The sequence below is a fragment of the Antechinus flavipes genome, chromosome X (genome assembly GCF_016432865.1).
Source record: "Antechinus flavipes isolate AdamAnt ecotype Samford, QLD, Australia chromosome X, AdamAnt_v2, whole genome shotgun sequence".
NCBI lineage: Eukaryota > Metazoa > Chordata > Mammalia > Dasyuromorphia > Dasyuridae > Antechinus > Antechinus flavipes.
Genome location: NC_067404.1, coordinates 79,469,667 through 79,539,520, shown reverse-complemented (window position 1 = coordinate 79,539,520; position 69,854 = coordinate 79,469,667). Strand labels below are relative to the sequence as shown.

General features: G+C 51.1%; 2 protein-coding genes across 6 annotated transcripts; both read right to left on the bottom strand.

Annotated features, from left to right (window-relative positions):
* Positions 1-32,040: 32,040 nt before the first annotated feature.
* On the bottom strand, positions 32,041-55,633 carry LHFPL1 (LHFPL tetraspan subfamily member 1). Of its 5 annotated transcripts, none has more exons than XM_051968177.1 (5): positions 55,475-55,632; positions 52,398-52,482; positions 48,356-48,880; positions 42,788-42,886; positions 32,041-32,765 (listed from the first exon to the last, which is right to left on the bottom strand). In XM_051968177.1, exons 2-5 carry the CDS (start codon positions 52,435-52,437, stop codon positions 32,428-32,430), a joined length of 1,002 nt encoding a protein of 333 aa, XP_051824137.1. In that variant the 5' UTR covers positions 52,438-52,482; positions 55,475-55,632; the 3' UTR covers positions 32,041-32,427. The 5 variants fall into 5 exon arrangements, with proteins under 5 accessions (XP_051824137.1, XP_051824136.1, XP_051824139.1 ...); XM_051968176.1 differs by having other exon boundaries at positions 48,356-48,883; positions 55,475-55,630; XM_051968178.1 differs by lacking the exon at positions 32,041-32,765 and adding an exon at positions 34,659-35,163 and having other exon boundaries at positions 48,356-48,883; positions 55,475-55,624.
* LOC127542519 (uncharacterized) lies at positions 38,255-41,315 on the bottom strand. The gene is made up of 2 exons (XM_051968182.1): positions 39,814-41,315; positions 38,255-39,114 (listed from the first exon to the last, which is right to left on the bottom strand). The coding sequence occupies exons 1-2, from the start codon at positions 40,028-40,030 to the stop codon at positions 38,903-38,905; spliced, it is 429 nt and encodes a 142-aa protein (XP_051824142.1). The 5' UTR covers positions 40,031-41,315; the 3' UTR covers positions 38,255-38,902.
* Positions 55,634-69,854: the final 14,221 nt, after the last annotated feature.

Genomic DNA, 69,854 nt, shown 5'->3' with positions numbered 1-69,854 from the left:
TGCCATATGAGTACTGGGCAAAGGAACTGGCACCTTTTTCTCTGGAAGAAAAGATTGAGGAGAGACGTGCTAAGTGTCTTGCTCTCACAAAGAAGGGGGTTTGGTTTTATTGTCCTTGACCCCAAAGGGCAGAAGTAGGACAAATGAAAGTGAGGGAGCTGCCAAGAGGCAGATTTCAGTTTGTCTGTTTGTTTAATTAAGAGCTGTGACGTGGCAGTCATCTTTGATGGCTCTGCCCGGCAGAGGGCTTGGCTTGTCCTGCACAGCCCCAAGAGGGCATGGCTAGGCTCAGCAATTACAGGGCAGGGAGCTGACAAGAGGTAGATTGAGGCTCTGCATGAAGGAAAATTCCCAATAATGGGAGCCATTCCAAGTGGACTGGGCTGCCTTGGTGGGTGGGGAACCTCGGGCACAGTCTGGAGAGCGGGGTTGTGTTCTGGTCTGCGTCAACCTAGATGGCTCAGAGTTCCCATCTGTCCCTGATGTTCTAAGATTCTCTGCAAAGGAATCGAGGTGGCCACTTTCTGAAGTGGCCCCTGGCACCCCAAGTGCTCTAGAATTCATTCTAAGCCTTTCTTCTTTCTGGTCTTCAGGGGCCCCTCTGGAAGATGGTTCCCTTCCCCAGGCTGTGAGGGGGACCTTGGTTGACAATGTCCAGTCTCATTAGCTCACGTTCCCAGTCTGCAGCCTTTAATCAGCAGGGCAGCTTGCTGCTTCCCACCAGGTCCGTCGGCTAGCAGATGGCAAAACTGCCTCTGGCAGCCCATCGGGTCCAGGCCAGATCTGGCATGGAGTGTAGCCACTTGATGAATTAAGATGTAATGAAAGCACAGAGAGCAGAGGAGCTTTCGTGTCCCAAGTCAAGGGCTCCTTTTCCCACCGACACCCAATTCTGAATGTTCTCCCTCACCGTCCCCTTCCCCCCATTGTTTCTTTGAAACATCATGTATCTTCCTGCATGACGGAGCCTCCGGATGTGCTGGGAGGGAGCTAATAATTCTAATGCGCTTCCTCCCAGCTGCCGAGGTCTTTCCAGGTGTGGGATTGTGTGTGCGAGGGGGACAGAGGGACTTCAGGCCGGAGCAAACTCTTCCCTCTGCTGTCCTGCCCACAGCAGGTCGTGTCCTACTTAGGGCCAGCTGCCCACTGGGAAATGATGTGCCCTCAACATCGGAATCAGAAGGCCTGGGTTTCAATGCTGTATCCTTTTTCCTCCCTGTCTACCCTTAGGTCAGGTGCTTCCTTTCTCTGAGCTTTGACTTCCTTCTCTTAAAATGGGCGGTAGCAGGGAACCTTACTGGGTGTACCAACCTCCTAGGGTTCTAGTGATGGCCTAATGATAAATGGAAAGAGCTTTGCAAGCCAATCCGTGCTATAGAGCTACTTTATTATCCAGCTGGCTCATCTCCTAGGCAAGTTCCTGCTCTGACTTGGGCCTCAGTTTCCCCACTGAGGAGGTGAGGAAGACCAAGCCTTCCCTGTTACCTTCCCTGCCTCCTTCCAGGGGGCTAGAAGTCAGCACAGGAAGTGGAACCCCTTGGGTTACTCTTGTATCCTCTGAGCAATCCTCAGGAGAGGATTGAAGATCCCAGCCACACTGATTCTTTCCATGGGCAGGAAGTGCTACTCTAACATCTCACTGACATGGTCTCACGTGATCTACGTGGGCTGCAGTGGGCAGAGATGGCTTTATGGAGTGAGCCCATGGAGAGGCCCAAGGGAAGGGGTCGGAGAGAGTATGAAACTGGCCGTCGGGAGGACTTCTGCTATTTATTAGCCAAGTGATTCTGGGAAAGCCACTCAGCCTCAGTTTTCTCACCCATAAAATGGAGATATACTAGTGCCCACTTGCCAAGGTCATTGGAAGAATCCAAACGGACAATATACCTAAAGCATTTCGCTGTTCCGGAATTGTTAGCTGTTATTGTGACTGCCTGTTAAGAGGTAAAGGCCGAAAGTAGGGGGAGCAAGGGGAGGGAGGGGGTCGGCGGACTGGGAGTCTCCCTACTCCATGTCATCGACCATCCATCTGTCCTCTGGGGGTCGCTGCTCCTCTTCCACTGCAGCTCAGGAAATGCCCCACTTTCTGAAGAGTCCCAGATGCTGAAGGGAGGCCGAGCTCTGCCGAAAGAGCAGAAACTTGGCTTTTCACGGAAACGAGGACCTTCAGCATTGCCTTGTTTGGGAAGCTCTGAGGGCTCCTATCATAAAGACATTCCATAGCTTAATGCCGGGACTCCCGGGATGGGGCCGCCAGTCCCTGACCTTGAAGCTCTGGCTTCCTTCCTAGCAGGTCTTAGCCAGTCACCTTTTGTATCCCGGTCCGGGCTTGAAGCCCACTCCATCAGAAGCGTGTGCTCGCCAAGAACTCGGGTCCTCCCAGCTATCGCTGTGGATTTCACTGAAATTCTAAGGGAGCTTTGGGCTCCAAGGGAGGTTGAGTACAGCCCGATGCCGGCTTCCCAAAGCCAAACTGCCATCCTCCTCTTGGAGATGGCCTCCGATGCCTCCCAACTTTTCCAGATCAGCCGGATCATCTACTCACAACTCTTAGGGCTGTGATGGGTGAGAGGGCCACCAGGACATAAGTTGAATTCTTTGCAGGATTTGGCCCATTCCCGTTGGTAACGATACTTCTGGGAGTCACGGTAGATAGGGTGTTGGACCCGGAGTCAGGAGGACCCAATTTCAAATCGGATCACAGATGCTTACTAGTTGAACCACCCTGGGCAAATCACTTGATCTCTGCCTCAGTTTCCCTTCTGTACAACAAGCTGGAGCAAGAAACGGCAAACCGCTCTAATCTTTTTGCCCCCAAACCCCCCAAATTGTGTCATGAAGTTTCTGACACGTGAACAGTAACAACTGTTGTGTGATTTACCTTTTGGCCAATGATTTTCACTGCATCTCAGTATTCCCTATAAGAAAAAGCCCCCTGTTTCACCTCATATGGCTTTGGAGGAACTGAGGGGAAAGGCAAAGGGTGAGCGACAAATGACTAGAGTTCCTACCAAAGTGAAGATGAAGGCTGGAAAAGTGAGAGGGAATAGGGACCTTAGAGACCACCAAGTCCCATTTCCTGACGGATTAGGAAGCTAAGGCCCAATGAGGAGAAGACATTTACCCCGGATCGTGGGACTGATGAATGATGGAGCCGGGACTGGCTCTCCTGCTCCTCAGACCTTTGGGTACTTTATGCTCAATTGGCCCTTCTCCCTTTCTAGAAGGGATAAGACCATTTGGCAGTCGTTAAGAAAAAAACTTCTTCTCGATTCTATTCAACAAATCTTTCACAAGCGTCTGCTCTGTACGAGCCACTGTTCTAGATGGCAAAAAGGAAAGAACGTTCATCCTCCAGAAGCTACCTCTGATGGGGCAGATGTGACACCAACCCAGGTGGATGCACACGAATTAGATGCCAAGTTTTAGAGAGGGCATATCAAGAGATAGAAAGCGTGGGCTATCGAGGAGATGAAGGAGATTAGGGACGGGGAGAAACAAGAGGAAGCTGCAGACATTATTCTAGCAGCACTAGGGAGCCCTTGAAGATTTTTGAGTAGAAGAGTAACATGGCCAAGGAAATACCTATTTGTTAACTGTACTGAAGATAAATCGCAGAGGGGATGGACATGAGGCAGGGAAATGAGTTAGGAAGCTATTTCTAATAGTGCTGGAGACGATAAAGACCCAAAATGGGACAGTTACTATTTGTGTGAAAGGGGCTCCTATTCAAGAGCTACCATGGAGGTAGGATGGCCAGAACTTGGTAACTGAATGAATATGGGGAGTGAGGGAAACAAGACTCAAAGCTGACTTTGAGGTTGTAGACTGAATGGCCTGACAGGATAGAGACGGGGAAGTTTAGAGGAAAGATGCATTTATAAGGATGGAGGCAAAGAGTTCTGCGCTAGGCCACGGAGTCTGAGATGCCTTTTGGACAGCCAAAGGAAGCTGTCCGGCAGGCGGCTGCTGATGTCAAGACCGGAACTCGGGACAAGGGGAAGGACTGGCTGGACAGATTCTGGCCTGCTCTCTATCAGTCAGTCTAGCCCAAGTGAATCCATTTCAGGCAGATCTATATTTAGAGAGGGACTTGGCCCTTTTGTTTTCAGTGACCTTTTGTCCAAAAGTCAGTGGCTCCCACGTCAAGCGAGAGACTCCCAGAAAGCATCGGAGTGGGCAGATCCCCCCCTGCCTGGGCACCACATGTGCAGGCTCTGTTCCTAACTGGCTTTGCTTGTTTTCTTCTAGTTATCAGCACAGCCCCACAACATCTCGGTTTAAGAAGATTCTGTTCTTGTTCGGCTTCCCCACCTTATCTCTTCATCTCGCCTGCGATGGCTTAATCATCTCCCCGGCAACCGATCCTGACCTCAGTCAGGGCCTAGGCAGCTGGGACAGATGAATGAATAACCAGCATCACCAATCAGATCGTGAATCCTGGCCAAGCTGCCGTCCTGGGAGGGGGGCGCTGAGGCAGGGGAGCCGGGGTGGAAGGTTTCTCCGGCTCGGCCTTAGGCGACGGGACCCCAGGTGGGTGACGGCAGCCAAAGCTGGGCAAGCGGAGGCTGTTCAGGACACGGGCTCTCTGAAGGATCACAACATTTAGACATCCCTTTGGAAGAGCGGTGGGAGGATATGGAGGCTGTCACACTCCGTGTACTGGTTAAAAAGAACCGACATTTCTCTAGAACCTTGAACTCTGCAAAACATCACACGTACATCATCTCATTTAAACCTCAATTACAGTTTAGGGAAACATGACACCTTTGGGCAGCTTGAGGAGAGAGGGCACAGAAAGGGAGCTGGAGGGTACCGCTGACAAATCTGTTCCATTTCAAAATCCTTCCTAAGGTTGCGATGACCCTGAAGAAGGCAGGACGGGAAAGAACTCAGAATGATGAGTTCTTGCTTTTCCTTTCAAGGAAAGGTCCTTGAAACTCATCTAGTCCCCCATTTTCCAAAGGGGGAAACTGAGACCCGGAGAAATGAAGTAACTTCCTCCCCCTGGTATCACACAGCCCCCTACTACCAAGACTCAGGACTCCTGCTAGCAGACATGCTGGATAGAGCTCTGAACTTGGAATCAAGAAGCCTTAAGTTCAAATGTAACCACAGACTAGCTGTGTGAGTCTGGGCAAGTCAACTAATGTCTCTCTGCCTCTGTTTCCCTATCAATAAAATAATGATAATAATAATCCCCAACCTCTCAAGGTAGTGGTGAGGATCAAATGGGATATTTGTAAAGTGTTTAGCATAGCAGTTGCTACAGAAATACTTGTGCCATCGACGTCTGAAATCTTCCACTGAGCGGGTCTAACATCCTGTGAGAAAATGTGTTGGGGCAGCTAGTTGGCTCAGCAGATAGAGCAGCGGTCCAGGAGTCAGAAGGACCTGAGTTCAAATCTGGCCCCACACACTTGACAATTAGTAACTGTGTCATTTCATCCCAATTTCCTCACCCCCCCCAAAAAAAAAACCAAACAAACTAAAAGTTGTTTCAAGGGTCCAAACATCAGACTTAGTGAAGAGCTTTTGGATCATAGGAATTGGAGCCCCTTTATTCTGCAAAGATGGAGAAAGGAAAGGAGAATCGAGGAGACAGATTTCAGATCCGGCAGGAAGGAACTCCCAGTGTGGACACTATTTCTACTGAGGAAAGTCACAATACATTTATGATCATTTAAAAAAAAATAATAGCTTTTTATTTTCCAAATCCATGCAAAGATAATTTTCAACACTCACCCTTGCAAAACCTTGGGTTTCAAATCTTTCTTCCCCTCTTTCCCTCCCCTAGGTGGCAAGTAATCCAATATAGGTTATACACGTGCAATTCTTCTAAATATATTTCCATATTTATCATGCTGCACAAGAACAATCAGATCAAAAATGAAAAAAAATGAGAAAGAAAAAAACAAGCAAGTGAACAACAACAACAAAAGGGGAAAATACTGTTCTGTGATCTACACTCGGCACCCACAGCTCTCTCCAGCTCTCTCTCTCTGGATGCGGACGGCTCTCTCCACCCCAAGTCTATTGCAACTGCCCCGAGTCGCCTCGTTGCTGATAAGAGCCACATCTAGCCCAGCTGATCATCACATCATCTCATTGCTGCCGTGTACAACGTTCTCTTGGTTCTATTCACTTTACTTAGCATCAGGTCATATTTTTATCTCAACAGGCAAAACCCTCCATGATGTGGCTCCGCTCTATTTTGGCAAACAAGGGGAAATTTCACACCCTCCCCTTTGTCTGCTCTGAAGATCAGGGTGGCCACTCAGTTGACTAGGCCTTCTGCATCCCACTGCCCAAGCACCGTGACAGACACCGGTCCGTCGGACGGCCCAATGGGGAGGGAATGGAGATGACTCGGCACTTTGAAATGACATTCGTATTTCCATTGAGTTGAGAAATATTCTGACACATCTAACAATACCTCGGCCTCCCGCTTCTATTTGGGACCGCACTTGCTTGTTGACTCAGGATTTGAAGAACAGTTTCTGGCTATCTCATACTTTCAGATTTCTTCAGGGCCTTGTCTTAAGGTAGTGCAGTATCATGGGAGGTGAATCTGAAACAAGAAGGCCTGCATTTAATACTTATATTGTATTTAATTTCTATTTTAACATATTTAACGTGTATTGGTCAACCTGCCATCTCAGGGAAGGGGTTAGGGGAAGGAGGGGAAAAGTTGGAACAAAAGGTTTGGCAACTCTCAATGCTGAAAAATTATCCATGCATATAACTTGTAAATAAAAAGCTATAATAATAAAAAAAAAGGCCTGCACTTAACTCCTGGCTGTAGTCATAGGGAAGTCCTTTCTCCTCTCTGGGCCTCAGTTTCTTTCTTTACAAAATGAGGGGGTTGGATTATGAGGTGACCTCTGAGGTCCTTTCCAGAAAGAAATTGAGGACCCCTTTCCTTGGAAAAAGGAGGACAGGATCATCTCAGAAATCTCTGCCATGACCACACGAGACCAGGAAGTTACGTTGGCAAAAATATCGTGCGGATATTAACTCCCTTGGGCCTCAGGCCAACCCTGTGTGGGAGATGTTATTGTTATTTTCACATGATAGATGAGAAAACTGAGGCTCACAAAGCTAAGAAGCTACACAAACAGGATTCAAATTCAAGTCTTCCAGACTCCAGATCATGAATTCACTTGGCTATAACCTGGTGCCTCTGGGAAAGAGAGGATTGGAACTCCACCGTCATCAAATCCTGCCCTTGATAGCCTCGTCGTTGATTCAGTGCTTACTTATCATGGTGACTTGCATATATTAATGCTTAATAAATGCTGATTGATTAATTTAGAAGCCTGTGACCTGACATCATGGGAATCAGCTAGGCCTCCTGGGTAGGCCGTAGCCCTGCCCTGATCCACATGCTGCCCGAATGCCCGAAGGTGAAATTTGTGTCTCCTTGACTCAAAATACAGTCCTTTGGTCACTATGTCCCAAAGAAAAGGCACCTAGTATGCGCTTAATAAAGGCTTTTTGATGAATGGATTGAGAGGGAAATTAATAGGTCCTGGCCCCAAATTCACACAGTAAATCAGTAAATAAAATCTATGTGACAATGCGGCTTTCTGACGGACTTCCTCCGTGACCCACCAGCAGAGGGCCATGTTCTTCAAGCAAATTCTCAAGTGGAGGGGATGGGATGGTCCCGACTCAATCAGCCATACCGTCTCCTGCCTAGCTGCTAATGTGCCCCCGGAGTGGATCTGCGAGCTGCTCGACAGGGGGTTCAGCTGCCCTCTGTGATCTGTCTGCTAACTGATCTGCACAGAGACTGTCTCCTGCATGGAATGTCCCCTCTCCACCTCCCGGGACTCCTGGATCCCTTTCATGTTCCACCTTCAACGCGAGAGCTTCATTAACTCTTCCTCTTCCAGTCTCTGACATTTCTATCTCCCTCAATTATCTTCTATTTATTTGGTGTTAATCTTGTAGTGGGGAAAGGGAACAAGCATTTATGTAGGACCTACTATGTGCCAGGCATTGGACTAAATACTCCCCACAAGTATTATCTCCTTTGATCCTCACAACGACCCTAGAAGGTAGTTGCTATTATGATCTCCCATTTTACAGTTGAAGAAACTGAGGCAGGTAGATTGAGTGACTTGTCAAGAACACCTAGGGAGCATCTGAAGCTGGATTTGAACTCGGGTTTCCTCGACTCCAGGCCCAATACTCTGTGCACTCGACTACATAGCTATCCCTTTTTTGTACTTATCTGTGTCCATGTTCCTTCCTCAGAACACTTGAAACCCCCTTAAGTCTGACGCGTTTTCTCTGTCTCAACTCCCCTAGGGTCTCCTGGAGGTACTTCCATTCTGGCCAAACCAAACTGAATCCATAGGACTTGGTGATACAACATATATTTTATTTAACATATATAATATATATGGGAGTACCTGCCAGCTAGGGGAGGGGGGGGGGAAGGAGGGGAAAAGTTGGAAGAAAATGTTATGCAAGGGTCAATGTTGAAAAAATTACTCATGCATATGCTCTGTAAATAAAAAGCTATAATAATAATAATAATAAAGGACTTAGTGATACAGCTTGGGCTGACAGTTCTGAGTTTTTCTCCCTATCTGTCCCTTATTCCCTGGAATAAGAAAGATTTTACGGGAAGAGAAAGTTCCTGCCCCTCAATCAACATCGTCAACCTGCCCGGACTTATGGTATACAGCAAGGCTACATTAGCAGCACGTTTTTAAAAAGATGCAGGACAGAAGGGGGAAGCCGGTATCCACTTATCACAGCCCCCTCACAACCAGTGATCAGTCCCGGACTCGTCCCCAGGAAGTCAGGAAGTTAAAGATCCCTTTGATAAACTGAAGCTCAGACACACCAAGCAGAAAGCATGCAAAATGAGCCACTGGATGATTCAGGCTTAAATTGGAGGCTGGGCCTCAAGGGAAGACCAGAGAAGGGACAGCTCCCTTGGAGCTGATGCACTTTGGGAAGGCTTCCTGGAAGAAGTAGGAGGTGAGCTGGGTTCAAGGTCGAGTCTAGCTCAGGGACCCAGGACTCCAGGGATGCTCCAGTGGATTTTGGAATCAGAGCACTGGCCCCGGAAATGGAAGGCCCCTGAGGGTATTGTCCATCTCCACCACCACGGCCACTCTTCTCCCATCTCCTCCTCCCCTTCTGTGGCCCTTCCTGAGAAGCACTCGACTGCCTGCCCATGAGGATGTCCTTTCTAACTTTCCTTCAAAGCCAGTCCCTTCCCCTCTTCCCTTGCTGCCCATCCCAACAGGCCCTCGGAGAATCCAGCTGGGAAGCTGAGGAGATGGCGCCACTTGGTCCTGCCTCCGTGCCCATCTGGGTGTTAATCAAGGCTATCTGTCACAGTGTGGGAGATGACATATGGCCTAATTTTCCAAGCCCCAGAGCCATTGAAAATTAATTCATCTACATTTTCCTAATGAGCTAATGACTTTATTAAAATGGCCACCTTAGGAAAAGGTGAGAACACTTTTGGTCTTGGAGGAGAGCATGGCCTTGAAGACAGGTTTCCTTGGGGCCACGGGCCGTTTCCCACCTCCAGCTCCTCAATCTGCTGTGCTAAGTGTAGGGGACAGGGCTGTGTGTGTGCATGTGTGTGTGTGTGTGTTGTAGGGGGAAGGAGGCAAACAGAGCCTGGGTTCCAGGGGAACAGGAGAGGAAGGTGATGAAGGGGTAGAGAAAAAGCCACCTGAAACCCAAGAGCACCTTCTTGCTCTAGCACAGAAGTAAGCTCAAGCTTCAGAAGATTGCCAACAACACCGCACACCTCCCAAATCTATCTGTGGCTCTTAACCAAATGCTAACATACAGACTCCCAGGCGCCACTGAGAATGCCATTGCTTGCTGCCGGCCTTCTCCCCCAGGCCGGGCTGATAGAGACAGTTCAGCCAATGGGAGCTGCTGGAATGCCCACTAATGGTGCATAACTGGGCACTGCACTTAAGGTGCCTATGACCTACACTAATCGCCCAGTCTACAGCTACAGGGGGTGCTACGCTAGGTGAAGCACAGGCAGATTTGGGTAGCCCCACCTGATCAGAGAAAGGGGAAGGACCCAGTAATAAGACTCACTTAAGGGCCCAGGCTCTGCGTTGCCACGCTAGCTAACTGACTTTGAGGCCCAGAGCCGCTGCTGAGTATCTGTATGATGTCGGGCATGTGGTCCCGCCCCTCTCTGGGTCTTACTTTTCTTCTCTCTGAAATCTGGAAGTCAGACTTAATGATCTCCAGGGTCCCTTCCAGCTCTGACAGAATAGCACCTGAGCGATGATGGTCCAGGAGTCATCAAAGAGACAGGCTGCATCTGAGTAGAAAAGGGCATGAAATGTCACTTGAGTGCTGTGTGGGATGGGAGATGGGGATGCAGCCCTTTCAGCTTCTCCCGGCCTTTTCTTTTATCTAGGTTTCACCTGGATAAATAGTTAGCAGAGAAAGACTTGGCACAGCGGGAGGGTGGGAGGCAAGGGTAGAGTTTAGTGGATACTGTCTTTAAATATCTGAAGTATAGACATAGGGAACAGAGACTAGACTTGGTCCTGGGTAGTCTCAGAACCAAGATCGACAGTGCAGTGGGGTGGGAGTTGCTGGACGAGCCACAGAGAAAAAGATTTGGGTACAATACAAGGAGGAACCTCCTCATTGATTGAGCTGCCTGTGGGGTGCCGAGTTTCTTATCACCCAAGTGAAGGCTACGTGACTATTCCTGAAAAGGGGGCACATTCAACCCATTAGCCATCGTGGAAGCTCGTGGTCTAAAATGTGGCTACTCAAAAGAGATTTGGACAAAGGGGGTGTGTGTGTATGTGGTGTATGTGTATGTGTGTGTGGACGGTAAAGCAGCACTGTATATAAAGAAGAGATAATCGTGCATGAATCAAAAAACCAGATCAGGGAAAACATGGTTCTGATGTTTGAGGAAATTCTAATGGAGGAAAAAGCAAGCATTGTTATCCCCCCACTAGAATATAGATTATGGTACAGGAAGGAATTGATAAGGAGTACAGGAAACTCATCACAAGCCTGCCACTGAAGCAGGTGTAGAATAGGGATGGGGAACCTCGATTATCTGGAAAGCTGCCGAAACGATCTTGCTGACAAAACTCGAGTGGCTGATCGGTTCTTGAATTTCCATAATTATGATTCCCTCTTTCAAAAAGTCAAGGAACCAAAGGGGAAATTTGAAGCTGGAGGTGATTTTTACCTACGAGTAAGAACTGGTTGCTGGGGGAACAAGCCTGACTTCAAAAGGCTGAGGATGAAGCATACTCCCACCTCTCTTGACAGAGACATAATGGACTAGAGATGCAAAAAAAGATACACGTTCTCGAGCATGGCCCATGCTGGGATTTATTTGGCAAGACCATGTACACATACCGTTCCAAGGGAGAACTTATACTTGGAGAGCAGGTGGGACTGGTAGGTTAGTGGATAGTGAGAGATAGCCAAAAAAGAGCAAGAAAACTTTTTTTTTTGATTTACAAAAGGAAATAAACTTGTCCAAGAACTTACAAGTAAATGGACAACTCTAGTGACTATCTTGTTAATATTGTGTGCATGTAACAGATATACATTACACAAGTGCATAGATCCTTTTACATACTTTTTCCTGGTTCCTGGTTTATTGATTAAATTAAAACAAAAAGAAGGGGACAGCAAGGTGGCCCTGAAGTCAGAAGGACCTGAGTTCAAATCTGACCTCAGACACTTAACACTTCCTGGCTGTGTGACCCTGGGCAAGTCACTTAACCCCAACTGCCTCAGCAAATAATAATAATATTATTATTATTATTAAACTATTCCACTGGGGTGACATTGTGTACTCAAATTCCTGCTGGATGTAGTGGCCCTAACGTACCCCATTTTCTGCATCCCCCAAAAGAAGGCTCAGAGCTGCAGGTCCTATTCCCATACTCACTGGGTATTAGAAAGGCTCAGGCCAGCTGTCCGTGGCCAGGTCTGCCCGCCAACTCCCACTTGGACTCGTGCTGACCGCCATGACCGGCACCATCAGCCTCCACCCCCAATCCAGTCTTCTCTGCCGCCCTAAGGCCAGGCTGAAATAACCTGATTTCCAACCACTCCATCTCTACAAGGCACAGAGGCTCTGTGGCAGTCCCGGCATTCTGGGCATCCGTTGTATCCTCTGGGCCGGCTCATTCACTGTTGCCTCCACCCTTTACGTTACAGGTGGTCTTCAGAGTTCTGACAGTCCCCTGAGACTACCAACTATAGAACTGGAGTGCGGGTAGGGGAGTGAGATAGGGGACCATGAGAGAACCAAGACGCTGTGATCACAAACTCTCTGAGCAGAAAGGGAGCTCAAAGGCCAGCTAATTCAACCTGCACTTGGACAGAAATCCCTTCCACGACATCTTCAGCCTCTGCTTGAAGCCTTCCAGTGATGGGGAACTCTCTACTTCTCCAGGCAGACCGTTTCATTTGAGAAAGGCACTCTGTAGGGAAGTCTGAAGTTTCTCCTTATATGGAGTTGACATCTGCTGCTCGGAAATTTCCATTTGTTGATTCTAGCCCATTTTCTCTTCCACATAAGAGCAATTCAGACACTTGAAAATAGCCATCACGTCCCTCCACCAAATCTTCCATTCTTCCGGCTAAACATCGCCATTGTCTTTAAACAATCTGCACAATCTGCTTTGTCTCTAGCCCTGGTAGCCGTCTACTTGGATTCTCTCTGACTTAGCCATGGGATGTCCAGAACGGACCACGATCCTCCGGGGCACAGAACAGCAGGGTGATCCACAAGCATTTTGTAAACAGAGATCTACTGGCAGGATGCCTCCTTAATGCAGCCTAAAATAATATTCATTTGACTATATCCTCCTGTGGACTCCCGTTGCGTTTGGCAGTCTACTCAGCCCCACAAACCCCCTCTCCCCTAAAAAACAAAAGACAATTTTTTTCATATGAGCCATCTTCAATCCATGCTTTGGCAGCCTTTGCTTGTGGGGCTGCCTTTTTGAACCCAAGTGGGGGCTCCTATTAATTAACTTAGCCCTAGACAATTTCATTCGCCTACATTTTGCAGTCTTTGAGACGCCTTACTCTATCATCTGCTTTGGCTATTCATTCCCAACTGGTACCATCTTCTTGTTTGCCAGGCATACCATCCCCATGCTCTCTGCTTCCCAATGTGAAGAACTGCTTGGTATAGAAAATAGGACAAAATTGACAAATCTGGCCTCCGACACGTCACACTTCCTAGCTGTGGGACCCTGGGCAAGTCACTTAACCCCAACTGCCTCAGCAAAAAAAAAAAAAAAAAAAAAAGCAGTGATTACTAACACCTCCACTGGACGTCCATTAGCAGAAACTCATCTCCTCCATGCAGCACTCCCGTCCTAGCTCTGTCTGCCACCCCCAGAGCTTTTTGAAAGGCTTTCACATCCTTCACCGACTCCAGCTAATTTCTTGATTTTGATTATTTTCCATTATGTGATACTTCTGCGCTCACCTTCCATTCCCTGCCTTTACTCCAGTTTTCGATGCATGTCCTTTTCAAATCGAAGTGTGTTATGTCCCTCTGAATCACGGCTTCTTTCGACATCTCCCTATTCTCTTCCAGAATTTCATTCTTTGGAGCTTCCCATTCCTCACACCAAATTCTCCTTACAGAATTTAAGCCATGTACAAAAGGACTCTTAGCACAGTTCGTAGGCGTCTCCTACCCAACACCCTTTGCGGGAATCCATTCCTATCAATAAGCCCAGTAACTCCGTGGCTCTTGGAAAGGTACCATGTGGACGAGAGTGGAATGAGAACATCCTAATAATAACGTAAGGCATTATTCTCACGAGGAAATGCAGGAACCAAAAGTACACTCTGTAGTGAAGATCACGTGAATGAGAAAAGAAACGGAAGGAGGGCGATTGCCAGCCGATGCCGTCCCAGATGCTGAAGCTGCTGCCTTCCGATAATGCCTCCTCTCCCCACCAAGGAGCCAAGTCATGAGTCCCATCCCACCGATCCTCAATCGCCACGAGGTCAAATTGTCCTCCTGGCACTAATTCACTTTACTGGCCGCTCTCTATTTGTTCTCAGTAGCCCTCCGGGGCCATCCATTTCAGTGCTAGCTCTGCTCGTGGCTGTGGTCTCCTGTGACTTCCCGATCCTTTGGAGCTACTGCTCTTTTCCGTCTTATATTGGGCTTGCTAGTCCCTAGTCTCTAGTATTTATGCTGGCAGATTAATGCAGAGAATGGTCTCTCTCCCCCTTCCTTCCCAGTTTAAAACTCCCTAAAAATCCAATTCATCCGATTGCCGGTGCCCGTGTTAGATGCATTTCACCCTTGGCTAAGAGCCCATCCCTCCGATATTTTAAGCCATGGTCCACAGAGCCAAATCCCAATCCCGGGTACCAATTGAATCCGATCAGCATTTATCATTACCTTTTTAAATCAGTTGTCTGATTCCCAAATTTGACTTTCTTTTCTGAAGCCCCTACCTCTGATCAGAAGCCTGGGTCCCATCTTCCTCAATTTCTTGTACAGGATAGAGTCAGATAGCCAAGAGCTAGAGCATTTACTAAGCACTTATTCTGTGCCCATGGAAATGCCAAGTGCTGCACGATCCCTACCCTTGAGAAGCTTGTGTTTTAACACAAGGCACAAAAGGGAGCTGGGAAACAGGAGAGATGGCTAGTTTGGAATTAGTGGACCTGCTAGATTATAAATTCCTTAAACATTTCTGAATGCTGCTTTGGCATCCCAGGTTTCCCGAAGGCTCCGGCTTTTCTCCATTTTCCCATTCCTTTATTGGGTTCTCTGGCCATACTTGGTTCCTTGCAAGATACAATATTGGCTAGACCCATGCCATGCGTTCTGCATCTCTGGTTTTAGACAAGCTAAAATGGAAGCTCACCTGGCAGAGCCAGGCTGGGTTTTGGGGCAGAGTTCAAGTTTCCTTTGGGGAAGAGGTAGGGATTCAAGCCAGAGGGAGGGTAGCCTAGTCTGGAGACGGTCAGGAAGTGCCATCAAATAATTCTCTGTTTATTCTAGAATCTTCTGAGAGAAGGAATCTCATTGCTCAGTTGGCTAGTCCAAGAAACAGGACTGTCAACAGTATCTCGGAGCACCCACGCTCCACTGGATGGCCTTCAAGGAATGGAAGACTTCAAGGTCTTTTTTTATCAACTCTTCTGGAGGAAGTGGGGATGATGGCCAGGGTGGGGGTGGATGGGTTAGGACTTGATACCGAGACTTTCTAATCTCTAGTGATGCATTGGCGTTTCCAGCTGGTCTCCTCTGAACCGCCCTGAAGTTTGCTGAGACAAGTTTCCCTTATAACTTCCTCTAGCTGCCTGCCCCGTGTTCAGGGTGCCATGCTAGGATAAAAGTCCTCTGGCTTTCTCAGTGCTCTATGGAGCACAAACAGCTGCCTCCTCCTCAGACTGGCGAAAGAAAGAACGAGCTCCCTCTCCATGTTCAGCAACCCTTCATCTGTTCCTCATCTCTGTCACATTTTTCTCATCTTCGGCCTTTGGGCCGATGTTGAGCTTGTCTTCCCTCCCACTCCCCACTCTTACCTTGGCCCTTCCCTCCCCATTTTTCCCCTTTATACTCCTTCCATTCTTTCTGGGAACACTTCATTCTTGCTCATAGTCAGGAGAGAACAAAGGCATTCCTCCAGCCCGTTTATCTTCTCTAACGGGGAGACCAATTCTGTATATCCTGTACACACGCAGCTATTAGTCAACCCTAGCAGAAATATGAGCAAAGAGTAATTTTAGAAGGCCATCCCACAATAGCATTCATCTTCCGTGCTCGATGGAAGTGACATCCTCAGGCTCTCTCTCTCGCTGGCCAGCTTCTTGCCTAACTCTCAGAGGAATCGTGCAGGCAAACTTCCTGGCCACCACCCCAAACTACTTCCTGGTTTCTGAGCAAACCTCACTTATTTATCAAGGACTTCCTGCGTTTTCTTAGAGTAGAATAATTCACTCCACTGTCTTTGTCACTTAAGAGATTCCTGCCATACAAATAGAAACCGTCCTCCATTGGCATTTCCCAAGAGATCGAAAGTTACGATCCAATGACCGAGAAGACCTCCTTGAGTCCAACTCAATCCAATTCAATAATATTGATCGATCAGCCTACTATATGTGCAAGACAGACACTGGAGACACCAAATCCAAACCCCAAAGTTGGCCGAACTCTTCTGGTCTACCTCCTCTCTTCTGCCCTAGACCAGAGAGACCCTACCGGTCTTTCTTCGTCACAGACTTCACAGGGCATTATAGTGGATTATGAGACACGCCAACGTATAATATGGAAGCTGAGTATTGAATCTTCACGGGTGTTTTTTGCCAATCTTCAAGGTCATCTAGCCCATCTTTACTTTCCAGAAAAGCAAACTGAAGTGCTAAAAGAACTTGACCAGGGTCTACATAGTAGGGAGCCAGGTCAGAATGTTGATGTCCCAAAGCATTCTAGTACCCAGGGGATCCTCTGGCTATGTGTGACTTGCTGATTCTCACATGAGACAGATGCAGACAGATGGCCACCAAACCGGTGGCCCCGAGTCCACAGGAAAAAGCCTGAGCTATATGTACTTGAGAGGGGGAACAGAGATGATTCTCTTTTTGGAAGGCTCCTTATTCCAGCTGAGCTAGAAGGATGGAACCAACAGGCAGTCTGGTCACAGGATCCCTTTCTGAGCCCCTCAGAAGCAGAGCAGGAGAGGCTTTCAGATTAAACCATGGCTTAATGCAGGGAATTACAAGACACGTGTAAGTGGAAGCAGGAACCAGGTCAATGGAAATGTGGAGGTGGGCTCTCTGGGCTATTGTCCTAGTCACAGGGGCCAAATAATACCAAGATCTGGAGCTGTCCTATCCACAGTGGGTAGGAGCACAGTCTGGGCTGGGAGCACACATCGGTACCTGCTCTAGGTAATGAGCTCAGAGATGGGAATCTGGGCCAAGAGTCAAGCTTGCCTCATCCCAGGCTTCCCATGGAACATAAGCCCAAGTACCGGGGACCTAGAACCGTGAAGATGGTCCCCGAACAAAGGAACAGTCAGTCAGGCTTATGCATAACTCCCCCTCCCCACAACCACACGAGTTCTCAGAATGTCATTTTTATGTACTTCTTATACACTAATTTGTCTTATGTTTATTTGTTTGTGTGACTAATCCTCCCCTGCTAGATTATAAATTCCTTAAACATTTCTGACTGTCTTCCCCCTTGTCTACACATGTTGCTTTCGCATCCCAAGTTTCCTTATGGCGCTGTCTTTTCTCCATTTTCCCATTCCTTTGGTTCTCTGGCCTTACGTGGTTACAATATTGGCTAGATCCATGCAATGAGTTCTGCGAGTCACATTCCCTTTCTCTCACACACACTCAGATAATCCCAATATACCGTTGAGCATCGGACCACTTTCTAAATAGGACATTTATTATTATTATTATAGCTTTTTATATACAAAACATACGCATGGGTAATTTTTCAACATTGACCCTTGCAAAAACTTCTGTTGCAACTTTTCCCCTGCTTCCCCCACCCCCTCCCCCAGATGGCAGGTAAAGATATTTAAATAGACATTAAATCCAATATGTGTATACATCAAATAGGACATTTCAACCCTCAAAATCATTTCATAGTTCTGATCTGGGTGTTGAGTCTAGAGATAAGTAAAACCGATGCCGGAAGGCCTAAAACAAGACAGTCTGCCTCAGCCAATGGCATTTTCTATTGCATGGAAAGGCCCCGACGAGTCTGTGTTCTTCCATAGTTCCAATGGAAAAAAATTGTACTTGGGTAAGACCCAAGATTGCAAAAGAGATATCAATTATTCAGCAAAAGGCTGGTGATGGATGGGGCTATTCTATCATATCTGATTGTTTAAACGTTCACAAGAGGCCTTGCAATCCAAACCTGTATAACCCAGTCACGGGGATGATTACGGCGCTCTTCTAGACAGCCAGATGGCAGGCAGGCCGTCAGCCCCTTAAAGGACCATCCGTATGCCACATACACATATGTGGAGGCCCACAGCCCCATCGATGTGGGGGCACTTTGGGGGCTTTGGAGCCCCTGGACTTGTTTCCAAGGTCTTTCTGAAGCCTAGCTGGTGCAGCACATGGCTCCTGGACAGGCCCTAGTCTCGTGCATTTAGTCCTATTCAATCTCTAGAGTTTTCTTCCTAGAAAGGGCAGCTTTTTTGAAACAAAGGACTGATAGAGGAGGATGGCGGGACCAAAATTTGCAAAAATAGATTGGGGCCACATCATGGAGGGCTTTGCCTGCTGAGAGAAAAATATGGGCTTTCATTATATGAGCTGATGCTAAGTGAAGTACATAGAACTAAGAGAGCATGGTACACAGCAACAAGATTGTGTGACGATCAACTGGGATGAGCTGGCTCTTTTCAACAATGAGGTAATTCGGGACAAGCCCGGTGGACCTGGGATGGAAAGTAGATGTGAGACTGAACGTGGATCGAAGCACAGTATTTTCATCTTTTGTCATTGTTGTTTGCTTGTTTTTCCCCCTTTCCCATGTTTACCCCCCCTTTTTTATCTGATTTTTTTTGCACACAGCATGATGAATATGGAAATATGTTTAGAAGAACTGTACATGTTTAACCTCTATAGGATTGCTTGCTATCTTGGAGAGAAGGTGGGGGAGAGGGAGGGAGAAAAATTGGAACACAAGGTTTTGCAAAAGTGCATGTTGAAAACTATCTTTGCAAAATAAAAAGCTATTAAAATATGGGCTTTTTTCCTGGGAGCAGTGGTACGCCATAGAGGGCTTTTGAGGAGCGGAGTAACCTGATCAAATCTTTGCTAAAGGAACAAATAATATGGCATTGGGGTAAGCCTGGACAAAGGGAAACTGCTTAATAAGTATAACTATCCTGATTAAGTGTGGTTACTGTCCAAGTGGAAAGAGGCTAGAGTTGGCTCAGCTGATGCCAGAAGTCCTTGGTCAGTCTGGGTACAAACCACACTCATTGTTTTCATTTATTTCATCATCTTATTATGTACACCCGAGATTCATGTCATATAAGAAGTTATTCAGGACAGAATCTATTAGTTATGTGTTTTTTTTTACTTTTTTTATTATTAAAGCTTTTTATTTTCAAAACATATGCATCATTTTCAACATTCACCCTTACAAAACCTTGTGTTTTAATTTTTCCCTCCCTTCCCCCATTTTCTCCCCTAGACAGCAAGTAATCCAATATATGTTAAACATGTGCAATTCATATCTCTCTATATATAAATATATAGATAGATAGATATATCTCCGCATTTATCATGCTGCAAAAGAAAAATAAGATCAAAAAGGAAAGAAAAAAGAAAACAAAATGCAAGCAAAGAACAACAAAAAAGGTGAAAATGTTTTTTGGTGATTTTTTGTGCTCCACATTCAATTCCCACAGTCCTCTCTCTGGACACAGATGTCTCTTTCTTGGTCACAAGACCAGTAGAAGTGGCCTGAATCATCTTATTGTTGAAAAGAACCAAGTTATGTGTTTTATTTATTTATTTACTTTCAACACAGTCAAAAGGTTCAAAATGAGCATACATTCCCTGAAACTAGAACTCATGTTCCAGTTTTCTAGTTGTTTAATTGTCTTTGGGACCCCATTTGGGGTTTTCTTGGCAAAGAGAGTGGGACGATTGTTCATTTCCTTTTACAACTCATTTGTTGTAAAGTTACATTTATAAAGTAAATCACAAAGTAAACATTACTCAGTTAATGCGTGAGGTTGGATTTGAACTCATGTCTTCCTGAATTCTATTTACTACACCACCTAGCTACCTTCACTAATAGTTCACGAGCCCCCACTGACGTGTTAGTCCAAAACAAAGGCATTCATCAAAATGACATAACAAGAAACAGAGAATCTTCCTTATAAATCTAGGGCCAACTCACAGGTCAAGCACACGATAGGAAGAATGGGTACACGTAGAGCTCCCATGAGGAAAGCATGCAGCTGGGCACACTTGAGAAGGAGGAGCTCCTATCTCTGTTTTGCTACTAGACTAGAGGTGACTTACCTCTGCTCCTGGTGACCTCGGTCTCAGCAGGATGCGCTGGACACAACCAGCTGGCACACTGTTGGCGCTCCCAGGTGGCGCTCCATGGGCTACTGCAGCACTGAAACTCTCCGATGAGGTTTTGCTCTGTTCTTTTAAAAAGAGCAGAGGATCTGAATCCTCTGCCATCACATGAGTGGAAGCCTCTCCTATTTTGCTCACTTGGAGACTTGATCTAGAGACTTCCCATCTCTTGAGCGGGAGGTTCCCAGCCAACTCAAGGATGGTACTTTCCCCCCACCCCCCACACTCCTTCCTGGTTCATCGAAGACTTCATCCTCATTTATCATGATTAACTAATTGATCTCCTCAATTTACCTCTAGGCTGGTCGGGTCCTCAGGTGCTGGTCGTTTCCTCAGTAACTACACCATGTCTCTGAGGTCCAGAGTTTGCCCAAGTTTGACTTCTAAATTTCTCCCAAATGTTCATGGAAAAAATCCAATGGATCAGTATATGTCTGTCTAGCCTTTTCATCCACACATACTGCTGCTTCCTGTCTCAGAAGGGATAACTCACAAAGGTCCTTTTCCACACTCTTAAAAAGTTATATTTAGAGCAAAGTAATTCCAACAGGACAGGAGAGTTAACTTGGGTGGGGGGAGAGCGTCAGGGATTAGAAAATACTCCATAGTGGGGGGGGACAGGGAGGAAGGTCCCGAGTTGGATTTTGCAGGAAGCTATGAGTTCTAGGAGAAGAGAAGCACTTCTGATGTGGGGAGCAGCCTGGACCAAGACATGGCTGTGGGTGACTGGTGGTGGAGCTCAAAAGCTTGATCTTTTTTTTTTCTTTTTAAAGCTTTTTATTTCCCAAACATGCATGGATAATTTTTCCAACATTGATACTGCATATCCTCGTGTTTCAGACTTTCCCCTCCTCCCCCCATTCCCTCCCCTAGATGACAAGCAATCCAATATATGTTAGACATGTTAAAATATATGTTAAATCCAATATGTGTAAACATATTTATACAATTCTCTTGTTGCACAAGAAAAATTAAATTAAAAAGTAAAGGAGAAAGAAAACGAAATGCAAGCGAACAATGACAAAAAGAGTGAGAATGCTGTGTTGTGACCCACATGGTTCCCACAGGCCTCTCTCTAGATGCAGATGGCTCTCTTTGTCACAAGATCATTGGAACTGGTCTCAATCATTTCTCAATAGCTTGCTCGAAAGTCTCTGTCTCTCTCTCTCTCTCTCTCTCTCTCTCTGTCTCGCTGTCTGTCTCTCTGTCTCTCTGTCTATCTCTCTGTCTCTCTGTCTCTCTGTCTCTCTGTCTGTCTCTCTGTCTCTCTGTCTCTCTCCTCTCCTCTTATTCCTTCTCCCCCCAACAAGAACATGGTCTACCATACAAACCATTGTATTTTCCGAGCCCTGGACTCCCCACCAACCCCCCAAGTAAAGAATCAAGACACGTTTCTGACCAAAGGCAGACACACATTGATTCGCTGGCTGCTCACCACAACCAAGATTCAGCTTTCAATTCCCAGACTGGAGCTGGGGGAGGATGGGGGGAGGAGGGAGGGCATCCTCATTCCTCCCCCACCTGGGGCTGTCCAGCCAGAGTCTGTCCAGACCACCCCTGTCCCTGACTGGAAAAGTGGGGAGGGGGGCCCCTCCTCTATGCCAGATTCCAAAAGGGGCCCCGGTGCCACCTGGGAATTGGAAAGGAATCGCCCTCCAGAGGAAAACTGTCAGAGTCCATCCAAGAGTTCCGTCCTGAAGAAAAACCACTGCTGTCTCGAGCAGGAGGCCCCTTGTCATTGAGCCATGTTTATGTGGGGTCCGACATTGTTTCTGGGGCAGATGTTTGGGAGAACACACACGTGGAGACCAACCTGTCTGCTCTCACTTCCAGGATGCCTCTGCCAAAAGGCAGGATGCGAGACCCTGCTGGGGATGGGGGGGGGGGGTGTCTGACCTCCAGCTTGGGATGTGGGGGTGGAGGAACCGAAACCTCCCAGATTTTCCACTGGCCATTTGGGGCCCAAAACCGAATGGGACGGAGCCAGAAAAATCAAATCCGTTTTTCTTACCTGACAGTCACCTGGCATCGGGCATATCCCCGCCACACACACAGTCCACTTCAGTGCGTTCTTAGTACGCAAGATCTGGGCTGCACAGGAGAGCTTGGAGTCCTCTGCAGGAATGGAGGTCACCCCTGGAGTCATCTGGGAAAGCATAGCAATCATCTTGTGCACACTATTTTCATGTTTGGTTCACAAAGTGCCTGTGGATAGTTGGGGGAACAAGGGAGGAGGATGAGAAGAGAGCCGGGCTTGCTTCTGCCACATGTAGGGGCTGCTTTGAATTGGCTGGGGGTGGGATGCATCCCGGATGGCAAAAGGAGGCCACGAGAGCCGCCCCACCTCAGCCCCCTCCCAAGAGAATCGGAGCAAGAAATGATCTTCCCGAGCCGAGATCCCCTTTCTCCTTCCTAGCAGTGAGAGGGCCTGGCCCCCAGCTGCAGTTTTTTACCCTAATAAGGGAGGGCCTGGGACTACGCCGATCTTATTGCCCAGATTGTTTTTGGAGGTGGCAGTCCACATTCTAAATGAATATTCCGTGTCACTCCATTCAAATGTCCAACCAAAACCTTTTGGGGGCCTTAAGTTCAGTTTGGGGTTCCAGACATAGTCACCACCCTGGCTGACCCAGACTGAATTCATGAGCATTGTAATAGTCATGTGATTCTGAGGATACGGGGGGGGGGGGGGGAGGGAGGATAGAGAACCAAAGTATGTGAGAGCTAGAAGGCTCTTTGGAGTTCATTGGGTTCGATACCTTCTCTTACAGAGGGGGTAAATTGAGGTCCAGGGAAGGGAAGAGACTTGGAATTCTAGAACTGGAAAAGACCTAAAAAGCGATCTAGTCCAATCTCATCACTTTACAGATGAGGTAACTCAGGTGTGTGGTGGACAAAAACTTGCTCTAAGTAATAGGGGAGGCTAAAGGTTCAGCTGATCTTTCTCCTGTGTTCTGCCGCACTTGTGATGATTCAAGAACTGACTCAGGGGCCATGTTGATTTCTCAGTCTGGCTTTCAGACATGGGGTTACGTGTGTCCCTTTCTCCTCTGCAAAACCTTTTTCTGGGATTTTCTCATCCTCTCCCCAACTGGAGCCTGAACCTAGAGTACAGGGAGGATGCCATCTTGCTTTTGTCTCTATGAGGGCCACCCTGGGCCTAGGCAAGAGTAGGCAATCAACTAAAAGACCTTGTCGGGCCTCCTTAATTCATCGTCCCTTCCCCAGCCTCCTCCAACCCTCACTTGAAACCCTCCGATGGGGCCGACTCAACACCTTGCTGAACGGCCCCGTTCCATTGTGGGATGGGAGACGCTTCTTGTGTGGAAGTTTCTCTTCACATCCAGACTAAGTCTGAGTCTTCAAAACCACTCCCTGCTTGTCCTGATTTGCTCCTCTGGGGCCAAGCTAACCTTTCTTTAACCTAGGAGCCTTTCAAAGGCTTGTAAACAGGTCTTGGTCCGCCCCTCCCCACACCCCAGTATGCTCTTGTCCAGTTCCTTCATCTGATCCTAGTTACTCTCCTCTCAATGATCTCTGGGTAACGAACATCCAGGCTAAATGGGGACCTCAGAACTGAGGACAGTTATCCCGATGGTATTTGGCCAGGAATCACAAGAGAAGTCTAAACCCTCAGAGTGCTTTGGGAGACTGGGGCAAAGGTGAGGGCCGCGGGGTGGCGGGAGATCTTTGTTGACTGAGGCCCTAGGGAAGATTCCATGGAAAAGGTGACTTTTGAAATGAACTTCAAAAACTGGCCAGAAAGGGAAAAAAGAAAATTTCAGGCCCAGGGAACAGGGAATTCAAAGGCATAGATCCTGGAAAGCACTAAGAATGTTCAAGGCCGGTGAGCTGTCTGGCTTGCTGGGAGCACCACGTGTTTGGACGGAGGCCAAATGAAATAAGAAGGAAAACGGTCAATTATTAAGCGCCTACTATGTGTCACATAGACACTGTGCCAATTTCTGGGCATACAAAGAAAGGCAAAAATAAAATAGCCACGATCCCTTCTTTCAAAGAGCTCATAGACGAATGGAGAAAGATAACATAAAAATAACATACAAACAAGGTAGAGTTGAAATATACAAGCTGAGCGGAGGGGGATCCGGAAAAGCTTCCTGTGGAAGGTGGGATTATAGCTGGGACTTAGAGTAAGCAAAAGAACTGAATTGTTGCAGGAGAGGAGGGAGGGAGAGTGTTTCCAGCATGGGGACAGCCAGGATACAACGGCAAAGCCTAGAGATGGAGCGGATTGTTTGAAGAATGATCAGGAGGTCAGAGTCATTGAGTAGAAGAGACATGGTGGGAATGAGGTGTCAGCAAACTGGAAAAGGAGGAGGGGGCAGTAATGAAGAGCACTGAATGCCAAACAGAACATTTTGTATTTGATCCTGGAAGTAATAAGGGGCTGTTGGAGTTATCAAATCAGTTGATGATATGAAGGACTTGCTAAGGAGATCTTCCAGATGTCTATTGATCCCCAACTCATTTCTTCCCGTTCTCTCATGAAAGCACCTGAATACAGCCAGGATCAGCTCCCAGCTAGGCCCTCTGGGAAGGAAGGCCCGCTGGAGCAGAAGCCGCTCCAAGTGGAGGGATGACTATCTGAGGAATCTTATTTCTCAAAAACCCCAAGTGAAATATTTCCAGCTCCTGAGCTGCTAGACAAAGCCAGAATCAGGATAATTAGCAACAAGGAGCATGTATTAAGAACATGCAATTAGCATCCATTGGGTTATAATTTGTGTCTAACCCTCCTGTGCAAAAATCATTAATACAGTATCCAGTGATTCCTCCCCTGGCACCGGGGAGAGGGAGCTGGGAATCAGAAACGCGGCCCGGTAACGAGAGGAGGAGCCAATCAGAGAGGATGGACTCTTGGCCCTTAAGCCACCAGAAAAACAGGAAAAGGTTCAGCCCTTGCTTCTCCAGACCTAACAGGCTAAATCCCGTGCCTTTCCAATGCTATAAGGTATAAGCAGACGCACATCATCTCAATAACTCCTTAGAAAATGCTGGGAAAAATGGAGCACCACATGAATCTGGCTAAGTCACTTAACTCCCCTGTGCCCCACCTTCCTCATCTGTAAAATGGGTTATTGACTCCTACCCCACTTACCTCCTCCAGCTTATAGGATATAACTATAATAGGCAGGGGTTGCCTCTCGAGAAAGGGGAGTCGCTATTCACCGGAGAAAGCTTTTTGCATGTAGGACTCCCGGTGGTCCTTGTTCCTGGTACCAATTTGGAAAATGAAAGGAAGAATTGCATGGGGAGTGGAATCAGAGAAGTGAATAGACTCAGCTACTGGAGAGGCTCAGGACATTTGGGAGCACTTCGGAGGGAGCGAGAGGAATCCTGATCATTCCAAAGTTGAGGCTGCCCCCTGAGAGACCAGGAGGTATTCATGGTCGGCCATCGAGAGTGTGTGGAGGGGAGATGGCTGCTCAATGGGCATCTATTCCTTAAGCGCTCACTGTGCCAGGCGTTGGAGTCATGAACGGCATCGATTCGATGCTTTGGCTATATTTGGCTATCAGTGGCAATGGGTGTCCCGAGCCTGGGATCGCGAGGGGCTCGCGAGGGGCACGGCGTGCTACATTACACACAAGGACACTCGGTAAAATTAGAGGAACATTTTTTCATTTCATCAGTGTGAATCTTCCATCCACCGCTGCGAATCTCTCCACTGCTTAATGCGTGGTTTCATCTGTAGTTGTGATTCATCCCCTGATGGCCACCATTTTGGATTTAGCTCAGCAGGGCTTCAGAGAGTAAACACAGTCTGTCAATGGGGTTTGCACTCAAAGCTTTGGTCTGAGACCTGTTGAAGGTCTGGCAGAGCCTTGGAGAACCCGAGGTCACTGCCGCTCCACAAGGAGGTAATAGAGAAGGACTTTATTGGAACATGAACATTCATGACATGTGATCAGTAGCCTCGGTCTCCATTTCTTCCTCTTTTACTGGGCTTATACCCCAAAGAGATACTAAAGAAGGGAAAGGGACCTGGATGTGCCAAAAATGTTTGTGGCAGGTCTTTGTAGTGGCCAGAAGCTGGAAATTGAATGGATGCCCATCCATTGGAGAATGGCTGGGTAAATTGTGGTAAATGAATGTTATGGAATATTATTGCTCTGTAAGGAATGACCAGCAGGATGATTTCAGAGAGGCTTGGAGAGACCTGCATGAGCTGATGCTGAGTGAGATGAGCAGAACCAGGAGAATAATGCAGACAGCAGCAGTAAGATGATGTGATCCCTAACAATGGACTTAGTTCTCAGCAATGGGCTGATCCAAGACAGTTCCAAAAGACTTAGGATGGAAAATGCCACCTGCATCCGGAGAGAGAACGAAGGAGACTGAATAGATCAAAGCCTACTTAGTTTTTGTTTGCTTTTGCTTTTTCATGGTTTTTCTCTTTTGTTCTGATTTTTCTTGCACCACATGCCCAATATGGAAAGATGCTTCAGATGTATAACCCAGAGCAAATTGTTTGCTGTGTTGGGGTAAGTAGGGAGGTAAGGGAAGGAGGGAGAAAAAGATTGGGGACTCAGAATCTTACAGAAACAAATGGTGAAAGCTAGCTTTCCATGTAATTGGAAAAATAAAATGCTAAAGAGAAAGAGTGCCTTGGACAGTGAGGAGAAGAAATCAGTTAATACTTAAAGAAATTAATTCATGTGGGCAGCTAGGTGGCGCACAGGGATAGAGCTCCAGGCCTGAAGTCAGGAGGACCTGAGTTCAAATATGACCTCGGACACTTAGCTGTGTGATCCTGGGCAAGTCACTTAATCCCAATAATTTAGACTAATAAGTTAAAATAATGTGACTACATATGAGAAGGCAGGACTCATTGGAAAAGACCCTAATGTTGGGAAAGATCGAAAGCTAAAGGCAAAGGGGATGGCAGAGGATGACATGGATAGGTAGTATCATGGAAACAAAGAACATGAGCTTGGACAGACTTTGAGAAATAGTGGAGGAGAGAAGGGCCTGCTCCATTATGGTCTGGAGCCATAAAGAGTTGAATGGAATGACCGAACAGCAATAACGTTCTGGCCACAGGAGCCCAAAGGCCGGAGGATCGGTCCTGCCTTCTGACGTCTCTATCTTTATGGCCTAGGACCGAGCATTTCATGTCTCAGCCTCAACTTTCTCCGCGTAAAATGGGGATAATAAGTATACTGATTTCCCAGGGTCGTTGGGTGGCTCAAATGGGATGGATAATAGATTATTATTCAAAGCATTTTGCCAACATGGAAGAACTATAGAAAAGGGAGCTATTATTATTTTATCATCTTTAAATATTGAACTCGACAGCCAGCCTCATTTAAAAATACTCAGGCCCCAACCTTGACTTTGGCTGTCTCTGCAGATTTCCCACCAACTTGAAAGAAAGCTTGGCTCTCCCTGTCTCTCCATAATTAGACAAGGTAATCATCGAATTCCATATTTTCATCGCCGTATAATGAGTCTCCAAAGTCAATAATGAACTGCAAATATTCATAGAAAATATTCCTTTCTAATTTTAGGATTGATAATTCTCTCCTGGTTCTATTTGTGCAGCAGGAACGATGCTGGGTTCGGTTGCTTCCCACAATGCACACCGGGGCCCATCTTGCTCCTCCTCCCCTGAGCTACTTGTGAGCCCCGCAGAGAGCCTGGGATGAGGAAAGGGGGAGGGCGAGGGGCACGGCTGGGGCCCGTGCCAAGGACGACGCGGAGCCGGCCGGTCACATCTGCCACCGCTCATCGGCTCCCGGCCGGACTCGGCCCGGGAGGATTCTGACACGATTCGTACGCTCCTCGACGACTCGGCCTCAGTTTCCTCACTGGTATTATGTGATGTTGTGTTGTAAGGCTCGAATGAGATCAAAATGTATTTGAAAGGTTTATGAGGCTCCAAGATCAGCTGTGATTCCTGCTTCTGGGCTGGTTTTTTGTTGTGGAAAGGAGGGACATGGGGAGAATGGGAAGCCTAGGGGACAGGAATACTAGAGACATAAAGGTCAGCTCTGCCGGGCTCATCTGATGTCATCCATTTTTCCTCACCAGTCTAGAGGTTTGACTCTTGTTTCCACCAGGAGACAAGAACCAGATGGGGACCGGCATGCCCTTCCCCACCCACCCCATAGCCAGAGCCTGTAGCTCTGAAGCCTCACCTTGTGGATCGCCCCCTTCTCACTGGCCTCTCCTGATCTAATTTGGACTAGATTCTTTGGGTACTGAAGAGTGGGCCATAGGAGGAGGGCCTAAAAGGCCTAGTAGAAGGAGGGAGGGAGGGAAGGAGAAAGAAAAGAAGAAAGAAGGGAGAGAGGGAGGAAAGGGAAGGAGGGAAAGATGAAGGAAGAAAGGAAGAGAGGGAAGAAGGAAGGAGGAAGGAAGAAAAGAGGGAGGAAGGAAGAAAAGGAGGAAGCGAGAGAGAGAGGAAGGGAGGGAGGAAGGGAGAGAGGGAGGAAAGGGAAGGAGGGAAAGATGAAGGAAGAAAGGAAGAGAGGGAAGAAGGAAGGAGGAAGGAAGCAAGGAAAGATGGAGGGAGGGAGGGAGAGGGAGGGGAAAAGGGAGGGAGGGAGACTCCATAGAGGGAGGGTGGCTATCATGTCCACATTCAAGTAGTTGAAGTTTTTGATGGTGAAAGAGGGCTTAGCCTTGTTCTGCTGCCTGGAAGCTCCCCCTCACTGAAGATCTTCAATTGGTGACTGGGAGGATGCTGGAGAAGGGATTCTTGGGTAGGCAGGAGTGAGTTTCTGGTCATTTCAAGTCCCCCCCGACCCAGCAGGATTAGAGTTGCCCTTAAAACTGCACTAAGACTTTGGGGACACTTTGCATGTAGATATCAATTATTATTACTTCCATTTTTGAGGGAAATTTGGTAGTTGTTCCTACCTGCCCTCTTTGCGCTGTCTGTAGAGAACCCCATCCCTCCTGTTTCTGGTTCCCCCATCCTCCTCCCCCTGACATCACTTCTCCTCCCCGGGGGTCCGCACTGAATCTTGGGGCGGCAGCACGAACTGGGCACTGTCGCAAGGCGTAGGAGATATTTGTGGAGGGAAAGGCCAAGGACAAAAGAGAAAAAGCTGTTGGATCTTCAGGTACGAGCCAGCTCCTCATCTTATCCGGCTACAGAGATCCAGCCTTTTAGGCCCCCCTGCCAAGCTCTTCTCACCCCCTCTCATGTTCCCAGGATCCCTCCTCACGAAACCCCCTGCCTCATTTTCCACAAAGCCCTTTTAAAGACATCCTATTAAGGACATTCCGAATCGGAGCAAAGGTCCATTGGAGCCCTGTCTGTGTCTCCTGGCTGGCCTGTGGCAGTCTGGGGGGCTGCTTGGCCACCATCAGGCCCCAGGAGTCCAGGGATGTGGGTGCAATGGGGAGCGACTCCCCAGCCCGGGGAGCCCTCAGGAGGGCAACTGAGCCAGAGGGCCACTGGGCACTCGCCCTGGCTGTGCTTCTGCTTCTGACGGTAGGGCTCTCATCTGTCAACATCGAATCTGCCATTTTTCTGTTGGCCAGCTAGTGGGACAAAGCAGGGGCAGGGAGACTTTTGGAACCGAAGATGGGGAAAGGAGGGCGGCAGAGCTGGATGACTGCAGCAGCTTCTCAACAGCTGCCCCTGCTTCCAATGTCCTCTGCCTTTCCACTCCCTTCCCCTTCTCTCCTCTCTCTCTCTCCCTCCCTCCCTTTCTCCCCGCCTCTCAGTTTCTGTCTTTCTCTCTTCTCTCCTTCCTTCCTTCCCCCTTCTGTGTCTCTGTCTGTCTGTCTGTCTGTCTCTCTCTGTCTCTGTCTCTGTCTCTCTCTCTCTCTCACACACACACACACACACATACACACACACACACACACAGTGAGGAGCCTCCCCCTTCTCTTGATTCCCAAAGGTCCCTGCAGTAGCCACACCTTGACCACTGAGTCCATCTGTGGGGCACTGGGGGGCTCTGGATGTCCAGAGAAACGCTTGCGAACAGCTGCAGGCAGATGGCCTGTGGAGGCCTGAGCTGCGTCTGGGCCATTTTCTCCTTCAGGCCCCACCATTCCAGGCCAGGGCCCAGCTGGAGTGCTTCTGCTCCTGCTCACGTAGCAACTCCCTCCTCGAAGAGTCTTCTTTATGACCTTCCGGCTCTGCTGGCAGCCTGAGCGCTCATCATCGGAAATAGTCCGTTCCCCATAATTCCTTTTGTCCATACTGAGAATGCTCTTCTTTCCCAGCAACTGCACAGTACAGAAGTGAAGTGTGTGCAGGTAGGGGAGCCTCTCTAAGAACGGGGGGAGTCACTAAGCCTCTGCCCAGTGGGCCTGGCCAACTTGTACCTCCTCTCTGCTGCTCCCTGTTCCTGGCTGCAGGGCCAGTCCCCGGGCTTTTAAACATACACTGAAAATGCATTGCAAGCGGTCCAGTTATCAGAGCAGGAGGAACAAGATGCTGCTGGTGACTCTGCCCAAGTTTTGGGGGCTTGGAGTGAGGGGGCCTCACCTTCAGGATGACCCGCTTAGGTCTCGGGGAGCTTCTGCGCCCCCGGGGAGTTCAGGGCTGGTAGGATTTGCATGCAGCTGTTAATTAAGTTAATTGAATCCGATGGCTCTACCTCGGCCTGGGTGCCCTGGCTATGTCGGTGTCATACTGGGCAGCTTTCCTCCCGATATTCCCCAGAGATCCCACTCCTTGAGAGGAACCGAGTATCAGTCCCTTGGTCCCTTGGACTTGATTCAGTTCATCTTTTGACAAATATGAATTTTGAGCCTGGCATTTTCCTCACTTGGAGTCTTCCCTGGGTGGGGAGGCGAGGGATGAGCCACGGCAGATGCCAGGACAGCCCAGAGACCGGCAAGGGGTCATGGGGCCGAAGAAAAGCTCGGAGCCCCATTGCCACCATTCTAGCGACGAGGGGGAAGGGGCTTGAGTCAAGTAGAATCCTTTCATTCGCCAGTCCACTTAAGATTTATTGAACACCTTCTGTGTATGGCTTTGCCTTTGAGTGGTCTTGGCAGCTGAGTGGCACAGTGGTTAGAGCACTGGAATTGGCATTAGGAATACTGAGCTCAAATGCATCTTCAGACGCTTCCTAGCTGTGTGACTCTGTTTATCTATTTTTCCATCTACAAAATGGAGATGATAATAGCACCTACCTCCCAGATGATTGTAAGGATCCAAGGAGTTAAAATTGAGAAGCGCTTGGCACAGTGGCTGGCACACGGTAAGAGCTACAAAAATGTTTATTATTATTATTACTCTCCCAGTGTCCCCAGGAAAGGACAGGGAAGGCACAGGTGGGCCTTTTGAGAGCTGATTGGGAAACAGTTCTCTCCAAGAGTGAAGAAATGGAGACGGTGGAAACAGTGGCCCTGGAGGGGTCACTTAAACCCCACTGAACGAGGGGCGGAAAACAACTCAAAGCTGCAATAGAATACCGGGTTGTGACGGTTGCCGGGGCTTCCTCTTAACTCAGCATCCCAGCACGGCCCATACCCTTTGCCGGCCCCTAAAAGAGACCGAATCTATGAGACGGTTTAGTGTTCACGGAGGCACCTGTAGGTCCCGTAAGCCGCACTTTGGTCTGTCACGAACCCATCCTGGGAGGCTCTAGGATCATGAGTGATGGGCTCAGTGCTAGATCCAGGGGTGGGCTCTAAGCTGTAAAGGGCAGAAAGATCCAATGTTTTATCCCTCTCCTGAAATCAGGCTCACGAGAGCAGTCCTGAAGAAAGGGACTGCTTTGGGAGTCAGAGGGCCTGCTTCTAAACCTTCCCTCTTCTACTTCCTATCTGTCTGATAGTTACTTACTCTCTTTGGGTGGGTGGGGGGGTTCTCATTGGTCTGTAGCCTAATCCTCCCTCCATCTACTCCAGGTTCAAGCCAATCTTTGGGTCAAAACCATAGCTCACGAGCCCCCACTGATGTTCATTTTTTACAAATCAAAGCAGAGGACACACTAGTTCAAAACCAAAAAAAAGTTTAATTAAAAGAGCAAAGCAAATAAATGACTGTACCCACTCTACACACACCCAGAATACTTGGAAGAGCCCTCGGTGGCCGGCTGGTCCAACCTAGAAATGAAACGAATAAATGTACCCCGGATATCCATTCTCCCACAACTTCTCACCCCGTGCCCGGGAGAGGATGCAGGGAGGGCTAGCAAGCCGACATCTTCTGCCGGTCTCCCGATGTCATCGAACTGGAAGGTGTTCCGAAGCACTGTGATCTTTTGCCACTTTATTCTCTTCACCGCCGCTCTCCCAGACAAGCCATTCTGCACCGGGCCTCTGTTGTCATCCCCCAACCAAGCATGGGCCAACGATGTCTTCTTGGTGAGACTGAGAGCTCTACCCTCTTAAAAAGGCTCTGAGCCCGGGGGCCGTGACAAGAGGGGAGAATGGAGGCCACGGCGTCGGGGCCTTCTCCCCAGTTGCTGAGAGACGCTGCCGAGTCCTGCCTTCTCCAAATACCCAGCGGAGGTCTTCCCCTTCATTTTGGCTAAGCTGTTCTACCTTGTCCCCCACGTCAGGTGAGAAGATGTTCCAAGAAAAAACCCCAAACGGCTCCTCGGCTCCAAGGTGCACTTGGTGTTCCTGCGCCACATCAGGGCCCTCGTTCTCTGTATTAAACAGCCAAGTGAGCAGCAGCTTTGGCACCTTGCTGGGGGGAGGGGGAGGTGGCAAATCTGGGGGGAGGGAAGGGAGAGAGGAAGAGGAGGGGGACAAAGAGAGCAAGTCTCAGGGAGAGAAGCCCTGGTAAGAGAGCCACAGAGGAAGGAACCCACATGTTGGAAGGGACCCGAAACACCTCCCATGGCCTGACAAGAATGACCCCCATCCTCCTGACGATGCCCAAAGTGTAACTTCAGTATCTCGCTCCTCAGAAGCCCGGGAACCAGGGCACCGAGCGCCTGCTGGTTTATTTTTAGTCTTGAGATCATTGTCCCCTCCCCCTCCCATCCTGGAGGGAGCCCAGACTGGCTTATTTAAGACCACACCACGATGCTGTGAAACTCGTGGGTGCCCTGGAGACCCTACCGTGTGCTGGGGGGGAGGGGGGAGGAAGACTAGGCCAGATTGTAACTCCCGGGCAATGGCACTCTCAGCAGGAGCAGTCCCGTGGCAGCACGGGCTCCCCGAAGGGACCCCGTCTCTCGTTGCCCCGCGGCACCCAAACAGCCACACGGCCACGCGTGGCACGGACTGCCATTTTTCTGAGCGGCCCCAGATCCCATCTCTCTGAACGAGACACCCGCTGGTGTGAGTGACGGTGGAATGAGCGGGAGCTCGGGCCTGCAGCTCCTCCCTCGATGACAAAAGGCACCCGGACGGTTTCCTGAGCGGGAGCCGTGCGTCTTTGCCTTGAATCTGTCACAGACATCTAGTCAGCTTCTTCCTCCCTCCTGAGGTGTTGGCCCTAGACTGCTCAGGAGCAAGAATAACAGACCCATTTCTCCTGCTTTTTAAGTTGTGTGGAATGCTCTCCTCCCAACAACCCTGGTAAGGAAGAAGGGTGCAGAAGTATTGCTATCACACTGTGTAGATGGAGAAACTGAGGCACAGAGAATCGAGCCCTTTGAAGCAGCATAACTTGGTCACCCTCCCATGGCTAATACGCACCCAGGTCTGGAATTGAAAGTCAGGCCTTTCAGACCCGGGTGCTTTGCACGCTACGGTGCCGCCTGACCAGCTTCATAATCCCTTTTGGACAATCTGTGTGGCCCTGGAGGGAGGCAGGGCAGAGGCTGGGGCTGGGGTCAGGAGGGGGTCTATGCTGGCAGACTTCTCTCGTGAGCCAATGAAAAGGAAATCCGAGCTGCCAAATGCATCCCTAGCCACCTCGCAAGAAAGCTGCTAAGGCATGAAATCCTTTCAAGAGCTCAGGAAGAAATCCTCTTACAGCAAGCTCCCCGGACCCATTTCCAATTCAAATAGAGGCTCCTGGACCTCCTGGAGGATCTCCTGGGGATTCTGGAGAATGGCAGGCCTGAATCAGGGCCCTTGGGGACCAGGTAGCTTAACCTCTCCTTATTTAAACCCAGGGAAACTAAGGCAAAGGGGGGCACCACAGTAATGGAGGGCAGGATTAAAGCGCCTCCCAGCAGAACCTTCACTACACTTGACCTCGCTTCCCATCCACTGCTGACCCCACTCAGAAGCTTCCACTGCTTGACGTAGGAAGTCAGGGAGCCAGCCTGCTGACCTCCCTGTTGTGTCTGACATTCGCACGTCTCTCTGCAGTGATTCCGGAGCGGGCAGAGCCACAGCTAACAATCGTCCTATGGGAGCAAGACGCGTGGAAGGGGCCCTCATTTGGGAGGTGAGGGGGAAGCTGCCCCGTGGCAGGATGCTGGTGCAAGAGTGTTGCCAGGAGGGATGCTGGGAGGGCTTCCGGGGCCTGGACCCAATAGGAAAGGATGCTTGTACCTATTATATGGGAATAATGGTTAATAAGTGCCAGGGAAGTACTGATGGCTTTTGGTGAAGGAATATTCTGGGGTTTGGGGGAAAAAGAACCCTCATTCCGGAGACCCCAAGGGGAAGGGGGAGGAAGGAAAGAATAAAAATGGAAGAGCCAATACATGATACCGATATATTAAGTTGCTCCTAGCCTTCTGGCTTTGGGGCAAGTGTGATGGTTAATAAGTGGCAGGGTTTGGGTGCAGAAATATTGTGGGGTTTGGGGGAAAAGGAACCCTTGTCCCCCAAGGGGAAGGGGGAGGAAGGAAAGAATGAAAGTGGAAGAGTCATATATGATACTGATATTTTAAATTGCTCCTAGCCGCTTGGCTTTGGGGCAAGTGAAAAGGAAAGAGAAAGGCTAAGACTTGGGGGGTGGGCGGCTGGCAGGAAGAAAGCCTTGGACCTCCTTCGCAGCCATGCCCTCCCCTACCCCAGCACCCCACGAGACTCGGAGCGGCCGGCTGGCTCAGGGGTGGAGGCAGTGCTCCAGCTCCATGGTGTAGGAATTCACGATGGGCTTGGGAAGTTTTCCAGCGAAGCAGGAGAGCCAGGTGCAGACCAGCATGGCCACCGCAGCTCCTCCCCCGGCACAGTAGTACGCCCAGCCGAGCTGGCAGGTACCTGAGGGAAGGAGAAGCGGAGATGGGTGGGGGAGGCCCACAGACACGAGCCAGGTCTGACCCGGCACCACACAAGCCTGGCTCCTTTGGGCCAATCCAGACGCCGCCAGTCTAGGCTGGGCTCAGGCCGGGCACAGCGTGCTGCTCTCCGGGCACTTTCCTTCCTCGGGAGAGCACGCGCCGAGAGGCCTCTCGGTTGGCTTCAAGCGTTCACAGATGAACTCCCAGCCCCTCATCCGTCACCCCGAATTGGAAAATCAAGATTACAAGCCCCACTCTCAAGTCCTCCCTCTCCAATGGTGCTTCCATTCTGACCTTTCTCTCTATCCCCACACACAGGCTCTCTGGAGGCTGCTCTGGACCCCACCGGCCTCCCCACTTCCAGGCTCTCCCATCTCCCCCCCATCCTGCCCACCCTCAGCTCCCAGAATCATCTTCCTGAGACACAGGTCCAACTTGGTCCCTCATTTCTCAAAATCCCCCAATGGTCCCCTTTAGTCTGTTGGAAATGCCCAACTCCCCCTTCTCCACAGGCAAACCCCGACCTTCCTTTCTGGCTTCCTCTCCCTTCCTCTCCGTTCCAGGCAAGGCTGCCCACATCTCACTTTACCCATTCCTGTGTCCTCCAAGAGTTCGTGCCCATCCTCCAAGCTCACAGCTTGCAGAACGAGAGATAGAGAGCTAAAGAGAACCAGCTACTTCAACCTTTCTCCCCATTTTATAGATGGAAAACCTGAGACCAGGAGAGGTGAAGTGAAAGGTTCAAATTCTCCTAGCCAGTGAATGGCAGAGCTAGAATTTGACTCCCAATGGTCTAGGGCACAGAGCACTAGGGTTGGATACAGAAGACCTGAATTCTTTTCCCATATTCCCTATGTAACCTTGGCCAAGGTGCCTTAATCTGTCTGGACCTCAGTTTCCTCATCTATAAAAATGAGGCGATTGGTCTAAATGCTCTGTTAGGGTTCCCAAATCCACGGTCCAGTAACGGTCCAATAATCTGGTCCCCTTCTCACAGCTACCTCCCGCCTCCAGGATTTCTCCTGGAAACGTAGCTGGGTTCATCAAAATGGAGCCCAGAGCTCTCCCCTTGGTCTCATCCTCCCCAGCACCCAGCGCAGTATCTTACTCCGGGAGGCACCGAGATATAGAAACGGCGGCATTGGGACAGAGGATCTCGATTCAAGTCTCCCTCTGTGTGTCTATATGGATATCCACACGGACATCAACGTACACACACGATTATGTGGATTTATCTGGGGTGGGCTGGCCCCCGAGCCTGTAGCCCACCCCTCTGGCCCCCGGAGCCGGCAGGCCGGGCCATCTTTGCATGCTGAGGGACCGAGCAGCCGGCTCCCTCCCGGCCCGGAGGCTTCGGGGACCCACCCGGCTCATCTCCCCTCTGCTCCTGCCGTTGCTTGTCAGGTCGGCTCCTTGTTAGAGCGGGTGGGATATTTCTATTATGGAAGAGCACGTGGGACCAGAAGGATGACTTGTTTCTCTAAATGAACAGAATAAATGCATAAAGTGCCATTGCCCCAAAGCCCTCGGCAGAAAGCAAGCGGCTGCCTGGGAGAGAGCGGCGAGCTGTCAGGGAAGCCTCGCCGTGGCTCACTGGAAGGAGTGCCGAACGGCTCTGGGCTCCCGGCTGTGTCCTCTGGGCCGCCCCAAGGGATGCTGGGCCTCTTCTCCCCAGGGAGGCCGGGGAGGAATCTCTGAGGCTCAGGTTGTGGGTGGAAGGCCCACGAGGCAAAGCTGGAGATGGGAGAGGGGTAGCTGCTCTTCCCCACATGCTCAGGGCTTACTCCATGCCTGGCTTGAAGGACCACGGGGGCTCCTAGAGTGGATTCAGCACAGTCAGCATCCTTAGATTAGAAGAGCAGGAGCTAGAGGTGATCTTCAAGGCTCTTTACATTTAAGTGCCAACTTTACATCATGGAAAACTGGGGCGTTGAGAAGGACAGGGAAGTTGGATATTGTCTAGTTCTGGGCCCTCATCACTGAGAAAGGGCAACGGAGGCCTCCTTCTCTCCCTTGCTCCCTCTTTCCATGTCCGATCTCTCACCAACTCTTGTTCTTTCTACCCCTCCATGGTCTTGATGCAATTCAGCTCTCGGGACCTTGGCCCGGCCTCTTGTGATGACCTTTCTTACTAACGTCCCTTCTGACTCTAAACCGGCTTTCCCACCATTGGCAAATGGATATCCTAGCAGCCGTAGGGCTCAGTCCGGCCTCCCTGGGCCTTATTTCCCTCCTCTGAACTACGTGGCCTGGAAGCTCTCCTCCAGCTCTCAAGATGACGACGATGATGACGACGATGATGACGATGATGATTTACCCCAAATCATTCAGGGAATAAGCCGCAGAGCCCTCTGACTTCCATAGAGTCGTGGGCTAAGAGACGAGGTCATCTGATCTGACCAAAAGGAAAAATCAAGGCAGAGAGAGCAAAAGGGCCTTTGCCATCATCACACGGCCCCATTTTCTACCTGCAGATCCGGTCCTCTTTCCAATGCAGCCCGTTCTGTCTTCTCTGTGGGGCTGGGTCAGGGAGGAGGAAGGACAGAGGGAGGGAGGGAAGGGGAGAGAGACAGAGATACACAGAGACACGGACACACAGAGACACAGGCAGACACACAGAGGGATGGGCAGACAGAGATAGTGACAGAAGGAGAGATACAGAGAGACTCAGAAGGGAGGGATGCAGAAAGAGGAGAGGGAGGGATGCAAAAAGAGGAGAGGGAAGGGATGAGAGAGAGGGAAGAAGAAGAAAAGAGGGAGGGAGGGGGGAGAGAAAGAGACACGGGGAGAAACAAAGACACAGACTGAGAGAATTGAGAGTTTCTAAAAGGAAAAGCATGAGGGATACTGAGAAGCAGGATACCTTGTTTCTAGTCTTCCATCCCTGCACTACCTAGCTTACCTTGAGCAAATCATTTAACATTTGTAAGCCTCAGTTACCTTTTCTGTAAAATGGAGATAACAAGAAGTTAGAAACAGCTAAAGCTCTCTTGTGGCCTCCGTTAGCCAGAAAGAGCTAAGACATCTTGAAACATCTGGGCGGAACCCAGACTCGTGCTGGGGTAGAACAGCACAGCCTCACTGTTGGCGGCGTTCTGAGCCTCACTGCCCACTCTAGATTTTCTGGAGAAGCGGTGTTTGGGGCAGACGCGGCCCCGAGCTCACGTTAAAGAAGGATGGAGGGAAGGGAGCGGAGGGAGGCCTCTGGGGTCCCGAGCCCCGGCCATGGCCCGTCTCCTCCCCGTCTGCTCCGTGCCCTCTCACTGTGTCATCTCTCACACCCCGTCTGTGAGTCATTCTGTTCCTGTGTGGGATTATTAAATCATCACTCAGCAATGGGGCGGACATTTCAGTCAGACGCTTAGCTTTTCCTCCGAGTTGCAAATCAATCAATTTAGAGGCTGCCTCTGTTTCCTTTGATTTGGCATTTGGTGATGCTGCCGCAGAGCCAGCACTTGATCCGGGTTTTCAGATGCTACCGTCTTGGGCTCAAGGCCATTCTCCAAACCCCCAGGGGGTGCCGTGAGCCCCTGGGCCGGGTCCGAACAGAACAGGGCCATGAGATGGATGTGCACGGGTGGGGAATGAGGAGAGAGTGAAGAGGGGGACGAGGGGAAAGGACCACTCTTCTGTGATGGGCCGAGTGGGCCTGTGGGAAGGGTGGCCGCTCTGACTCCATCCCTCCATTTGTCATCTAGCCTTCCGTCTCTTATGGGCATCTAATGGGCAATCGCCACACATGGAGTAAAAGCGCCTACCGTGCTCGGCGCCGAGGCTATGAGTATGCAACTGAGACGGACCCCGCCGGCAGCAAACTCATGGAAGAGCTGGCGTGTGAACGGAAGTAGGAGCGGGAAAGATGGATGCAGAGGAGCTCGGTGGGGACAGCGGAGGGGAGGCCCGGCAGCTGGGGAGGCCGCCGAAACACCTTCTGCGGAAGAAAGTGTGGGAGCTCACTCTCAAAGGGAGCCGAGGGTTCGGAGAGGCAGAGGGAAGGAGGGCCGAGAAACAACGGCTGTTCTGGGACGCCAAGAGACGTTTCAGGGCGGAAGTGGTAGGAGCACATTTACGTGAAGGATCCTCCATCTGGTCGGGGACAGGGGCATTATTGACATGATTGAGTTGTAGATGCTGACAGAAAAGAGATAGGGAGAGACCCAGAGACAGAACAGAGACCTAGAGACAGAGAGATGGGGGGAGGGGTGACAGAGAAAGACAAAGGAGACATAGGAAGAGAGACAGAGTCATAGAGAGAGACAGAGACAGAAACAGAGGTGCAGAGACAGAGACACAGAGAGAAACAAAGAGACAAATAGACACAGAGAGGGAAGAGAGAGACAGAGACAGAGACAAAGAGATAAAGGGGACATAGTGACAGACAAACACAGAGATAGACCCAGGGAGAGACAGAAACAAAGACTTGGATAGAGGGAGGGGAGAGAGACGGTAAGAGAAAGACACAAGCCGAGACTACTTTCTGAGGGGCCAAGATGTGCGAGTAGAAGCCCTGGATGGTGACATTTGGGGCAGAATCCAAAAAGTGCTTGGGAAGCAAGGACCAAAGATGGTTGAAGGGCAGCGCCGGCCTAGGGTGTTCAACAGCCAAAACTTGCAGTTATCAGACCCTCACCGAGGCTGTGGCGGTCCCGAGCCAGTGCCACGTTGTGGGGCTGGTGGCCGTGGTCGGGATGATTCACACGTGGGCCCCGGGCACGATGAGGGTCCCCTAGACGAGAGGATGCACTTTCACCAGTGACTGAGGGAACCGAGAGCCACGGGGAAGGCGTGTGTGTCCCTGAAATTAGGTACCAAGTGCTTCCCGGGTCATCTCCAGACTGGCGAGCCATTGTTCAGAACCCAGAAAGAGAAGGCACTCACTGCTTCCCTAGAAGCTGTAGCTTGCACTGGCCCAAAGCGGGCCCTTTGAATGGTCATCTGTAGATGGGGGGTAGGGAGGAGGGTTGCCTCAGAGCCTCAACTACCTCGTGGCCTTTGCCTCCATTCCCATTTAAGCAGTGCCGCTTCCTTTGGGAGGGCAGAAGCTGTGACTGTCCCCAACCCACCCCCAGCTCCAAACACAAGCCCTTTTTTTCTTTTCCTTCTTTAAACAAATGGAGAAACTGAGGCTCCGAGACAGGCAGCAACTCACCAGACACGGCCAAACCCCATCCTGGAGCTCGAGGAACCGGGTCCAAGACTTGCCGTCCAGTCATTTCCTGAGGCATTCTGGGTCTTTTTTCTCAAGGCAGGAGGGGCAAGCACCCCACCAGGGAAGGAAGGCGGGAGGAAAAGGGGCCCCTCCAGAGTGGACTGGCAGTGGGAGGGGCAGGCTTGGAGGAAGAGCAGGGAAGGGGATGGGATGAACAGAATGGTATAGCGAGGCTAAGGGAAGGGAGACTGCGCTGAAATAGCTGTCTTTGTTGCCACCATGTGGTGGCTGGCTGAGAGACAAGCTATCCCTGTACCAGCTCTTTTCAGGGCTCCTGTGGCCCACAAGACCAGAACCCCACCGGAAAGGGGGCTGGCCAAGGGCACCCGAAGGGTGTGATGAAGAGCCGGAGCCAGAGCCAAGGTTCCCACTTCACTCTCCTTCCAGGTTCCTTCTGACCCTCCTTCCAGGGCTGCTGCTCTGAGCCCGTGGGTCTTGGTACCGTCCCCCAGCACCCTGCAGAGCGGGTGGCCATGGGTGCAAAAAGAGGGGAGCAGCTAAAGAAGGTCCCGAATCCCGAGTCCCACAGAAGGCCAACCCTCAGCAGAGGGTGACAGGGCCAGGATGACATGGCCTCCATTCTAGCCCCCCCTCACAGCTGCACCTCTCCCACGGCCGGGCTCCCCTTCCTTCCCTAGCCAGACTGTCCGGTGAACCGGCTCAGCCGTATATTGTCTGCTCCTCTAGGATCATTTGCCCCGTCATCTTCTTGTTTATCATACCCAGCTAACCTCCGTCCCGCCATCCGCCATATTTGTTCTTCATCAGGAATGGAGCTGGGGAAAATCCCTAAGCTGTCGGCCAGGCCCTCCCTGTCCTTGAAGCGGTTCCATGTCCCAGGCTCTGAAGCAATCCGGGCAAAGTCCCTTTTTTCCTTAGAGCCTCTCCTGACACCCCCTTCCCTCGGTCCACCGGAAAGCCATTCTCCCCCTTCCTCTCGTCATTCAGCCATCTTCCTACACCCCCTCTGCCTCCCCTCCTGTCTCAAAAAGCAGCACCTCCCCCCAAGAAGGATCCTCTCTGTCTCCTCGGGCCCGTCCCCTCCTCTCCAGCTCTTTGGCCCTTTGATCTTCAGGCCCTCCCTAGTACCAGCTTCTACAGAGGCCTTCCCCAACCCCTCCTCATTCTGTTAATTATTTCCTATTAGCTCTTTTGATCTCCTCAACTTCCAAACGGCTCAACAAGTCATTTCTCGGCAGGTCATTTTTAGGTTCATATACACCATCCCACATCCTTCTCCCGACTCAGTCTCGTACCCTCCGCTGCCTTTCAGACATCCCAAATCGGACGTCCTCGAACGTCTCAAGTCCCACAGGCCTCTTGGTCTTTTCCCCAAATCCTCCCACGTTCCTAACTTCCTTGTTATTGTCAAACGTTCCTCGGGCTGACAACTTCTGTATCGTTCTTGCCTCTCCGGGCAGTCCGCCACTCAGGCCTGTTGATTTTCCCGTCCTCACATCTCCTACACAGCCCTTTCTTTCTTCCGACACTTCCGCCCCCACCAGATCCCTACGCGGGCCCTCGGCAACTGCTGGTTGAGCTTCCTGCCATGAGTCTCTCCCATGTGAGTTTATCCCAGAGCATAAGTCTGACCAAGTCTTCCCTAATCATTTCACTCCAGTAGTTTCTTATCACTTTCAGGACCAAATAAAAGTCCTCCTTTTGGCGCAGTGGATAGAGCACCGGCCCTGAAGTCAGGAGGACCTGAGTGCAAATGTGGCCTCAGACACTTAACACTTCCTGGCTGTGTGACCCTGGGCAAGTCACTGAACCCCAACTGCCTCAGCAAAAAAAGAAAAATCAAAAGTCCTCCATTTGGCATTTGAAGATCTCTAAGTCTGCCCTTGCCTCCTACTTTTTAAATCTTATACTTTATCCCCCCACCATGGACTTCTATGATGTGACCACTGTGCCAGACCTCCCTCATTTTTGCCTCTCCTATTCCTTGGCTTCCTTCAAGAGTCAGCTCCAACCTCAGCTTGTCCAGGGGGGCTTTTCCCATCTCCCTGGCTCTGAGATCCACTCCGTGCTCCCGGTTATCATCACATCATCCCCCGCAACATACCGGGTGGAGACTGTTTTTGCCTCTCGGGGTCCCCCAGTGCTCAGCACAGCATCCGGTGCTGAAGAAATCTTCAATAGATGCTTGTTGGGCAAGTAAAGCTAGAAAATCTGTCGCTGGAGGAGAGCTATCCCAAAGTGGAGCCAAAGGCCCGGGACTCCTTTCCGCAGAGGCCTTGGGAAGAACCCAACGGCTTCTGCTCTGCCATGTGGTCACACCTGGTCACCGAGCCTCCTTCCAACTTGAGAGCCCAGGAGTCCTCTCTCCCTCCCCGTTCCCTGTCCCTCTGGCTCCCTGTTTCTGGCCTCCTGAGGCCTCTTGGGCTCCTCTTACCTAAATGAAACTGGCTGGAGGCGTTGCCACAGGTCTGCATCACCTCGGGGCTGTTCCATCCCAGGGGGTACAAGGCACAGCCGGCTCCGATCAGCAGACCTAGGGCAGAAACACACATGCTGAACAATGGGGGCCCAGGCCCGGGCTACCTCCTCGAGGAAGCGTCTCCAGATTACCTTCACCCACACTGTTCTTTTGTTTTTTGGAATGGCCCGTGAACCATGGAAATGACCCAGATAGGACTGTGAGGGGATTGTGAGTGACGGAGGTCGCTGGGGGGGGGGGGGGAGCGGCTGGTCAGCCACACCCGAACAGGCCTGTCGGTCTTGGTAGGAAACCGGCTTCATCACCTGAAGGCAGCCACCGGTTCAAATGGCAAGGACCCTGGGGGAGAGCCGGACCCCTGTCTTCAAGTACCCCGAGGAGTGCCCAGGCATGGCTTTGTTTTCCTGGCTGTCCCTCGCACCTCTCCCAAGCGCTGCCCAGACCTCCCGGCAAGCTCGGCTCTCTAGGGGGGCACACGGCCGCCCGGCCCAAGTAGCTCTTTGCCATTTGGACGGCTTGGCGAAGGCCCGAGCCTCTCCTCCACCTCTCTCTTTCCTGAGGAAGCCCTGTCATTGCTCTCCATTCAGACCGCTTCCTTCACGAGCGGATCTCCAAACATTTTCCAAACCCTGCTGCCATGTATACAGAACAACAGCAAAGCAGGGAGAAGCTCCCACAGAACCAAGCCCGCCGTGTCCGGGAGGGCTCCCTGATGGGAATTCAGTGGGTTGGCGGGGGAAGGGACACGCCTTCACGGGATAGCTTTAAAGGTACAAGAGAGTCTTTCCCATGCTATTGCTTTGAGGATCGGGGGACACAGAGAGAGTAACGTTTCTACTTCTCTCCAATGAGAACAAGACCCCAGTAGCTCTGTGAGGGAGGTGGGGTAAGCATTGCTGTGCCCATTGGACAGATGAGAAGATTGAGGCTCAGAGTAGAACAATCCTTTTCTCATGGCCACAAAGTTATTAAGTGTCCAAGCCAGGATCCAAACTTGGCCCTCCTGGTTCCTGAGGCTGACTCCAGGTTACCCCCTGGCTTCTCAAGAATGGTGCTGTGGGGGCAGCTGGGTGGTACAGTGGGTAGAGCCTTCAGGGTAGAGCCTGAAGTCAGGAGAACCTGAGTTCCAATCTGGCCTCAGACACTTAACCCTTCCTGGCTGTGGGACCCTGGGCAAGTCATTTAACCCCAATTGCCTCAGGGGAAAAAAAAAGGAAAAATGGTGCTGTGGTTCACCCACTGGGAACACCAGAGACTCAGGCCAAGCTGCTCTGCAGTGGCCACTCCTTCTATCTCTCAGCTTCCCAGGAAGCAAAGAGGGCACTCTGAGCTCGACCACAAGATCCCACAGGAGCCTGGTCCAGGAGAGAGGCGAGGATTTATCCCAAGGCTCCGGCTGCACGGCTGGGAGAGCCCCATGTCCCGAGGTTCCGCCTCAGCCCACCGGGGCCAGAGGCTCGAGAGGAAATAGTCCCAAGGACATCTGGCTCCTCTCTGTGCCCGCCTTTCTGGGCTTTGTCCCGCTTGCTCACCTTTCCTTTCCGCTCCCTCAAACTGCCCTAGAAGAGGCTCTGTACAGGCCCCCTCAGTGTGCCCAGCTCTGGTGGTCCAGTGAGAGGAGGGCAGCGCATCCCTTATCTCCCTCTGGCAGTGCCATCTGGTGCCCAGTGCCAGCCATAGCAGGAGAAGCCAGGTACAACCTGTAGCTCCCCCGCCTCAGCCTCCCAGCTCAACTCACCCCATTTTGCTTGATCAAAAGGAAGGACGGTACCTCCCCTCACACTAAAACACTGAAATGAAGTCCAGAGTCAATTCTGCGGTAGCGAATCGGGAGGCCGCGGCGTCGCGGGCGCTTCGGCAGGAAGCCGGAGAACTGGGTCACGCCGCGATGGGCCAAGCTTAGCTACGGGCTGGGCCATGTCCAGAAAACACGTCCACTGCCTTCGTGGGCAGAAGGATGAGGAGAAAGGACAGGTAGCAGGGCAGCCAGCCTGGAGCCCTCACTCAGTGTTGACTTCCTGTGCTCTTGTTTCCAGAACCCAGAAAACTAAAGATCACCCACAAAACCAGCCAGGCCATACGCCCTCAGGTGCTGGTGCTTCAAGGGACCTTGGAAATCTGGCCATTGTACAGAGGGGAAAACAGAGGCTGAGAACAATTACGGGACTTGCCTAAAATCCAATGGCACCGGGCAGGATTTGAAGCCAGGGCCTTTGCTGCAAAATCGAGAGTTCTTTCAGCCTGACATAGCGTGGAAGGAACCATACCGGGTGAGACTCGGGGGGCTTTGGAATAGAGGGAGAGAATAAGTTCTGTTTAAGGCCAGGCGAGGGGATGTCCTTTTGGGGGTGTGCAAGAGGCAGCGATGCAGGCCCGGGACTTAGCGAACGGACCAGGCCTGGGGCTCTGGACGCCACCTGGAACCTCGGGAACTATCGGACCACCGAGGGAGGAAGTCCAAAAGGTGGGCGGCCTTGATTGAGACAGAGATACTCATTTTTGAGGGATCTGGGCCCTGGGAAGGTGGAGGGGAGCCATGCATTGGGCTCCCACATATCATGGAGCCGAGGGCCTCCAGGACATGGCTGCGGTAGACCGGAGGCTCACAATCCAAAGAGGGCCCCGGCGTGGCCGGAGTATAGGCCCGGCCCGTCATCCCTCAGACTAGAGCCTCATTGAGGATGCTCCTTAAACCTTTCACTTGGCGGGGGGGAGAGGGTCCATAGCAGGCAAGGGAAGGAGGGTTCTTCCCATCACCCAGTGCGAGGCAGAGGGCCCCGGGCCAGCCAGGCACTTTCCCAGGGTGCAGTGGGGCTGTGTTTCCTGGCCTGCCTAGCACTCAACTTCAGGGGCTGGGGCCTGGAGGGACCTTGGGAAACCAGTTTTAATCTGTCTGTGCTCCAGAAAAAGCAGCAAGACCTGGCTGCTCCTGGGGATTTGTCCTGGCTTCCAAGCTGAAAAGGGATTGTTGGGGGTCCCCGTGTGACCAACTGCTCCCCTGTTCCTCACGGGGGGAGTGGAGAGTGGCCACTGATCTGAGAAGGAAGTGGCCCCTTGTTCGTTTGTTTGTTAGGGAGCTCCCTGACTGCTGCTCCTTCCCATGAGCCTCTGCTGGAGCAGCAGGAGACATCCGTGTGTGTATGTGTGGGGGTGCTGGGGTCACCTTGTCTGGTCTGATTCCGGGGGGAGCAGCTCCTGACTCCTTCCTGCATTTGGCTCCTATAGCTCACGTCCGCGGTCAAGGGCCTGGCAGGGAGAACGCAGCCTGGGGCCTTAATGGATGCTCTCTCTCTCGGTGGTTTTGGGGGCCGCAGACGCACATCTGCCCCGGGCATAATGGGCTCCTTGGCCCGGGCGCCTGGGCTAATGCACGTGCTGCCGAGAAAGCGCGGGCCCCGGGACGAGATCGATCCCCCTTGGCCCGCCGCCGGCTCTCCGGGACCTCCCTGCCTCGGCACCCAATTGGCCGCCCTCCCGCCCGGGAGGAAAGCGGTCCCTGGGGCTGGGCTGGCCCTCATCTGCCACCCACGGAGCCTTTCTTAAGCGGTCCCCTAGTGCGCTGCCATCCCAGGGGGCTTCCTCCCCCAGGGAAGCGCCATCCCCGTGTCTCAGTGAGTCTTGCCAGGTCCTCTCCCAGAAAAGGAGCGTTTTTAAATGGGGAAATTGAGGCACAGAGAAGCAAAGGCAAGACCCTCCTCCAAGGAGGCACCCAAGATCGGAGACCAGACCCCCAAGTCTTGGTTCCAGGAAACATGGAGGAGAAGCCCGATCTGACGCTAGCCCTCCACTCCCTCCCTTGTCCATTCTGTCCTTCACGTCTTGGGCCCTGGCCACGTTGCTCCCTCGCTGGCTTCGAGAACACTGGCATCCTGACTTTATTTACCCGCCTGCCCGCCTGTGTCTTGCTGCCACCCTCCTCAGATGGCCCGGGATTGAACTTTGGGCACCTTTCTCAGCCTCAGTTTCCTCACACTTGCATTTCCTCCTTCCAACGGGTTGGGAAGAAACCCCCCCCCAAAAAAAAATACACCCTCCCATGTAGCTGTGGGAAAGATCTCCCACATTTACTAGCTGCATGACTTTGCTCAAGTCACTTAGCTGTTCTCTGCCTCAGTTTTCTCATCTGTAAAATAGGGATAAACATAGCAGCCAGCTCCTGGGTGGTTATGAGGATCACATGAGATGATTGTAAAGTGTTCTGCAAACCTTAAAGCACTTAATGGCCATAAATTTCTCTTCTCCTTCTCCTTCGTCATCATCATCCTTATCATCCATCTGTACTTCTCTCACCCCTTCTGCCACCTCCAGCTCAGTGTTTGAGCTGAGCCCGGTAGGGAACCAGGGATCCTCAGAGATGAGGCAGAAGTGAAGACCGATGCATCGTGGGTGTGGAAGGTAGTTGGTGCACAGGCAGGGGTGGAGATGGGAGATGGTCTGAGGAGCTCCGATGGGCTAGTTTGGCCAATGAGGAAGACGACAGTGATGATGATGATGATGACGACGAATGTAATAATGCTGGAAAAACTAGGCCCATTGCAGCTAGGCCTTCTCAGCCCGGGCCCCGGCGGCTAGGACCCCTGCGGTTAGGATGGCTATGGCTAAGCCGCTGTGGCTAAAACCCCTGCAGTTAGGACCCCTGTGGCTCGGACGGCTATGGCTGGGACCCCTGCAGCAGGATGAGGGGCCGTCCCTGGAGTAGATCAGGAAGCCAGTTAGGCAGGGAATGACAGGGTTCCTAAGCTTATAAGCCAGAAGGAGCTACATCATAGCCATCATTTTTGGCAGGGGGAAACGGAGGCCCTGCCATTGGGGAAGGCCCCGGAAAACAAGGACAGACCCAGCAGCGGTCCCAGGACAGGGAGATGGCGAGGGTAACAATCCCAATAATATCAATAACCCCAACCATAATGAGGACGGCATTAACAGACCTTCACGGAGCTTGGTTTGCCCAGCCACGAGTCCCAGCCTCTGCCTCCCGGACACCCGCCAAGCCTATTAGCGAGGCTCCAGGCCCCGCCCCCCCAAGCAAAGGGAAGGGCCGCTCGGACTCCAGCCTTCGCTTCCCGGCCACCTTCGGCCCCTGATCTCTCCAGCCGGCTTTCTCTCCAGAGAGGCTGGGATGAGGCAGCAGCCAACAACAGACGGGAAGGGCCCGCTCCTCCCCCTCATTTCTGCCCTGCCGAGTCGACACAATGGCTCCAATTCTACCATTAGAGGGTCATTCCTTGGGCTGACAGCTAAAAGTCATACCTTTGGGGTGCAGGGATTTCTGGGAGATAGAATCTGGGCAAAGGGGGCCTGGCTGAGCACAGGCCCCACGGAGGGGGGCAGCAGGAGGAGGAGGAGGAGAGGAGCCTGCGGGCCAGCGCCACCGACTCGGGCATTTTCTCCACCCCGCCTTGCCACGGGGGAGGTGCCGGCCTGCATTCGCCGGCAGCCCCGGGCTAGGGAGCTCTCGGGAACCCGGAGAGCCCGTCCGGAAGCCCTGCCCCGGCCCACCCGTTCCCGGGCACCCAGCCTTACCTCCCACAAACTGGGCGGCTCCCATGCATCGGCCCATGATCCTGGAGATGAGCTCATCCATGCAGCAGCCCAGGACGGCCCCCAGTGCCACCAGGAGCAGCAGGGCGCAGCCGGTGCCCGTCACCACGGTGCACATCTGCCAGGCCAGGCTGGGGATGGCCTCGAAGTTGGCGTAGCGGCCACACTCTTCCACCATGACCAGGCTGCGGCCCTCACCCCGGACGGGGTAGTTACAGCGCCGGAACATGCTGAAGGACACCGGCTTCCCTAGCTGGGAGCCGAAGAGCCAGTAGGGCAGGAAGTAGCTGGTGGTGCTGGCCACGGCCGTGAGCAGCGACAGCACCGCCCACAGGATGCCCACCAGGGTGAGGCTCCCCTTCATGCTCTCCACCTGCCGACTGGAACCGCACACAAGGGCCACTGGGCTGCGAGCCTCGGGGCAAAGCGGGATGTGCTCCGGAGTAGACTCTGGCCCCAGGCCTTTCTGGGCTTCCTCTCCCGTGGTGCTGAGGGAGCTTCTCCCTGCTGCTGTGATGGGAGATGTACACACTGTTAGAAGAAGGAAGAAGAAGAAAGAAGAAGGAAGAAGAAGTAGAGGAAGAAGGAAGAAAAAAAGAAAGAGATGAAGAAGAAGGAAGAAGAAAAAGAGGAAGAAGAAAAAAAAGAAGAAGGAGAAGGAAGAAGTAGAAGAAAAAGGAAATGAAAGAAGAAGAAGGAAGAAGAAAAAGAGGAAGAAGGAAGAAAAAGAAGAAGGAAAAGAAGGAAGAAGAAGGAAGAAGAAAAAGGAAAAATAAAAGAGAAGAAGAAGGAAGAAGGAAAAGAGGAAGAAGGAAGAAAAAGAAGGAAGAAGAAGGAGGAGAAGGAAGAAGGAGAAGAAAGAAGAAAAAGGAAGAGATGAAGAAGGAAGAAGAAAAAGAGGAAGAAGGAAGAAAAAGAAGAAGAAGGAGAAGAAGGAAGAAGCAGAAGAAGAAGGAAGAAAAAAAGGAAAAATAAAAGAGAAGAAGGAAGAAGAAAAAGAGAAGGAAGAAGAAGGAGGAAGAAGAAAAAGAGGAAGAAGGAAGAAAAAGAAGAAGGAAGAAGAAGAAGGAAGAAGAAAAAGAGGAAGAAGGAAGAAAAAGATGAAAGAAGGAAGAAGAAGGAGAAGGAAGAAGGAGAAGGAGGAAGAAGAAAAAGAGAAGGAAGAAAAAGAAGGAAGGAGAAGAAGGAGAAGGAGGAAGAAGAAAAAGAGGAGAAGGAAGAAAAAGATGAAAGAAGGAAGAAGAAGGAGAAGGAAGAAGGAGAAGGAGGAAGAAGAAAAAGAGAAGGAAGAAAAAGAAGGAAGAAGAAAAAGAGAAGGAAGAAGAAGAAGAAAAAGAGGAAGAAGGAAGAAAAAGAAGAAGGAAGAAGAAAAAGAGGAAGAAGGAAGAAAAAGAAGGAAGAAGGAGAAGAAGGAAGAAGAAAAAGAGGAAGAAAGAGAAGAAAGAGAAGAAGAAGGAAGAAGAAGAAGAAGAATATATGCAGTGCTCAAAAAGAGCTTGCACTGAATTGAATGGGGGCTGGGGGGGGTCAGATGGCTCCCTTCCAAGAGTAGCCAGAAAACTTCTAGCTTCCTATGGTCTCCTCAGGGCCTGGAGCTGCTCAAAGGAGGCCTCCTCCCCAGCCTGAGGGGCGGGGCTGGCAAAGCCTGGGGGGGAGGTGCTGACTCAGTCACCTCTATGGGCAGCAGTGGGAAGATGTCTCCCAGATATTGTCAACAATGTCGCCCCAAAGCCGCTTCTCGGCGAGTTTGTGTCTGAAGAGTGTCCCCTGCTGCCCTCAGGGCCCTCGTGTGGCTGAGAGGGAGAAGCAGCATTTATTAAGCACCTAGTATATGCCAGGCAGGCACTGTTAAGTGTTTTACAAATATTCTCTTATTTGATCCTCATAACTATCCTGGGTTAAGGTGCTATTATTATCCCCATTTTACAGATAAGGAAACTGAGGATTTGTCTCTAAAGATAACACTAAGAAGAACTGTCATTTCCACCTCGTGCGGGCCTCTCAACGATTTCATGAAATAAATATCGTTGGGGATCATTATTCTCATTTTACAAATGAGGAAACTGAGGCTCAGAAAGGGAATGTGAATTGTCCATGGCCGCACGGCTGGTGAATTTTTGAGATGAGATGTGAATCCGGGTCCTTCCTGATCCTCACAAGGACCGCTTGGGGTAAACACTACAGAGCTCGTCTTTACAGGCCAGAGGGAAAGGCCCTTACTTGTCCATGGCTACTAAGCTAACCGGGATCTGGGAGGGGTCCAAAGTCTGGACCGTACCAGTGGGATGGAGGAAAGGAATGGGGGGGGAGGGAGGGGGCAGAGACAACAGACATCTACAGCCCAGGGACCCCGAGGGCCAGCATCACGTCTCTCTCCAGAAGAGCTCCATTGAACCCTGGGCCCGGAAAGGCCCACCAGAGACCACGTTGCAGTCCCCGGCTTCCGCTTCTGAGGCCGAGGGCCTCGCAAAGGCCTCTGGGTGGTCTGCTCCACCCTTCAGGACGCTCACTGGCAATGTGTTCCCAAAGCTCTCCTGCCTCCATCAGCGTCCGTGCCCTCTCTTTGGGGGCTTAGGGGAAAGAGCCAAGAGCCGCTCGCTATCCGTTCGCAAAGCCTCCGGTCCCACGTGGGACACCCAATGGCTCGTTAACAGAGCAAGCTCTGAAAGCATCCGTGGTCCGCCTCCGGCCCTGCCATCGCCCCTCCGCTTCCCTATTTCGGGGCAAGGGCGGCCCTTCCCCGCCCCGCTCGTTCTGGATTCCTCCCTGTTCCTCACCCCCCACCGCCAATCAGGCACCGAGGCCTGTGGCTTCCACTTTTGAGACAGTCTGCCAACTTCACCGCCCCCAGACCTTAATGTGAGCCTTCGCCCCCAGCGAGGGGGTGCCCAAAGGGAAGAGCCGGCCTTGCCTGAATTGTTGGTGACCCAGAAGGAGCTGGGATTGGGTCGTTCCTCCCCTTGCCTTGCCCTCGGGAGTGACTGAGAAGTACGTTGCCTTTTTTAGATGGGGAAACTGAGGCCCACTTCAGCAAATTTGCAATGGTGGAAGTAGAGGCCTCTTCTCCAGCTATCAGCTCTTCTGAACATAGCCGGCCATCCCCGGGCTCCCTGCAGAGCTCTGCAGGAGAGGTTGCCCGGGAGCTACTCTTTCCCATTTCTCCCAGCAGGGCCCCCTATCTCTGCCCTTTATCTGTCTTGCCCGCATCTCAGATGCCCCTGGCATATGCCCTTTGGAAGTGAACTACTCTCACGGAGCTCTCTCCACTTCAGGCCTCTCTCCAGCCAATCAAGCTCCTCCTACCTCTTCTCCCATTTCATTTCCCATCATGCTGTGAAGATTCTGACATCACCTGGAAACTAGAGGGCCCAGAATGGTACTGAGGAAAGAACCCTGGGCTCAATGTCCAGTTATACTACCCACTAGCGGTATGACCTTGGAGCAGTCATTTCATTTCTTTGGGCCTCCATTTCCTCCTCTGTAAAATGAGGGGGGTGGATCAGATGACTTCTGAGTTCTCGATCTCATCCTATAGCCGACGTGGCAGAGGCACAACTCGGCCCCCTCCCAGCCCCTCCTCTTCTGCTCCCGTCCCCACTTCCATAGTGAAACTACAATTCATCACCACTGTGCCCTCTTCCCCTTTTCCCACCTCTGGCTCCTCTGCCCCTGAGTCCGAAGCCATGGAAGCTCCTGGGACTTTCCGTGCCCTGAGCCCGCTCTGCCTGCACTGGTGCCCCCCCCCCCAACCGGCTCTGTCCCTTTCGTCTGGCTCTCCTGTTCCGGTCACGCTGAAAGGCCACGATTCGGGAAACCTCTCGGAGGGCGGAGTGGCGGCAGGTAACGGGGGTGGCCCGGTGACTCTCCGCCGAGAGAACGGCGCGGATGACGCTGCCTGAGGAACTGGGGGCCGTGAAAACCGGAAGTGACCCCAGCCGGGGATCTGGAGAGCGTCAGAGCTGGGCAGGTACCCCCTCTTTTAACAGAAGGGGAAACTGAGGCCAGGAGAGGGGAAGTGACTTACTTGCCCAAGTTCCCACAGCTAGCTCTTGACAGGACCACATAGTAGAATTAGGGGCAGCGAGGTGGTGATGGGTAGAATGCTGCACCTGGAATTGAGGAGATATGAGTTCAAATCTGAACTAAGATACTTAGGAGCTGGGTGACCCTTAACCTCTGTCTCCCTCAGTTTCCTCAACTGTAAAATGCAGATGCTAAGAGATTCTACCTCCCACTGTTCTCACGAGGTCCAAGTAAGACGACATCTGTAAAGAGCTTAGCTGTAAAGAGGCCCCTGCTCTCTCCATTTCCCCATTCTACCTTTCCTTAGAAGCCAAATCTGAATGTGGGCCCCATGCGACCAGCCCGGGGACTCACGGGCAAAGCCAAGGCGGAGGGAGGGCCGCTAAAGAGGTCCCACGATCCCTTCTGATTCTCGGGGCTGGACTTGGGGGCAAAGGGCGGGATCTCACCGAGCTACTTTTACTGTGCCCGATGCCAGTCGTAATGTATCTCCAGATTGGGGGGGAGGGGGGAGAGCGAGACTTTCACGTGGATTTTTAAAAGAAGATATTGTGTCATAACGGGAAGGCCCCCGGGACGGCTGATCACGTTCCCGCGGCGGGGGGTGACCGGGCCCAAGGGGGAGCCGGCCCTCGGCAGCCAAGGTCCCATCGGAGGAACCCGGCCTCTTCTGGGTTCCTCCCTTTCACGGGGGCGTGCCGGGCGACCCGGACCCGGGAGCTTGCTCGGAGCTACAGGGAACGGTGCCGGAGTCGGAAATGGAAGAGAGAGCGTGGCCGAGGGGCCGATGCTGCGGCGTGTGAATCTGAGGAGGAGCCAGCTTTGCTCGGGAGCCAGAAGGACATCGTGGAGCAATGGCCCCGAAGAAGGGCCAGAGAAGCAGGTAGACTGGGGGAGGGGGTAAAAACCACCTCTAACACCTGCTCCCAGAGGCTCTCCATGCAAGTCACCTCAATTATCTAGACTCATTCTTCCATCTGTAAAACAGGGATAATAATGGCACCGATCTCATAGTGTGGTGGGGAAGCTCAAATGACAAAGTATATAATAAACACCCTCGACATAGATATATATCAACTGTTTTTTCCATCTGTAAAATGGGGATGATAATGGCACCGATCTCACAGCATTGTGGTAAAGCTCAAATGACAAAATATATAGCAAACACTCTCTATAGAAATATCAACTATTTTTCCATCTGTAAAATGGGCCTAATAATGGCGCAGCATTGTGGTAAAGCTCGGATGACAAAATATATCGGCAAACCCTCTCTACGTAGAGATCAGCTCGTTTTTCCATCTGTAAAATGGGCATAATAACGGCACCGAGCTCACTGTGGTAAAGCTCCAACTCCAAAACACAGCAAACCCTCTCTCCTTTGAAGATAGCAGCTAGTTTTCTCCCCTAGTTCAGACACCACCGTTTTACCAACTGAGGCTCCAAGAAGGGCGGAGGGCATCTCGGCCCCACCCCCAGGGGATTAAACCTCGAGCTGGGGCAGGGACTGGGACTCAGCCCTCCCCCTTCCCCCACCTTGCTGTGTAAAGACACTTCCTTCTCTAGTCACAGGACAGGCCGACAAGGGTGGGGGGGACGGGGGCTCCACACTGCCTGCCCGAGCTCCGGGGCCCTCTGTCCTGGGTACCACTCCCCAGCCCCGCCCCCCAGTGCCTAGTCTACTTCCATTTCTTCTGTAGCACTGAGCGCCCGATTGGAAGGCCACAGACCCCGCCCCCAGCCAGACCGGGGCCAACTCCCTCCCCGCCCCCTAGTTTCCAGGAGCATCCTTGGATGCTTCTTTGAGCATCTCCCTGAGCGCCTTCCTCCCTTCTCTCTCCCCAGACGCTTCTCTCGCTCATCTTAATTCACTTGCTCCGTCCTAGGAGCTGAGGGCGTGGGGGTGGGGTGGGGTGGGAAGGGGCGCCAAAGGCAAAAAGCTCCGCGGCCTCCTCCAGACTGCCCCTCCCCCCTCCCCCGTCCCTGCCCACCCGGGTACAAGGAAGGAGCCGGCGCCCGGGCATCAGAAGCGCAGGGACGGCAGGCAGGGTTCGCCCTCAAGTCAGGGCGAATCGGGGCACGTCTGGAGCTGTCCAAAAGGGGAGTGGGCCGCCCCACTCGGGAAGCAAGGACGCCCCGGGCCTCCAGGGCCTGCCCCGGGCCTCCAGGGCCTGCCCGGCTGCCCCCGGGCTCGGCTGGTACGCTGTGGGGGGGACATTCTGGCAGGAGCTCCGCTGGGCTCCCGGGTGCCCCCGGCCAAGCCTCTTCTCCCTGTCTCAGCCTGTTTCCTTATCTGCCAGATGGGGAGTTTGGATTGGAGGGCGCCCAAGGGGCCCTGCGGCTCCCCAAGTCAGTCTCTAAGTCCCTGGCGCTCTCCCGCTCTCCCCACGCCCCCATCTCTCTTCCCTTCCCGCTTTTCCTTCAAGCCAGGAGAGCCGGGAGAAGAGTTTAACCGCCGGCTTCTTTTCTTTACCGGACTCAGAGGGGAAGGAGAATGGGAGGGTAAAGGTGCATGAGCCCAGGCGGGAGCAGAGCCAGGGGGCAGGGGCAGGGCCAGGAGCAGGGGCAGGGGCTGGGGCAGAGTCAGGAGCTAGAGCAGAGTCAGAGGCTGGGGCAGGGGCAGGGACTGGGACAGGGGCAGGGGCAGGGGCTGGGGCAGAGTCAGGGGCTAGAGCAGAGTCAGAGGCTGGGGCAGGGGCAGGGACTGGGACAGGGGCAGGGGCAGGGGCAGGGACTGGGACAGGGGCAGGGGCTGGGGCAGGGGCTGGGGCTAGAGCAGAGTCAGGGGCTGGGGCAGGGGCTGGGGCTAGAGCAGAGTCAGAGGCTGGGGCAGGGGCAGGGACTGGGACAGGGGCAGGGGCAGGGGCAGGGGCAGGGACTGGGACAGGGGCAGGGGCTGGGGCATGGGCAGTCAGGGGGCAGGGGGCCGCCGAGCGGGAGGCACCGAGTGCACTGCTCGGTCTCCAGCGCGAGCTCGGGCTCGGGGCAGGGGTAGGAGGCGCCGGGAGGCGGCCCTAGGGGTAGACGGGGGAGGGGGCAGGCGCTTTGAGTCCCCCAGCCGGGGACCAGGCCCCCTCTTACCCCGCAGGCTGGCAGCGTCGGCGCCTGAGGCTCGGCCTGGCGGGTCCGTCTGGGGTCTGGGCGCGAGCTCCGGGCCAAGTTCTCCTGGCTGGGAGGGCGGGCGGGCTGGGCTGCGCTCTGCCACTGACGGCCGGGAGGCCGAGCGCTCCTTTAGCTGAGAGGGGAAGAGTCCGCCCACCTCCCGAGGGGCGCTGACGCAGCTCCTCCCGCCCCCTCGCACGTCCGCCCGCCCGGGGGGCCCCCCTGCCCCCTCCCCCTCCTCTCCCCCCCAACTCCGGCTCCCGGGCCCAGCCCGTCGCGGTTTCTCTGCCGGTCTGTCTCTGGGTCTGCGGCTGGAAGGGGCCGTCCCTCACGGGACGGAGGAGGAAACTGAGGCCGAGGGAAGGGAGCCCGCGAGGCCGAGGTCATTTGGGGAGCGAATGCAGCGACGGGTGTGAGCCCCGCTTTTCTGGGATCAGAGAGAGCTAAAGATGCCGGCGCAGCCCTGCCGGCTTCCACAATCACGTCGGGGAGAACAATCTAGAGCTCCGGGGTGTGTGGGGGGGGGAGGATGTCCCAGATCCTCTGGTTTTTCCCTCTCATTTGCCAGAGGAGGAAAAACTGAGGCCCAGGGAAGTCTAAGACCAGGTGGAACAAGGAAGGGGCTCTGGGTTCCGATGCTGCTGCTGCTGGGGAATCTGCTGGCCCCCTCTGGGTCTCGGAGTCTTTCTCTCTAGCAGGTGACCTGTAAGGAGCCTGCCAGCTCGGACTCTGCTCCAGAGGGTAGAGGCCGGAACTCCACCATAAGCCTCCCTGCCTCTGCGGTCCCCCACTGTGCTGGCCGGCTCTCTGGAGCCAGGGTGGGAGTTTGGAGTCCACAGGGACGGGACCGTGGTCCGCCTCCTTCTGTCGTCCCTAGTTCTCGGGAAGTAGGAGGGACAAGTCCTATCATTCCGTTTTACAAAGGAGGAAATTGAGTCCCAGAGGGGTCACGCAGCTAGTAAGTGGCCGAGTCTGAATTCAAACTGGGGTCCTCCATCCCCAGATCCACGTGCCTTCCCACAACCGGCACGGAAAACCCCTCAATTAGGAGATGATCCGTTTCCCAGTGAGTGTGGGGAGGAAGGGTGGCGGAGTGCCCACTTCAGCCACGAGGAGCCTCGAAGGGTCAGTATTTATACCCAGGAGATATCGGGCTGGCCCGGGTGGGGGTGGGGCAAAATAAAGCATCTGAGCAGAGGCAGAGCCTAGACTGAAACATCAGTCTCCCGATGTACTTCCAGGCCGGGCCTCCGACCACCGTGCGGCGAAGGCCCACCCCGGCCCCTCGGCTTAGCCTGAGGTCGGCACCCACCGGCACCCGAGAGCTAGACTGAGCCCAGCGCCCCTATCGTGGGGCACAGGACGGGGGAGAGAGCTTCTGCCAAGCTCTCCAAAGAGCCGGGTTGGGTGCCAGTAGGAGGCACTAGTACAGCATGGCAGCAACGGCCTCCAGGTAGATACATCACAGCAGAGGAACAGAACCAGGACAAACCTCCGAGGCTGCACAAGGAGGACGCGGCTCCAGGCCTAGAGAGACCAAGGCTGACAGTGCCAGAGGCCAGATGTGAATCCAAGTCTGGGAAGCCAGCCCTATTCCCACTCTCCTTTCTCCCCTCTCTGGGTCTCACCCACAGGCCTCTCTGAGTCCTCCTAGGGAGCTGCTGCCTGGGACTCTGGGCAGCAGTGAAGTTCAGTCCCACGCTCTTATCCAGTTTCCTCTGTGCAGTGGACGGGAGTCTGGAGTCCACAAGGACAAGGCCTGTGGCCCATCTCCTTCTGTCGTCCCCTTCCCACACACACACCCCAGTCCCGAGCCCCAGTGAGTGTGGGACTGGTGAGCCCAGAATAAGCGATATTGCCACAAAGTTGGCAAGGCCGTTGGGAGGTCTTATTATCCCCGTTTTCCAGAGGGTTGGCGTGCGTCGCCCAACGTCACCCCGGGCTGTGAGCCCAGACCTTCCACACTGAAGTCAGGTCGAGCTTCCAAGCCACCGTGGCCCGAGATGGCCCCGAGGGGCACAGTTTGGGGACTCGCCATTGGATTTCAGGAGGGCAGGCTGCTTCCCAGGAAGCACTTGGGAAAACTAGACAGTCCCAGATGTAAGAAATGGAGGGCTCGATGCTAAGAATCGGAATGGCAGCCCCTGAGATGCCCCGGTGTTCGCGGCCGGCCGGCAGGCCCTCTACTTGTACCACAAAGAATAAATAGGAACTTGCCACTGTCCAGAAAAAGTCACCAGATGGCCCCAGGAGATACAGCTTCCAGTTGAGGTCAGAGTCCACTTTGCCCTGAGTCAAGGATGTTACCACTAGAGCCGGAGACCCTCTTTGGTACAACAGTTTAGGGACTTCCTTGGGCTAGGAGTGACTCAGCCACATCCCAGAGGGCACAGAATTAGCACAAACTGGTTGCCATCCCAGAGGGCATGAATTAGGCCAATTTCCTTGGTATTTGGAAGGCCAAAGGTTCAGGCCTTCCCGTGGGCCAGGAGACTGTAATAAAGGTTCATCCATCCTCTCCATTAGCTCCCCTCCTTCTAGTAAGGGCACCAGTATCCTCCCAACCATTCCGTTTTATAAACAGAGCTTTTCTGGCTTCTGCTTCTTCTCTTAGTACCCTGATTTACGCATTTGGAGAGTTGTCATTCTACCTCCCAAACTTTCTCTCTCGCAGCAGCTAGGTATAATAGTACACAGAGCTCCCAACAGAGTTGGGAGTCCAGAAGATCTGAATTCAAACCCAGTTTCAAATACTTTCCTGGCTGGCAACTCTGGGAAAGGCATTGAACTATCTGTCTCACTTTTCTCAATTGTAAAATGGGAATAATAATTGTTCTCCCATTCAATAAACATTGGGTAAGTACTCATTTTGGGCCAGGCTCAGTGGTGAGCCCTGGAGGAAAAAAAAAGATAGTCCCTGCCCTCAAGCAAGATCAAGTGAGATAACATTTGCAAAGAACTCAGCACAGTGCCCAACACACAATAGGTGCTTAATAAATGTTTATTCCTTTCCTTTCCTTTTTTCCTCCATTCACATAATCTCTAACCTAAGTCAGGCTCTCTTTACCTCAGTCATAACCTCCTCTATGGTCTCCCTGGATCTGTTCTCTCCAATGCAGCCTCCACAAAGCTATCAAAACTCTGATCAGGCTACTCACCTGCTCTAGAAGTTTTGTGGCTCCCTCTGGTTTCTGTGATTAAAGCCCTTCAAAAATATAGCTTCAATATAATTTCCTTTTCTCTTTCGAAATTTGACATTGATGGCTAAGATGACAGGAAAAGATAATGATGAAGGATGGAGGGGATGTGGGAAAACTGGGATGCTGATGCATTTTTGGTGGAACTGTGAACTGATCCAGCCATTCTGGAGAGCCATTTGGAACTAGGCTCAAAAAGTTATCAAACTGTGCATACCCTTTGATCCAGCAGTGTTTCTACTGGGCTTATATCCCAAAGAGATACTATGGAAGGGAAAGGGACCTGGATGTGCCAAAATGTTTGGGGCAACCCTGTTTGTAGTGGCTAGAAGCTGGAAAATGAATGGATGCCCATCCATTGGAGAATGGCTGGGTAAATTGTGGTATAGGAATGTTATGGAATATTATTGTTCTGTAAGGAATGACCAGCAGGATGATTTCAGAGAGGCCTGGAGAGACTTACACGAACTGATGCTGAGTGAAATGAGCAGGACCAGGAGATCACTGTACGTAGCAACAACAAAACTATACAATGATCAATTCTGATGGACCTGGTTCGCCTCAACAATGAGATGATTCAAACCAGTTCCACTTGTTCAGTGATGAAGAGAGCCATCTGCACCCAGAGAGGACTGTGGGAGCTAAGTATGGACCACATAGCATTCTCACTCTTTCTGTTATTTATTTGCATTTTGTTTTCTTTCTCAGTTTTTCTTCTTGATCTGATTTTTCTTGTGCAGGAAGATTACTGTATTACTATGTATACATATATTGGATTTAACATATATTGTAACATATTTCACATGTATGGGACTACCTGCCATCTAGGGGAGGGGGTGGAGGGAAGATGGGAAAAAGTTGGAATAGAAGTTTTTACAAGGGTCAATGTTGAAAAATTATCCATGCAATTTCTATGACAAAGAGACCTAACTGAGTTTCAATGGATAAATGATGGACAGAAAGAGCTACACCCAAAGAAGGAACACTGGGAAACGAATGTGAACTATTTGCATTTTTGATTTTCTTCCCGAGTTATTTTTACCTTCTGAATCCAATTCTCCCTGTGCAACAGGAGAACTGTTCGGTTCTGCAAATATGTATTATATCTAGGATATACTGCAATATATTTAACATATATAGGACTGCTTGCCATCTTGGGGGGGTGGAGGGAGGGAGGGGAAAAAACGAAACATAAGCGAGTACAAGGGATAATGTTGTAAAAAATTACCCTGGCATGGATTCTGTCAATACAAAGTTATTATTAAATAAAATAAAATTTAAAAAAGAAAAATTATCCATGCATATGTTTTGTCAATAAAAAGCTATAATAAAAGAAATTTGATATCAATAGTCTTTTGGAAGTATTATTTCCTAAGGACTCTCCCCTTCTACCTACCTCCCCACTCTCTGACAAAGCTGCTAGCCCATCACCTCCCTGAAGGAGGTAGGATCTACCTCTCGTTCAATGTCTTTCCTCTGAAGTCACAGTTGATCACAGCCTTGATTCCAAAGTCCTTTGAGGGCGTTTGCCTTTCAGTGACTGTGATCGTCATGCTAACGGTACCCCTGGATCTGCTGATCTCACTTTGCAGAAGCACATCCAGCTCTTTCAAAGATTCTCTGAATTCGGTTGCAATAACATCCCATTACATTCATGGACCATTCCCCAATTTATGGACACCACCATCGTTTCCAGTTCTGCTCTATCACAAAAAGTGCTGCTATGGTATACACGGAATATCCCCCTCTGTCTTGGCGCTCCCCGGGGGGATATACTTAGTAATGAAATCATTGGTCAAGGGTATGGCCCATTTTAGTGACTTTCCTGCTACAATTCTAAATTGTTTCCTAGAACGGTTAACCAATACACAGCTCCACCAGCAGTGTCTGTGTGCAAGTTTTCCCATGAGCCCTCCAGCTTTAGCCATTTTGGCCTTTTGTTGTCTTTGCCAATTTGATGGGTAGAATCCGGAATCCATCCCACTTTTTCAACTTATTTCGTTTTCTGGTACGTTCCATTCCAACTGGCCAAGTTCTCCTGGTACACACTCTTCTGGGCCTTGTTTCCATAACTCTGCACATACTGTTCTTCCTGTGTGGAATGCTGGCCCACCTCATCGTCATCTCGTCAGATCTAGTTTCTTTTAGGCTCAATTCATCCATTACTTCCTGGAAGAAACCTTTCCTTATCCCCCTAGTTTGTGCTTGCTCTCTGTCTCTGTTTCTGTCTCTGTTTGTGTGTGTGTGTGTGTGTGTGTGTGTGTGTGTGTGTGTGTGTGTTCTCCTCTCCCTCAACCTCCCTCTCTCAATCTCCCTCTCTCTCAATTTCCCTCAATCTCTCCTTCTCTCACAATCTCTCTCTCTTTCTCTCTTTCTTTCTCTCTCTCTCTCTCTCTCTCTCTCTCTCTCTCTCTCTTCCAATTATCATGTACAAACTTCTATTTATATGAGATATCACATGGAAAGACAGTTGTAGGAAAGACCTGAGTTCAAGAGTCAACTCTCACACATACTGGCAAAGTAACTCCTTAATTCTGCAATGCTCTAAAACTAAAAATTGTAGAGAAATGACCAGCCTGCTTTGGGAAAGGAACTTTCCTTACGTGGGAGTTCCTGATTCCAGAGAAACCAAAGATCTAGTCCCTGAGCCTCCTACTTCTCTGCACATAGTCTATCTTCCCAGTAGAATGGCAGTTCCTTCCAAACAGTCTGTTTGGTTCTAAGTATCCCTAGCACCTAGCACAAAGTAGATACTTAAGAACCATTTGTGCCCATTGACTTTCCAACATTATTTTCCTATCCATCATCTCCCTGGATTTTCCAATATCCCTGGGCAGGAGGCGGGCAAGGACTAGGAAGGGCACCAGTGGAATTCAGAAGTCATCCACTTCTAACCCTCATACTATAGATAAGGAAACTGAGGCTCAGAGCTATCGAATGACTTCCTTCTGGCCAAGAGTTAAGGGGTGGGGCTAGAACCCAGGTCATATGATTCCCAGTCCAGCATTTGTTTCTCCTCTAATCGCTTATGGAGTTGACATCATCTCCATGACCCTTCTCCCATAATCTTATCTATCTAAGCTAGAGAATTGTCAAGGAAAAATAGACCCAAGGGAAACAATGGACCCAGATCAGAGCCAGGGAAATGCTCATCTGTCTAATCTTTGGGATAGGAAGCTGAATTGTTCTCGTCTTAGCCTCGTCCCTTTCCCTTCTCCCTTTCCCTTCCCCTAGACTCCGGTGAGCCAATTTGCCTTGTTGCCACTTTGGGATCTCTCCCGCTCTTCTGAATAGTGTCTCCGGGAGGGAGGAGGAATGGGCCAGATAGATCACGTTGGCCCTATCCTTCCCTCTTCCAGTGCTTTTCCACAGAACCACGAGCCTTGATGAATTCTTATAGGAAGTAAGAGATCGCACCCCCCTTCCCAACTTCAAGTCCCCTGTCTGCCCCAGCCCAAACGACAATGAGCGGTGGGATCTAGAGGAAGCCCGGGGTCCGCGGAGGAGCCCGGAATGGGCCATCTGAACCCCACAGCTGTTGTCCGGGTTTCTGGGGGTCACAGGAAGGGGGGTGGCTACTCTAAAAAGACGCCTCATCAGGAACAAATGAACACAAAATAGTTTTTTGAAGAGAAGATCAAAGGAGGCTTAATACCACTGTTTGGGGTAGATGGGAGAGTGATAAGGCACAAGAGACAGTTGACAAGGATAGTCAACTTTTGGATTGCTTTGGTTTTCTTTGCCAAAGAGAACACACTTTGTACTGGAAAGGACAGAACAAACCGGGGCTAAAAGGCAGCTGATGCCCAAGATAAGGCGGGACACGGCAAGACAGTACCCAGCTGTCCTTGATGGGCTGGGCACATCAGGGCCAAATTCCCTTTGAGGTCGTTTAAAGAACAAGCATGCTCAGCGACTGAGTCACTGGCCGTGATCTCTGAAGGAGCTCCAGAGGGGCCCGGGTGGGGGGGCACAGGAGACAAACTGCCGGCCTGCTTCTGAAAACGGGGGCCTCCAAATTCTAGATCGGCGAGCCTAGGGAAAGCAAGAGGGTGCCAATGTCCAGAGAGTGCTTCGGGACCCTTCAAGTGGTGTAGGAATAGGGGCTGTTCTTATTCTTTCTGGAAAGATGGAGGCCAAATTATCCCAAGGATGGCAATCAGCGAACACTTAGAAAGGGGAGGGGTGGCCACAAAAGAGCCAGATCGGGGCTAGCCAAACCAGCCCCAGAACCTCGTCGGCCACGGTTACGAGGGCAGGAGAGAAGATCGCTTATTTGGATTTTTAGCAAAAAATCCGAGTAAGTTCTCGGCGTGTGCCGGTCCATCTCCTGACTCCATGCTGGCCGGCCCTTGAATCTGGAATACTCTGCCCCTCACTTCTGCCTCTTTGCTTCTCTGGCTTTCTTGAAGACTCAGTTCCAATCCCACCTTCTTCAAGAGGCTTTTCCTAGTCCCCCTCCACCCCTCCACTGCCAGTGCCTTCCCCCTGAGCTCACCTTCCAGCTACCCTGTTTATATCTTGGATGTAACTAGTCAAGACTGTGAACTCCTTGAAGAGAAGGACTTTTACCTTTCTACTTTTACCTTTCTTTGTATCCCTAGCTCTTAGCACACTGCCTGGCACACAGTAGGTGCTTAATAAGCGTTTGCAGACTGGCTGACAAAATTTTCCCACCGATCCCTTTTGTGATTTAGGAGAGATGTCCTTTGATAGATTCTGAATTGCTTAAATGGATAGACCCACAGGTAGCTGGGGCACAGTGGATGGAATGCCAGGTTTAGAATGAAGAAGACCTGAGTTCCAATCTAGCCTCAGACATTTCTTAGCTTTGTGACTCTGAATAAGTCACTGATCATCCTGTTTGCCTCGGTTTCTAATCAGTGAAATGACCTAGAGAAGGGAACGGCAAAACCACTCCAAGTTCTTTGCCAAGAAAACGTCGAATGGGGTCTTGAAAAGTCGGACACGCTGAAAGGACTCGGCAATAATAATAGGGTAGCTATCAATAGGGAGATGTCAACTTGAAGGGAAGTTTCCAGTGGAGTGCCTCAGGGCAGTGGTCACCAAGGTTGGGATCCTTGTGCCCACAGAGAGCCATGGCATGACCCCAGGGGATCAACCAATTGGAAGATGGAATATATCCCATTTTGAAAGCCAATTGTAAACTTATCTCCAGTAGAATTCAATCAACTACGATGCAGTAAGGTCCTCTTTGGCTCTTTCAACTGACTGTCTCTGGTAGTATTAAAGACAATTTTAACCCAACTCAAATCCTCCCTTTCCCAGGAGGCTTTTCTGAGCCTCCTCTTCCTCCTCCCATCCCCTTCGATAGAAATTATCTATATCTTGAACGTATACTGTTACTTGTTAAAACGTAAGCTTTCTGAGGGCAGAGGCCCTTTCTCTGTGTCCCCAGCTTGGAGCCCAGTAAGACCGCAATGAGTGCTTGCTGAGTGTCTGACAATCTGCCCGGGACTTCAGCATCCTCACAAATAGTCCCCCAAATTCTCTCTGACCTAAGGCAGCCCCCCGGGGATCTCTGCTGCTGACAGCAGAGCCCTGACCTCCCCCCCCTCCACCCCCCCCCCGACACACACCTTCCATCTCCACAAAATAGAAGCTCAAAATGAGGAAATAAAGTTGAAATCCCATTTGATATTAAAATCACTGGGGAGCCACAGGAGCACATTGACTAGGGAAGTAACTTGGTCAGAACTGGGCTTGGGGAGAATGGAACAGAATGGGGAGATCCTGGAAGCAAGGGAGTCTAGTTAGAGGTCGATCACCGTAGTCAAGGCAAGAGATAATGAATGTATATTTGAACATATTAACCATGTATGGGACTAGCTGCCATCTTGGGGAGGGGGAGGGGAACATTTGGAACTGAAGGTTTTGCAAGGGTCAGTGCTGAAAAATTACCCATGCGTATGCTTTGTAAATAAAAAGCTTTAATTTAAAAAAAAGAAAAGACAACAAATGCTCAAGCTGAAGCAGGGGGTGGCTAGGGGAGTGCAGAGGAGGGGACTTCTCTAAGATTTGTGAGAGGACCAGTTGCCAGGGGCTGGACTGAGGGAGGACTCTGAAAGGGCATTGAGGTTGAATGTCTGGAGAAGAGGGAAGCATCTGGGGCAAAGAGAATCCTTCGAGAACTCCAACAGGACACCCCACAACACTCCCATGAGCACTTATTCTAGTCAACTCGGTTACTTCTCCAGTCACATAGCCATCCCCTGTTCCTGTGGCTCCCAGGTGACTTTAAGTTCAAATAATATAAAAAACCAGATCAAATAGTATTGCATTATTTTAGCTTCTATTTTTGTGTAAGTTTTCTAGAGTTGATCATCATTGATAGAAGCGAATGTGTATAGCATTTATAAATAAGAACTTCTACTTATTGGGAAGACGCGTCCACAAATATTTTCCGACGGGAACGTATAATCAAAAAGTTGGGTGACCTCGGTCCTAAAGGATCTGTCTTTGGCCCTGCACTGTTGACCAATTTCTTTATCATTAAATAAAGGCGTAGATCTGAAGCTGGAGAGAACAGCTGAAAAGCTATCTGAGAGTCAGGATCCCCAAGCATCTTCCCGGGGGGAGAACACCGGGCCAAATTTCATCAGGTGAGATGCAGTTTCATCTGATAAATATCCCATGACTGCCTGCTCTGGGAGTGCCAAATCTTGCACAAAGCCGGCAGCTTCCCCCAAACAAGATGGAGGAGGTAGGAGTTTGGGCAGAGAGAGAGAACAGGCTGTCCCTGAATCAACAGCACAGCCAAGGAAGTGAACGCAAGGATCTTGAGGGGCATTTGAAGGGTCACGGCTAAGCAGCGAGCGTTGGGGGTGGCCATCAGCATGGTGAAAGGCCTCCAGCTCGGGCGAGAGGAGGACCCTTTGAAGGACTGGGGATAAGATGGAGTGGGACATGAGAGCTCTCCTCTAAGTATCTGAAAGACACACAAGAGGGATTAGATCATTCTGCTTGGGTCCAGAGTTGGGGGGGAGGGGACAGGGAGAATCAAAGAGCAGCAGATTTAGGCTGGATCTCTTAGCTGTCGGAGCTGCCTCCAAGTGGAAGGGGCCACATCCCCTTCTTCCACATTTTGGGGGGTTGACATGGGGGGAGAAGGGGAGGCTCATGGGACTCGGGACCCAGAGTACATTTCTCCTGACAGGAAGTTTTCAGCAGAGACTGCAAGGCCACGACCAGGGAGACAGCAGAGAGGGTTTTTGGTAAGGTCCAGATTGGATCGGAAGGTCTCGAACAATGCTTTTGCCTCTGAGACTCCCCGATTCTGTGAGCAGCCCCTTTCACACAAACACACACATGTGCCTCTGCTCGTGGGACTTGCTGCTGGCCCGTGTCTTGCTTAGTCTGTGCTTTCTCTAGGGCCCTCCTAGCAGTAAGTATCCACAGGGGTCCCGGGGACCGGCCACTGAGCCCCGGCTTCCCCTTCAGGTACTTGATGTGCGATGCTGCCCTGTCCTCCCACCCCCCTCCCAAGATCTCAGCATCAGGCTATTGCCAGTGTGTTGGCGGGGAGGGGGAGAGGTAATGGGTCCGGTCAGCTGAGGGTTTAGTGAGAAGGGGCCCAGTCTGAAGAAAACCAGAGGTTCTTAGAGGCAGCGTAATGGCAGAGGTGAGAGCTACTGCAGCGTGCCGAGGGGGCAAGCCAGCCAGCGTGACTGTACCTAGACTACTTGTGCAAGGGATGAGAAAGAGGGAAAGATAGGGAGGTAGCAGCTGGGTCAGTACTCAAAAGGTCGAGCAGCAGGTTATGAGGGACAGGTCATATAATACCTCATTTATGTGTGGCCAGTGAAACACTGCTCCGGGGCAACAGTGAGGGGATGGTACCGGATCAGCATAATGGCAACACAAATGAGGTTACTCCCTTCATTTTACAGAAAAGGAAACTGAGGCAAAGTGACTTATACAAGGTGATACAGGACGAGGATTTAGACCGAGACAAATTTTAATTTCCTCACAAGTTTGCCTAAGATCATTTGGATAGACACTCTCACCCAGACCATGACAATAGCCTCTTAACCGGTCTCCTTCTGCCTCATGTTTCTCCCCCAACCAATCTATCTTCCACATAGCTGCCCAAGTCATACACCCAAAGCACAGGTCTAACCGTGTCGCTCCCAAGCTCAAGAAACTGCAGCAGCTCACTATCACCTCTAGGGACAAAGAGAAATTCCTCCTTCATGGTGTGCTTCTGATCTCTCTTCTCAGCTTCCTTGCCCATTTCCTTTCCCCCACTCTAGTCTGCGGCCAGATTGATTTCCTTATTGATCCACACATACAACATTTCATCTCCAGCTTCTGAGCCCTTGTTCCCTAGGCCTGCAATGTCCTCCCTCCTGGCCTCCGCCTCTTGGAACCCCCTCCCCAGCTTCATTTACAGGTTCAACTATCCTGTCCGCCCCTTCGAGTGGTCTTCCTCGAAGCTCCCAGTTACTAATGCCTCCCTGCCCTTCTGAAATGACTTTGTGCTGCCTCTCTGTCTATTTTGTTTTGCCATGGTTCCCTAGCTCTTGTTTTCCCCCAACAGATAGATCTAAGAGGGAGGTCTACAGTGTACTGTAATGAAACACCTGGCCCGCAGCATACATCTTTAACATGAAGCATCCCATCCTTAACTGCTCGAGTCGGCTCCAGATTTGGCTCACCCCGGCGCTGCTCAGATTCCTTTCCGGGCCCTAGAGGACCGAGGGCACGTACAGAAACTGCCTCTAGCCTTAGAGTTGACCTCGCATGAGACCCGAGTCTGACAGCAAGTCTCCATGATTCCCACACTGCCCCACACTGAGGCAGGCTCATCGCACAGTCAGGGAAGGGAAGGAAGCAGGCCTGGGTGGTCTGGCTTCTGGTGCAGGCTCACTCTCCGGCTTTGGGCAGATCAGTTACCCTTCACCTATTGCAGTTCTTCCATCTAGAAAGTGGAAATAATCATCTCTATCCAGCTTTCCTTCAGAGGGACCCACTTGGAAGAGCCAGGGGGACAGAGGGATTAGAGAGCGATCAGAAGCAAAGAATGGCCTTGTTAACGTTGTCATACTGACAGCTGACAGCACTGTCAAGAAAACCATGCAGAGACACGTGATGTGGGACGTTGCCCCGTCCTCCCAGGGCCCCCTCAAGTTCTGAGCATCAGGCCATTGGTGGCATACTGGGGGGAGGAAGAGAGGTAACGGACTCAATCACAGTGTCCCAGTGGAAAGAAGACTGGATCTGGATAAAGATGACCTGAGTTGGACTCCCACAGCTGCCATTTATTCCAGTGACCTTAGGTAAGGTCATCTGGACTCAGTTTTCTTTTTTGTAAAAAGACAGTTGGATTTGAAGACCTCCAAGGTCCCTTCCACCTCAGAAGTGCCGATCCTTCTCTTCGCAGAGGGCTAGTGTTGGTCCTGCTTGGGTAGGCCCAGAGTCAGCCATTTCTTCCCCCCACTCCCCATCCTCCATAAAGTGCCTCTGGGACAAATACAAACTTGTTGTTTGGCCTTTGAGGCCCTTTACAGTCTGGTTCCTTTGCAGAAGTCCTTCCTTCCCTAATAATGGTGCTCTTCCTGACTTTAAGAAATCATTTCATATTTCCTTAGATATTTGTTGTGCTTTATCCTTCATTCTTAAAGAGAGGGGAAAAAACCCATCAGGGAGGTGATGCCGTGCCGTGTCAATGAAATGGACTTAAATGAGGGAGGGCTGGGCAAAGTCACCGGCCTTACTTTCACCTCCAGAACCATCTGGCTGCAGTTGTGAGGTATAGATGAGGCTGACCAGAGATGGCTCTGGATACAGGGGGAGACCTTGGTCTTTTTTAACTAAGGTCTTTAATGGGCTTCAGTTGGACTGGAGCAACCTCCCAGTGGGTGATTAAGGCTAGGTAAGAAATGAGGCAAATATGTCCCCTTTTACCCCATCAAAAAAAAATCAATCTGGGAGAGGGAGAACCTCAGGGTTTGTGGCCCACAGAGAAATAATGATTAGTTATATTCGCTCTGAGTCATCCGAAGCCAAACAGAGACAGAGGGAGTCTTGGGCTGGGACCTATTGTTCTGGGGACAAATGGAACAAATCGAGTACTTTGTCCTCTCCGTGAGACAATTCTTCAAATATTTGAGCACAGTTATCATGCTCCTCAATTCCGACTCTTCTCTCCTGCAGACTAACCATCAAGGTTCTTCAGCCCATCTGCACACGTCATCATCTCAAGGCCGAGATGGAGGAGCATCGTTGAGTCTTAGAGCCTGGAGGGAGCCTTTCCTAGCTCAAGCCCTTGTTCCTTTAACCTATATAATTTTATTTCATTTTAATTTTTATTATTAAAGCTTTTTATTTCCAAAACATAGGCACACGTAAGTTTTTACCATTGATCCTTGCATGGCCTTGTGTTCTAAATTTTTCCTTCCTTTCCCCAACCCCCTGCCCTAGATGGCAAGCCATCCAATATGTGCTTTAATCTATATAATGAAATCATTAGTTTAACTTTAACTGTTTTTATTAAACTAGCTATACAATAACTATTTTTATGAAATATTTTTAACTGTTTTAACTTTCACCTATATGATGAAAGGATAAACAGAGAAAAGCAGCCCCCTTTCTTTTTTGCTGGTGGAAACCATTCCCAGTTCCTTGAACTCCCGGCCCCAACTGGCACTCATCTTCCCAGCATCAGATCAGAGACAGATCTTCCAATGACACCCCACCCCACCCCCATCCCTCAAACCGGTGGGTTGCTGACTTCCCCTGACAATGTCCGGGGCTGGATATATGCCTTGTGGCTTTTGACATAAGCAAAAGGCTAAGAATAGAGCAGAGGATTGTGTGAAAGTAGAGAGCTAGACCAATATCTCCTCGCATTTGTGGAGTGTTGCTGATTAATGGATCAGTTGCCCTGAATGAAGGTCATCTTCTCTGGCTGAAGCATTAAGGAATCAGATTTGGGGTTCAGTTCTCAGCAGCTCCTTCATCGAGGGCTCCTTCATCAAGGGTTCCCGATGCTAGCTGAACATAGATGGCACTTTTGAGGGCCCAGAAATAGGGGGTGATGAGTAGATAATACCCAGGGGGTCACCAGACCCAGAGTCCCATGTCCTGAATCCACTTGAGTTCATTTGCCCGGGGATCTCTGCACATCCTTAAAAGCACAT

What these genes read in the sequence shown, in the direction of transcription:
- LOC127542519 (XM_051968182.1), bottom strand. Translation starts at nt 40,030, where the DNA reads ATGGCTCGCCAGTCTGGAGATGACCCGGGAAGCACTTGGTACCTAATT. An exon ending in TCGGGACCGCCACAGCCTCG is followed by an intron (nt 39,115 to 39,813) that starts GTGAGGGTCTGA and finishes TTTCTTCCGCAG; the next exon opens with AAGGTGTTTCGGCGGCCTCC.
- LHFPL1 (XM_051968176.1), bottom strand. Translation starts at nt 52,437, where the DNA reads ATGTGGTCCTGTCAAGAGCTAGCTGTGGGAACTTGGGCAA. An exon ending in AGCTGTGGGAACTTGGGCAA is followed by an intron (nt 48,884 to 52,397) that starts GTAAGTCACTTC and finishes CTCCCATCACAG; the next exon opens with CAGCAGGGAGAAGCTCCCTC. An exon ending in CTCCAGCCAGTTTCATTTAG is followed by an intron (nt 32,766 to 42,787) that starts GTAAGAGGAGCC and finishes CCCTCCCCCCAG; the next exon opens with ATTTGCCACCTCCCCCTCCC.